Consider the following 72,089-nt stretch of genomic DNA (forward strand, 5'->3'; position numbering starts at 1 on the left):
GCCTGATAACTGTCCCTCTAGAGACACTAGTAAAAATAATGATCATTGGTATTATAATGATAGCAATAATAATAATGGCTAACATATTTAGCTGTTACTATGAGGCAGAATCTGTGCTAAATGATAATCTCATTTCATCATCAAAATCTATGGGTTAAGTGCTACTTAACCCATAGATTTATATCCTCATTTTGCAAATGAGAAAACTGAGGCTCAGCGAGATAAAGAAACATCAAAGTTTACACAGGTCATATTCTTGAAGCATTTACTTTGCTAGGGCTGCCATAATAAAATACCACAGACTGGCTTAAAGAACAGATAATCTGGGACTTCCCTAGTGGTCCAGTGGTTAAGACTCGATGCTCACAATGCAGGGGGCCCGGGTTTAATCCCTGGTCAGGGACCTAGATCCCACATGCCACAACTAAAATATCCCGCATGCCTCAATGAAGATCCCGCACGTGGAAACGAAGATCTCACATGCTCCAACTAAGACCTGGCACAGCCAAATAAATTTTAAAAATAAATAAATATTAAAAAAAGAAAAGAACAGATATTTACTTTCTCATAGTCCTAGATCACAGAGAGCAGTTTGCTTCTGTCTGAGGCCTCCTTGGCTAGCTGAATCCTCACATGGCCTGTCCTCTGTGCACGTACACTCCTGTTGTCTCTGTGTACCCAAATGTCCTCTTTTTATAAGGACACCATTCAAATTGGATTAGGACCCACCTTAATGGCTACATTTTAATTTAATTACCTCTTTAAAGACCTTATCTTGAAATCCACTTACATTCTGAGTTACAGTACTAGGGGTTGGGACTTTTAACATATGGATACTGGGAGAACGTAATTCAGCCCATAACAGGAACTGTGACTCAAACCCAAGCTGCATGACTCCCAAGCCAAAATCTTAACTATTTAGCTATCCTGGGAAATGAATCTTACACCTTCAGGGTAGTAAAACCACCAGCATCTTTAGACTTACTTATCATCACAGCCAATCGTGCAGTGTTTCCACTGATCTGTGATTTACTACTTTATTATTTACCCCATCATTTACAAGCAGCTGGCCTTAGAAGAGGACTCAGCTATGATGCCAGCTGGGGAATAACATATTTCTGTTTTGGGGTGTTGCTTATTCAGCTCTCACTCGTATCTTCATTTATTTGTTCAACAAATATTTACTGAGTGCTTGCTATAATTTGGGCATTTTTCTAAGCACTTTAGAAATATCAGTCAATTTAATCTTCATAATACATGAAGGTATTATCATTCCTCTTATCTTACAGATGAGAAACCAAGGCTCAAAGAGGTTAAGCAACTTGCCAATCGCTTAAGAGGTGGTGACAAGGCTTGAAGAAGGCAACTTGAAAGCAGCCTCACTCCAGACCCTTTGCCTATACTTCAGATTTCTCTTCCTTTCTAGCTGTTAAAGTGTCTGAAGATGGATAATTACCTCTGACTTTTCCTTTTTTAAAATAAAAGTAATTATTAGAGTTACTAGTAACTTAGCAAAGATCTGTTTTTCCTCTACTATTATACACAATGTGAAATAGTTGCAATTAGAGTTCCTATTTAATCCTTAGGTTTCAGAACAGTAAATAAATCTGTGAGTTTTCTGGTTCAAATTTGTGATCTAGCAGCTAAGACGTCACCTTTGAAATAATAGAAAAGATTTTTAAAGCCAGAAAGGATGCAATTAAAACAGTGCTTTGAAAGCATGGGGGGACAGAACAGGCATATTGAGGAATTTCAGGAAGATAGAATACAGAGAGGATAGGGTCAATGGAGAAAGTAGAGCAGAAGAAAACAGCCTAAGAGAACAGAGATGAGCACAGCTCTTTCCATGAGAGCTCCTAAGATGCTAAAGTCATACCAGCAAGTGTGAAGAGCAGCTGTGCTCAAGGTATTTATTCAATAACTATATTCAGACAGTCTATATTGGGGTCCACCGCTACTCCTTACCTAGAGCCCTCAACGATCTCGAGTTAAAATCTGAGAAGTGTTCTTGAAAGAAAGAGCGGGGGTGGGCTGGGTGAGACTCCTAGTAAGGGTGTAAGGAGAATCAGAGCACTCTTGGGGGTGGATGTGGCTCTTGCAGCAGCCAGGGCTGGAGGATGGGGTAGAGGAGAGAAATCAAGGCAGCTCTACCAAGGCCTGAGTGAGACGCACTAAGCACTAGCTCTCAGAGGCTCATGGGAGCCCTCCTTACACTGACACCACTGCCTGCTTGTGTGTGTGTGCGTGTGCGTGTCAGAGTGATGTCTGAATAGGATCAAAATGGGGCTATGGGAGAAATGAACATTATTAGGAGGTTGTGGCTTTTGAAACCAACCTGCAACTTTGGTAGCTCTGGATGCAGACATGACTTTGGATTGCATCACTGTTGGGAGGCCATGGGTGGGACCGTAATTGCATGCACACTCTTCAGGTAGTATCAGGCGGGGACATCTCTAGCCCTGTAGGTGTGGGAGATTTTTTTAACTGCTCAGTGCTTTTTTCTTTTTTAAAGATTATTGGACTCTTGGCTTGAAGGTTTCAAAATATTTTTCAAAGCTTCCAGTTTTCTAAAACGGGTTTAGGAGAAAATTAAAAAGAACTAACCTTAAGGTGCTCGTTAATGACAGTTTTGTTTTTCAGATCCAGAGACAACAGAACCTATACCGAATCTAAACCTTCAAAACAGAGAAAAACCAAGATGTGGGGAAGATGTCCGATTGACCTCCTTTCTTTTCTGTTAACCTCTCCCCCTGGAGAGCCCTTCTCAGGAGACCTGAGAAAGAGAAAAGCAACCCCCTAAAGCAGGCAACTGGTCTCCTCCGGGTGAGCACAAAAATTTCACAGCACATCCACTTCAAGCAAGGCCACTCTGTGAGCGTGATGGATCAAGACAAAAGATAGGACCACTCTACAATCATGTCCGAACACAGACAAAACATGAACATTGTCCAAACCACAAAAATGACCAAACATTCCCCACCTATCTAAATTAGCGTCAAGACACTCAATTGTAGAATTATTAACGCCTACTTGCTGATAGCATCCAATTTAGAGTAAAGCCCCACCTTCTTCAGCCCTCTTTAAAATCACCTAACACAAGCCCAATCCTTTCTAGTAAGTCTTTTCTAACCTTTCTGACAGCTTCTTAGTGAGACACCCCACAGTTCTCCATGGAGTGTGTACTCCCTCCCTAAAAACGTAATAAAACCAACTTGTTCAGCAATAGATGTGTTCCTGGTGCTGTCGGGATGATGGATTTTGACAGGTCTTAGGAATGTCAAGTTTCTCTCTGCACTTTTATTATTACTTGTCTCAGATCATCAAAGAGCAGCTCCCCTGGACTAAGTTTCCTGGTCCAGGCAGTAATTGCCAAGGTTTGCCAAGCTCTTAGGACGTGCCAGGAGCTTTATATGAATTAACTCCTTTTATACTCACAATGGCCCTACGAGTTGAGAGGCTTAGTACCCCGTTTATAGATGAGGAAACTGAGGTACAAAGGTTACACACAACTACGTGGCTGAGCCAGGAGTCCAGGACAGCCAGTTGAGCCAGTGCTGGGGCTCCAACGTGCACACCATGCTGCTTCCCGCTGCACAGAATCACTGCTGTACAGTCACTGGTCACTGTGCCATCAGCCTGCACTGAAGGGCACTATAATAAACAGCCCCAGGATATCACTGCTAGGTTTCCTGTAAGATACGGAAGAATGCAGACGCACAGGAAAAAAAAAATCTCCTTAATCACAGCACCAGAAATAACTGAGTTTCTTTTAAGTAACTGGATTTTTTTTCACCTAATGAAGACAGTAATTGTATAATTCAGAGATTTCAACCTAATTTAAGACAGGTATGGGATGATTTTAGACTGAATAAACCTAAGCAAGAAAGACAATTCTCTTTGAGTTTTACTTTCAATTTTACTAATGTGGTCAAGAGAGCATTCCTGCTTGGTAGTAAGAGGACTAGCTTTTTTTTTTGGCCGCCATCACGAGGCATGGGGGATCTCAGTTCCCTCATCAGGGATGGAACAGAGGCCCCTGCAGTGGAAGCCCAGAGTCTTAACCACTGGACCACCAGGAAAGTCCCAGGACTAGCATTTCTTTATTTTCCCAGAAAGAGGGAGGTTGAGGCACAGAGGCTTGGAAGGTAATAATTAATATCTAGCAAGATCTCAATAACTTAGCTTCATTTTATTCTACTGATTTTTGGTAATTACCTTCCATTTATAGCCTACTATAATTTTCCATTTACAAGTGATAAAAAGATTTCTTTAAAAATTATTTCAGTAAAAATTTGAGTTCGTTTAAGGAAAAATGTTAATAGTGGTACAGGTGGTAGGAGACCAAACAAGGAAACAAAAATCATGAAGGTGCTTTGGGAAACGCTGACTTCAGTTGCCTCTTTGCCTTGGGTGCTGGCAAGTCGGAGTTTACTTCATGAGTCATTGATGTCAAGGGTACAGTTCCCTACTCCATGAATTTCTCCGTCTGACCTAAACCTAGCTTTATCTTGTCTCCCCCTCACTGTCCCCTCTGCCCTCTTGTCTTGCCACCCTACTTCCTTTCAGAAAAAATAGTGTGGGGGGGGGGCGAGACATAATAAAGACTATCTCTTTGCTTTAATAACACCTGGTCCAAACAGTGGAAGTGACCCGGGCTACCCGTCCGCTAAGGGAGGGGCAGGGAGCTCTGGGAAAGCCCAGGGTGCCTCGTTTCCTCTAGTTCGGGAAAGTTTTAATTCTTCAAACTGGGCTGGAACCTTATTTCTAAACCTGCCTGCGCAGCAGATTCTCCGGCTCTCCTGCGTCCCATCTCAGAGTCACCGTGAGAGCCTGTTCCTGCAAGAAGTGTGAGTGAATTAAAGTACTTCAGTGGAAAAGTAAGGGAACCCCCCAGCCCCCGACGTCCCCCTCCCCCTTTCTGGCTATGCAGCCCCACGACCTTCAGTTCGCCTCCCTCTTTCCAATTCCCCGGAGCGGCGACGTTCTCGAGGACCCCACGGAGGCCGGGCGGCGGGGGTCGAGGGCAGGGACAGAGAGAGACCTCCCCACTCCCCGGGATTGGGAGGGGGATGGGCAAGCGCGGGAGAATAACGCCTGGGAGCCCGAGCAGCGCCGCCCCAGACTCCCCGGAAAGCCCGAAAAGCTGGGTGCAGAATCGCCTCTCTTTCAAGAGTTCTCAGGAAGTTTGGGGGAGGGGCGCTCCGCTCGCTCCTGTTCGCGGGAGGGTGAGGGAGGAGGACAGCAGCGGCAGGTCTCGGAGCTGTGTCGCGTCCCGCCCTCGGGCGGGCTCGGGTGCTCCCGGCGGCGGGGTCTGCGGGGCGCGGGCGCGGGCAGAGCGCGCCGGGCGGCATGGAGGGACTGGTCCTGCTCAACGCCCTGGCCACCCGGCTGCTCTTCGTGCTGCACTCGCTGGTTGGAGTCTGGCGAGTGACCGAGGTGAAGAAGGAGCCGTGGTACTGGCTGCTGGCGCTGCTCGACCTCTTGCTTTTTCTGGAGACGGCGCTGACCCTCAAATTCAAGCGCGGCAGAGGCTACAAGTGGTGAGCGCACCCTGGGTGAGGGATGGGCATGCCGAGTCCCCGGACGCTGTCCCCTGCGGCACTCTCAGGCGGCCCAAGAGCCCGTCTCCCCGACGATTCTTTACTGGGATGCGGAGGACACCCTTTGTCCTCGCTGGGAGCATCGAAGGAGCGCGGGATGCTTGGGCGTCGCTTGGACACAACGGAGTGCCCCAGGGTCCCAGGGCAACCCGGGAGAGGGGAAGGCTCCAGTTGCAGCCATGCGCCACCCAACCCCAGGTCTAGCAACTTGAAAGATGGGAAAAAAGAAGGGAAGCGCTTGCATGCTCTACAGAAAGTGCTCCAAAGTGGGAGAGTAGTGGGGCGACGGGGGTGTCATGTGCTGTGCGTTCTGAATTTGGGGTGTAATTGTGCACGGCTTAGCCTGAGTGCAGTTATGGGGATGCCCTTCGCCGGGCATCAGCGACTTGTGTAAGGGCTTGTGCACATCGGGCAGCGCTGGGGGCAGCACTTCCCGGGGTGAGAAGCCACTCGCAGCACGTCTGTGGTTTCAGCCGCTTCGCCGCAAACCAGCCCCAGCATGGCACTAGCTTCAGGTGTCTTCCGGGCTTGGTTGCTTCCGAGCCTTGGTTAATGGTCAGCCCATCTTGTCAAATGTGTCATTTCTTGCTTGTTTCAAACAGTCTGCTTAGTTTCACTCAGATTTGTTCTATATCACCTTAGGAAGTTACCTTAGATATAAATGTGTGATTTTGACATTGGTTTCACTTAACCTGCTTAGATTCATCTTAATTTGCTCTAACTTGTACTAAGATGGTACTTTTGAGATGAATGTGCATTTCTGAGCTTGTTTGCTCATATAAAGTTTATATAGCATTTACAACGTTAAAAAAAAAAAAAAAGATGGGTTACGATGCTGGTGAAGGTACTAGCAGGCAGTGGTTCAGCCTTCACCTCAACGTGCCAAACCGCAGACTCTTTAGTGATGTTTGATTTCCTCCCCAAAGACTTGGATGGCAATCAAAGAATTGAGAAAAAGATTCCCTGCCATTTACAAAGAGCCTCTATCTCTATGGCTCCACTCCCAGGAAATTTTCAGCCCAAACTTATCTGAGTTAGGCCTCTTTCTGTATTATTTTTTAAAACAATGAGTCTGTGTTTTCATGTATGCCATATTTAAGAAGAATACCAACTGCTATGAGATAGAGGAAAATACTGTTAGCCAATTCAAGAATTGTATACATGATGGCATATTAAGAAAAATTAAAAGAAAAAACCCCTCTGGACTGTTTTACATAGTCAACTACAAAAGGCTGTGTATTTCACTACAATCCAAGGGAGAGAATGCGTTGTCTCTTAAAATCATGTGAGTCTTGCTTAAATTTTCCACTGTCGAAAAATTTCTAGAATTATCAATGAAGGAATTATTCAAGTAGAATCAATTTAATACAACAAGGATTGGAGGAATGTCACTGCCCCTCCCCCCATTAACAGCTTATCAAGCAAGAGAGATCTGAGGAACTTTCCAGTATGCCTTTCGGAAATCTCAAAGAAAAATAGTATTAGTTCCCCAAATAAGCCTTAGGGTTAAAGAAACAAAAGGGAGAAAAGTGTTCACACAGCAAGCGGATCACGTGAGATTGATTTAGCTTTTACTGAGTAGCTTTAACACGCTAGGGTAAAAAATATCTTCAGTAACATGAGGATGAAATCTGAGGCTTAAATATGTTCCATGGAAAGTAGTCCTGCCACCAGCCACCATCAGAGCTTCTGGGAGAAATGTCAACCTCAGAAGAAGGACCAGCTCAACTGGCCCTGAAATATCCTCCTTCTTCTCCAAGAGTGAGGGCTTAGCTCACATTAAGTCAAAATTCCATGCCAGTTGTGTAGACATACTGTAGGCAATGGAACCTTCATGTCCGTATCACCATTGACCACTGATTGACCCAGACTGACATGTAACTTAAAACTGAGAGAGGACAAAAGGATGGGCCAAAAACTGGTGATGGTCAATATGGCAAATTAAACAGGAAACTGGGGACATGTTTGTATATAGAGCATGGATTCAAAATCAGACAGATAATGGAGTAAAAATTGGGGCTTTCCTACTTACTTGCTGTGAGGCACTGAATAAGTTACTTAACCTTTTTGAGTCTCAGTTTCCTCATCTATAAATACTTATCTCATAGGTTGTTATGAATTAAATGAAATAATATATATTGATGGTCAATGAATACAAAAGAAATGGTCTTTTCTAGATCCTAGAGTTTTTCTTATTTTTATTATGAAAAAATATTCTGTGTCCAGTGGACATATTTTCTGTCTGTAAAAGTCAAAAAACTTTACCTGAGAGACTGGCCAGTAAACCATTGGTTCAGAGCCAAAAAGCCGAAAATAATTCTCATCTTTATTTCAGAACAGGCCCATGATGTATATTGTATATTATAGCACTAACTGAAAAAAATTTTTGCTGGCTCAATATCAAGATTATATTTGAGAGTTAGCAAAAAAAAAAAAAATCCTTGATAGACTTGGCTATTATAAAATTTCAGGAACAAATGAGTCTTTGTAAAATGATCTAAACAGAAATGTGGTAAGTAATTCTTTGTTCTACTGATGTTACCAAATAAAACCGAGTCTACAAATATCGTCATTTTCATGATGGACAAAGGTCACATGCTGTTCTTTCATAAGTTTGAGAAAAAAATCAGAAAGTGGAATGCTAAAAAAATATAGAAAATTATCCTAGATATAACATGGTGACACTTAAAAAGGGTTTGATTTGGGACATACTTCATTTCTGGACTGAAGTTTTCTGAGTAAGGAAAAGTGTAATTTTTTGTTGTTTTTGAACGTTAAAAAAAAGTTGTCATTAGAAAATCAAGGCTGATGGAATAACAAAAAGATAAAGTAAAAGTGATGGCAGTAGGAAAATGTTCCTCTAAGTAGGAAAATGTTACTACAGAGATCTTTATGTAGATCTACATAATATAAAGATATATGTATCTTCTTCTTTTGGCTGAGTTGGGTCTTCATTGCTGCGCGTGGGCTTTCTCTAGTTGCGGCGAGCGGGGGCTACCCTTCGTTGCGGTGCGCGGCTTTCTCATTGCGGTGGCTTCTCTTGTTGCAGAGCACGGACTCTAGGTGCATGGGCTTCAGTAGTTGCAGCACATGGACTCAGTAGTTGCAGCATGCAGGCCCTAGAGTGCATGGGCTTCAGTAGTTGTGGAGCATGGGCTCTAGAGCACAGGCTCAGTAGTTGTGGCACACGGGTTTAGCTGCTCCACGGCATGCGGGATCTTCTTGGGCCAGGGATCAAACCAGTGTCCCCTGCATTGGCAGGCGGATTCTTAACCACTGTCCCACCAAGGAAGTCCCTATATATGTATCTTTCGATCCATTGGTCTTACATTTTTGACTCTACCTATAGAACCAAAAGTACCCATATGCAAAGACACACATACAAAAATACTAATTTTCATCTTGTTAGTGGAAAATAAAGCTAAAAGCAACCTGATTATTCACCAATAGATTGGTTGAAAAATTGTAATATACCCATACTATAGAATATTTTGCTGGTATTAAAAATAATGAACTAGGGCTTCCCTGGTGGCGCAGTGGTTGGGAGTCCGCTTGCCGATGCGGGGGGCACAGGTTCGTGCCCCGGTCCGGGGGGATCCCACGTGCCGCGGAGTGGCTGGGCCCGTGGGCCATGGCCGCTGGGACTGCGCGTCCGGGGCCTGTGCTCTGCAGCGGACGAGGCCGCAGCAGTGAGAGGCCCGTGTAACGCTAAAAAAAAATTTTAAAATAATAATAATGAGCTAGATTTTATCTATTGACTTTGAGGGATGTCCATGATATGTTGTCAGAAGAATAAAGTTACAGACTTATGTATATTATGCCCTCAATTTTTAAACAAACTTGTCAAAGAACTACCCTTTGTATCAATTGAATACATTGTCTATTTACTAGTCAAGAAGAAGAAGGAGGGGGAGAGGAGGAGGTGGGGAGGCAGGAGAAGAGAATGAGAAGAAGAAGAAAGAGGAGAAGAGAAAGAAGAAGAGTTGGAGGAAGAGGGACAACCCTCTCACACTGAAAATCAATCAATCAATCAATCAATCAAGGCCTGAACAGTGGACTAAACTCTGTTTATACATGAAGTGAAAATTTCTCTTCTGGAATATCAGATCCATGAAACTCCTTTAGACTGCTCTAGGCTAGTTTGAACATTGTTCTTTTTATTAAAATTTGCACCTGGCCCCAAATAAATTAAATCTATAGAAATCATGGTGCAATAAACAGAGCTAGAGAGGAAAATGTGAAAGAAATTTCTTGAAACGCAGCAAACATATTACACTTGTCCAAAGAATGTTTCTTTAGCTATTCTTTGGATAGGAAAAATGGAACTAGAGCTGCTGAGCTCAGCTGTCCAGGGACAGGCAACATTACATCAACACTAAGAACTTGCCAGTTGGAGGAGCTTAATTTGTTGGAATCCTGTAGAATAAAGAGGGTAAGCCAACGACACGTTCCTTGTTAAGTCCAACAAATGTGTGCTGGTGGAATTTGGCCCTTTTCCCCTAGTATTTATTAATTTCATCTGCTCTTCACTTACTTTTCATTAAGATGAAAATTAGTTTCACTGCTTTATTTTTTCTTGATTTTGTTTTCTATTGTCTGGGGAACAATCCAAAGGGTCTGTGAATTACCATTTAGGTACAGTCAAACAGAAGATAAGATTTCCAGTTGCTTTCTAGCTAATACTGATAAAATATTCCTCAGGAAATAGAAAAGCGATCAAGATTGTGACAAATTTGAAGCCTGTTCACTTAAAAGCAGGTGGTATCTGAGAATAAGTAGAAATCTAAGTTGAATTTATTGATAAAACTGTAGAATTGTAAGCACTGAGCTTTCTTCATCAAAATTTCAAGAATACAAGGTAAATATCATTGAGTTAATAAAACAGCTCACTTATATGGTCACCTTTCTGCATTGTCTCTTTCCCTTCTCTTTTTTTTTTTTTAAATAAATTTATTTATTTATTTTTGGCGGTGTTGCTACCAGCAGGCTTTCTCTAGTTGCGGGGAGCGGGGGCTACTCTTTGTTGCCGTGTGCGGGCTTCTCACTGCGGTGGGTTCCCTTGTTGCAGAGCACGGACTCTAGGCGCTCAGCCTTCAGTAGTTGTGGCTCGCGGGCTTAGTTGCTCCGCGGCATGTGGGATCTTCCCAGAACAGGGCTCGAACCTGTGTCCCCTGCATTGGCAGGCGGATTCTTAACCACTTCACCACCAGGGAAGTCCCCTCCCTTCTCTTTTATTAGGTTGAATCAGACAACTACTTGTTGACCTGCCTACTAAGTAAGCATGACACATGCTAGGTGCTGTGAAGAAACAGAAAACAGACACATTTGAGATTTTAAAATAAAATGTAGCATTTCAATGAAGTGTTCAAATGTAGACACATTTGAGATTTTAAAATAAAATGTAGCATTTCAATGAAGTGTTCAAATGTGTGGGAATAAGAGTAATTGTGAATATTTAGCATTTTGTGATGTTCGGGCTCTTTCAAGTGTTTTACAGAACTTCCCACTTGATCCCGACAGCAACTGTAGTTATTTTCTGTTTCTGTTTTCTCCCATTTTTAGGTGAGGAAGCTGAGGCACAGAGCTGTTAAACCATTTTAAGATCATTGAGTTGGTGATGGGGAAAACAGGGATGTTAAGACTCTAACAATTTAGAGGAGAAAAGGATGTGGGGAGGAGTGATGGGGCAGGGTGGGGACATGGCCAGGGGATGGTGAGTAGGGAGGGAGAGGGGGCTTTACAGCATTTGAGCTGCAGCAGGAGAAGCAGATATGAGAGAGAAGAGTGCCAAGGCTGGGTAAGTAAAGGACATCCTGAGGGAGGTGAGTGTGGGGAAACGATAACAGATTTCTCTGGAGGAAACACAGAGCCTTATCGTTCTTCATTCAGCAAAAATACCTGGAACATCTCAAGTGTGTTAGATGTTTTTTTTTTTAGTGCCAAGAATACGGAGGTGAATAAAGCAGGTAAAATCCTGCCCTGCAAGAACTCGTATCTTAGTCAAGGGACTCAGAAAATAAAGTAAATAATAAACAAGTGTGCTGACGGGGAACTGGATAAAGGCAGTCAAAAGGTACAAACTTCCAGTTATAAGATAAATAAGTACGAGGGATGTAATGTACACCATGATGAATATAATTAACACTGCTGTATGTTACATACGGACGTTACTGAGAGTAAATCCTAAGACTTCTCATCCCAAGGAAAAACTAGTTCTTCCCATTTCTTTTATTTGTATCCGTATGAGATGGATGTTCACTAAACTTACTGTGACAATCATTTCATGATGTACGTAAGTCAAATCATTAATGCTGTACAACCTTAAACTCACACAGTGCTGTATGTCAACTGCGCCTCAGTGAAACTGGAAGAAAAAAACCAGGTGTGCTGATAAGTAACAATAAGCAGGTAAACAAATGAGGGATCAGAACTATGAAGGCCTAAGTGGGATGCGTTATAGAGGGATGGAGGCCCCGGGGGAAGGTTCCACTGGGTGGAAAGAGAGATGTCTAGCTGGGGAGGTGACGTGTGAGCTGAGTCCGTTAGAGAGAGAAGGAGCCAGGCAAGGGAAGAGCCAGGGAGACGATGAAAGGAGTGAGAGGAAGAAGAGCTATGCGTGCTTCGGGACACTTCCGACATCCTCCCAGAAGACAGAGAAATACTTTCGCTTCTAGTCTTCATTGTCTCTTCTCTCCATGTCCCCTGCCTCCAAGTGAGAAATTCCTTCTAAATTTTATATTTGATCCTATCTCATTTAAAAAAATTGAAGTATAGTTGATTTATAATGTTTTAGGCATACAACAAAGTGATCCAGTTATATACACATACATACACACACATATATGTGTATATATATAGTCTTCTTCAGATTCTTTTCCATTATAGGTTATTACAAGATACTGAATAGAGCTCCCTGTGCTATACAGTAGGTCCTTGTTGTTTATCTATTTTATACACAGTAATGTGTATCTGTTACCATATCTCATTTGAAACATCATGTGTTTGAAAATGTCTGGCTGGCCCCCAACTAAAAACAGGAAAGATAAATTAAACATCAAAAGAGATTCCTTCCTAAATTGATTGCAAATTCAAACCAATTGTGTAAAAAACTCAGTGAAATCTGATTTGATTAATCAATTGTATTTAGACGGTTCAGCAGCAGAAATGAAGAACCTAGACTTGACAGGTATCATATGAGGTCTGATCCTGAACAAGTTTTGAGCAGTGTAGAAGAGCTCTGTAGGATTATAATGCTGTAGTATTTGATAATATGTATCTTCCTCTACCAAAACTGCTTACAAGAACGCCACAGAGGACGTTGGGAAATAAAAGCACTCTTCTCCTGATCTTGTTGGGCATCAGAGAGGACGAAATGAAGGCATTTAGAAGGAGACCCTATGATTTCCATATGGCCAGGGTGGGCACCGGAAATTCTCCCAGGAGATAAACTGTTTCTCTTCTTGTTCACATTTGCCGTCCAGATTTCCTGATATCTCTCCTTAACTTTTTAGTTATTCCAATAATACTTTCCACTGTGCGTCGGACTTATCAGCACTGCCTGCAGTGTACATCCAGAGCTTTATCATATTCGTCATCTTCACATGTGTTTGTGTGTATGCGTTTTCTATCCTGAACCTCGAGCTCAAGGCAAAAGGGTGACTTACATTTGCATCCTTTTTGTAGGCATACTGAATGTTACCAGCAAATGACTTTGATTTTAGTGATCCGAGTCATGGTTTAGGAGCAAGAGTCTTAACCTATCTTGAGTTAGTACTATGCTTTGCTCCCAAGAAGAAGTCATATTTTCTTCCTTTATTTCACAATGAACTTGGGATCAAATCAATAATTATGGCTGCATTTAGAATGGGACCCCCAGGAAGTTGAACCACTGAATGATGCCCGTGTTTTTCTCTACCAGTATGTTCAAGTGAGACATTTAAAACTGAAAATTAAGGCTATAATATTTTGTAACTTCGTGTACTTGACTGGGAGAAAAACAAAGTACAAATTAGTGTGGGCAGCTCCCATGAGTCAGTGTATATGTGTATATCCCTACTTCTAAATTTCAAGCATTTCTCCTTCTCATAGCAGTGACATTATTATGCATACAGCATCAGGACGAATCTGAATAGCTTCACTTTTACAACAATGGAAAATTCACCTTTACATGGAGGTTTATTTTCCCCATGTGCATTTCCCTCCCTACTCCGGAAGTTCCTCTAAAGTACCAATATCAGGCGTGTTAGACCTGGAGTGCATAAATCATTTTGTTAAAGAAAACCCGTGGTTTTTAAAAAATAAAATAGTATTTTTTAATATGCAGGTATGAAAAAATGAACTTTCTTTGAAAGTCACGTTAAGGATTGTTAACGATCCACAACTTTAATATAAAATGCCAAGGTGGGGCTGATTTTGTTTAATTTTTCTGAATATAAACTTACCACCCATAGTTGTTCAGGGAGAGGGGTTATATTTTATCTCTGGGTTGTCTGACCTCCAAGAAGTAGCTGGTGTATGACTGACTTAATGTTGTATGCTTATTAGAATAAAAATTAGTAATTCTTAGAAAAAGAAGAAGTCCTCTCTATGACGGATGCCTCTGGCAGCCTTGGTTGGGTCCTACAAGAGTCCTTTGCTTTCTTATTTCCCTGATTGAGCCCCCTGTTCCACACACCTATTTTATTATTAGGAATAGCCTCTTAATATATTGGCTGTGCCATTTTCTGACAGTCTGTTGATAACGGAGATGAGGATGATGATGAAAGTGACGGTGATAATGCAGGTGGTAACAGTTATTGATTACTGAGTACTGACGGTGCTCCTAGCCTGCTTTACATCCATTATCTCCTGTGATCCTCACGACCACCCAATGAATTCGTTTTCATCTTTATTAGTATTTTATGATGGGGACGCTGCCGCATAGCAAGGCTAGGTCACTTATCTAAGGTCACGACTAGTAATAATAAATCACAAAAACAATGCCTAGCATATGGTGAGCCCTCACTTTTATTGAGCCCGGCTTTTGCACTGAATGGATTACCTCCTTCACTCCTCACAATAGCCCTCGTGCTACTATTCTAGCTCCTACTTGCAAATGAGGAAGCCAAACTCAGAGAAGTATTCCCACGCTCGGATTAAACTCCATCAGCCTGTTTGTTGCGCTCTGCAGTCAGTAACCAAACTGGGTTTTGCCTGTGGACAGTACAACTACGTATATTTTGGGGGTCAAGGATTCCCTGCAGTAGAGAAAGGGTCAAAGTATTTACTCTGTTTCAAAATTGGGTAGGTAAATCTCAGGTGACTTGCTAATGAGTACTAGGATGGTTTTGCTTAGAACGTAGAAAATTTCAGACTCCACATGGCCACGACTCAGAGACACTTACACAAGCAGACATCCCTGTAAAATCAAAGCAGATGCAAAGGAAGACAGAAGAGGGGAAAAATTCTAGAGCGTCTTCATTTTTGGTCCTGAAGTGAAGAACCAATCTCTTCCCCAGAACAGAAATAAATACCATTGTCTTTTATAGAGTGAAATAAATTGAAGTGTTATATAAATAACATCCATAATGCATTTAATCCTCTGAGAGACCATTAAAATTCATTAGTCATTAGTGCTTAAGTTCGCTTGTTCATTAAACAATCATTTATTACAGTAGGTGCTATGATGGTGTTCTTGAAGGAATATAAAATATGCGCAGTTATATGAGGACAAGACAAAACAATACTCTGAGAACCAAATAATTTTCCACAAATTCAGTCCAAGAGTGCAGAAAGGCTTCAGAATAAAGATACGGTCTGTATGGTACACTTGTGGGACATGGAAAGTTTCTCAGGTATGTGCTTTATGTCCTAGCCTTTGAAGTGGCTGGTGGTTTTACAAGAGTGGAGAGAAGAGGGAAGGGCTTTTCGGGTTGAGGGGATATCATGATGGTAATACACAGGGCTTCAGTTGGAACCAGCTCATTTACGAAGATGTCACGATTTCCTTTGCCTCAGAAATTCTATGAGCAAAACAGTAATGTAAATCCTAAAAACCGTTGCATATTTTGTCCCTAGAGCTCGTTTAGTCGTCCTGAAGCATTTTGTTGAGGTTTGAATGTGAGCAACTTCAATTTTAATGGAGTTTGTTCTTGCTTTAGATATCATCTTGGAAATTCTTAAGTGAAGTATGTAATACTAATTTTGCTAGTGGTTGATATTATACTTTGAGAATGTTACCTTATTGAAAAAACAATCAGCGACAATGAACAAAGAAAGTTATAATTAAAGGCCTAGTGTTCAGCTTCAGAAGTATTCTCCTTTTTACAAAACCTAGATGTGGGCATTCTTCAAGGGCTTTGGAAATCTAAAGAACGATTCCACTGTAATAGGTATTCCTAACCCATTTGAAGTTCCTCCCTGTCTCTTCTGTTCTCGTTATTAGTCTGCTCCCCCATAAGATCCTGGACAAAACAAACCCATCATCTGATCTTGGTACCTATTGAAACATACACACTCCATATTCAATTTTCCATTGGTGGGGAGTTCTCACCAGCCTACGGCCATTTGGTTGCGGCCTCCTCTCCCCCTGCTCCTCCCTTATGGGCGGGCACCAGCAAAGGGCTCTAGGAGGACAGATTAGTGATTTCCCAGGCATTTGGGGGTCGTGTGTTCTAGAGGAGCACAGGGTGCATTTTGAGGGGTGGCAGAGAGGTAGGTGCTATCTGGAGGCTGTCGTATTGGACACCCTTACCCCCTGTGCTAACAGAAAGCCCTCCTGAGCAGCCCAGGTGGAAACCGTGGCTGTTGAGGCCCACTTCAAGAAACCAGTCTACAAGTAAGGAGGCCAGACAGTCCTTAAGTTGTTAGACACGGTTTAGGGGCTCATGAAAGGATATCTTGACCTAGTTTCTTGATTTCCATGAAAATAAGCCTATTAATATAAAGCGCTCCAGAAATTTTGAAGACCCTCGAGGCTGTTTAACGTGAGATTTTGAAACCTGGGTCTAGTATATCCTGACAACTCCACACTGCCTTTGTAGAGTAGGAAATACTGAGCAGTGAAATATAAATAAAATCGCAGTTCGCATCAGAGTGATTTTGGAACATTATTTTTGCTCCATTTAAATATTATCTGTCTTCAGGTTTATGCATATAATTACAAGATTAGAATCCTCATTGTTTGCAGAGAGAAAAGCTACACAGGGTAGTGGGTGATATTATGGTTAATTTTTCTTCTACTTGCCTACTTCCATTGTTGTATGTTTCTAAAGTGAATAAATGTTACTTTTTCAATAAGAAAACAATAATAAATATCGTTTTGGGGAAGAGGAAAATGGAATCCTAATTCTACGCTAATGGTGAGTTGAAGTAGATATCCATGGCAGGACTAAATTGCTAAATGTCATGACATAATCATTTTGTGAAAAACACTGTCATGTTGAAATGACAACTTTGTATGGCAAATGATACTTTATATTTGGACGAACTGAACTGAAAATAAAGCAATGAGTATAGCTCTTTAAGAGCTCAGAGCAGTGTCTAGCATGTAGGAAGACCTACAAACATATTAGTGAACAAATAAGTACGTAAACAAATAGAGAAAAACATCCTTTTGCTGTGTATTTAGAGAGAATTGGTGTGTTGGCTAAGGGCTGTGAAATAAAAAACAAACAAACAAATAAAAAAAATTTCTGTGGAGAAAAATTATCTTCAGGAAGGCTGGAATTTAGAAAAACTAGCTGAGAAAAGGGAAAGCAATTTGGCATTAATGCTGGGCATCTTCTATATTGTGATAGGGTAGTGATAGTTGGAACTGTAATAAGTCTGAGTTTCCAAGGATAGGTAGCTCATCAGTAATCAGGTATCATCAATTTTGTAAAAATATCCCACCTGGGGCTTCCCTGGTGGCGCAGTGGTTGAGAGTCCGCCTGCCGATGCAGGGGACACGGGTTCATACCATCAATTTTGTAAAAATATCCCACCTGGACATGTCTTATTCATTTAATCATATATTTATCAGTTTTTGTCAGTCTCTCAATAGTGTAACATAATTTTATAAACAAGCAACCAGAAACCTGATTTATTTCTGAGATGGCTAGACCCCTCTCTGGTATTAGTGCTTGTGGCTGGTATCTACTTACTTTTGATACAATTAAGACATGAAAACTGGAGTAAAATGATTTGTAGCCCCTAAGAAAGGGCATGCAATTCGGTAAATTACCCAGAAAAAGGTGGGATCAGGCTTAGTTTTTAATTTTTAGAATTCACATTCTCCTTGGCTCCAAAAATGAATCACTGACAATGAGCTATCAAGAATATGACAAACCTTCAAAATAATAAGTAACAGCTACATGTCATCTTGAAATATTAAAATCCTTCGTAGTGGCAAAAAAATACCAAATTTATACAAGAACAGAATAATTAGTTCATCATAAATCAATTTATGATGATATTTCAAAAAGAGATTTCTAGTCAAACCAGCAACAGAGTGTCAAGAAAGTTGGAATTATAAATCAACTAGGACCTTATGAAATCACTGACTATTTGGGGGAGCCCATCATGTGCCAAACACTGTGGAAGGAGCTGAGGGCATAATGTTGGGCAGACAAGACACAATTCTGTGCTTGTATTGGGTTGGCCAAAAAGTTCGTTCATTTAGTGAATACGTTGTTCAATAAAGGTCTTCATGAAAATGAAAAGCGGCCTTTATTTTTACTTAAAACCGAACGCACTTTTTGGCCACTCCAATATTACTCAGAATTGCTGGGAGACAATTAGTGAACACAGGTACACATACACATATATACATATACATATATATAGTTATAAAATTTGAAACTGTATGGGGTGAAAGTGAAGAGTGTTATATATAGAACAAGCGTAACAAGGAGATCTAATTTAGGCTGGAAGGACAAGGAAAGCTCTTCTGTGGAGTCCTATAGAGCTGACGTGAATTCTGAGAAGGAGATAATCAGGTGAAAAGTGAGGGAGAGAGGTATTTCAAGGGGGAGAAATACATGTGTGAAGGCCTGAGTTAGGAACTCACTCAGCTTTTTTCCAGAACTGAAAGAAAACACCATTATAGGAGCACAGTGAGGAAGAATGCAAGCAACAGAGACCAAGAGGTAGGCAGGGTGCTGATGGTACAGCATTTTATAAGTCATGATGAGCAAAAAGCCCACGCCAACCATGACTGTGTGACAGTAAGTGCCTTAACCGTGAACGTGAAGTTAGACATAATGATGTCCACAGCACTGCAAACAACTTCCCTTGATTCAGGGAGTCTCAAATAGCTTTGGCTTTGAGAACCATAGTTTAAAAATGGGATTGATTTTAAGTTATTTGAAGAAACAATCTTCTAACCAGGTATTCTGTGGGTCCGCTTTAAGTGTAGGTGCTGAATATGTGGCCATGAGTGTATCTGCAGAGCTGAGCCTGGGTAAGGCAGCAACTCACATGTATTGAGCATATACAGTATCAAGCTCATAACACTGTCTTATTTAATCCTCACAACCACCCTATGAGGTGGATATTATTATACCCATTTCCATAGACAAGGACATTGAGTCTCAGGAAAGGTAGCGACTTTCCAAAGATGAATGAATAGAAGAGGCAAGATTCAAGTTTGGGTCTCTCAAGTTCATGAAAATGCTACCACAGTGTCACAGTTCCTCAAGGGACACAATAAGGGGAGCATACTTGTTACCAGACCCGCTGAAATGGGAAGAAAATGTCCTCGTAGATGCCAGCAGCCTCCATTCACTTCATTTGCTCAATCCTCCCTTTATTTATAAATTCAGGCATTCAAGCATTTAAGTATTTGCTTAATAGACATTAATTAAAGACTTAAAAAGACACCTGAGACCACCGAGGAGGAGAAAAAATGAAGGAGAGGGAAGAGGGAAGGGACATAAAGATATATATGACTCAGGATCTGTCTTCAAGGAACTTAGGAAAGCGAAGTCATATATACACACAACAAGAAAACAGTGGAGAATGTGTTGGGTCACAAGAGAAATACAAGTTAAGATTAACTGCTGCCATTAAGTCCTATATTGCAAAATACAGGAAGGACGTCGATGGGTAGAGACGTAAGAGGAGGGCTTTCCAAAACAGACAGTCATAATTTGAAGGGACGTTTGCTCCAAAAACCATGTCAGAGCCTCTCTTCTCAGATGGACCAAGCTGAAGGGGCAATAGAGCCCTTTGCTCTTAACAGGGACCCATGGTCCAATAAAACATATGCGACATATGGTTGAAATGTCTTCTTCATGTCCCAAATAAAACCTATCATACATGTTTTAATACTTCTCTAGATTATAGAGACTTATTTTCTCCATAATTTAAAAAAAAAAGAAATTTCAGTTGTACAACTAACTGATTGTCATTTGCTATTGACCACTTCGCAGACTAGGCATTTCGTTGGTAATTCTACCTGGAAGCCTTTGGAAATTCCAGCAAATCCTCTTAGGTGTAGGGTTAAGAGGGTGGGAAATAGGGGGAGAAAGACTATGGACTCATACACTCTTGAGCTGAATATGATTAATTCTCGGAGGGTTAAATGTGATTCCCTCTTCCCACCCCCTTTTCACTTACATCAAATAGGTCTGATGAAGAGGGGCTGAAGTGAGGGAAACTTTTTAAAACATTTTGTTTTGTTTCATTTTAAATACACAGCAGGTTGAAACTACTGAGTTGCTCAGCTTGATAGAATGTGGTAAAGGAAGAGGAAGGGGAAGGGGAGGTAAGATTAGATAATGGAGGCTTTGAATATCAGAGAGAGAATTTAGATTTTCTGTAGTAAGCAGCACAGAAAATCCTGGATTTGGAAGTTTTTTGTTTTCTAATATAACTAGATTCCTAATTAGAGGAAATATGTTGAACCAGGATAGTATTTTTTTTCAGTTACAGAAATAAATCTTATGCATAGAAGATGTTAAGGGTTATTGTTCTTTTTTATCCTTAACCTCTTTCAAGAGCTATGTTATGTTCAGTCTAGAGTCTCCCTAGATGATTATTATAACAGTATTGTTAGGGGAGTTAATCCCAAAATTAATTCCAAGAGAGTCAACAAAACTGCAGTCCAGCCAACATTTGATGTATCCAAACAGACATTTACATATTCCCTCCGACTGTCCCTCCAACCAGAATTCATTTCCTTTCCCAATTTCACAAAGGAAATATTCTCTCCTGATGTTTCCCTTGATATGGAAGGTCAAAGAATTAAGTGTTCCTTTTCTTTTTGAAAGCATGTTCAACATGGGGGCTTTTGATATCTTGCTGCAGCCCAGCCATCGTCTAAATCAGATTTTAATAATATCATGACGCATACCCCTTTGTTTCAAAATTATTTTTTGCAGGAATTCAAAGGTAGGGTAGTGTCCATTTAAATACTGATTTTTTTTAAACATCTTTATTGGAGTATAATTGCTTTACAATGGTGTGTTAGTTTCTGCTTTATAACAAAAGTAAATCAGCTATACATATTAAATACTGATTTTTTTTAAAAGACTCTCTTTCTTTTGCCCTTACTCCCTTCTTCTTCTCAGAAGTTGAAAGGAGATATTAATGAAAGGGTTAACAGCCTTTAAAAAGTCCATTCTAAAAATTTTCCTGCATTTAGGTTTGCTCACTTCTTCCCCCACTGGATTATAACAGTATGAATTTAGTAGCATTTCATCACAAACAATTCTATTTTTGAGCAATTAACATTTCTATTTTTCAGGTCACTTTAAACCATCACATATGTGTACTAAAAGTATTTTAATAAAATTATATTGACTTACAATTTTGACTTTAAGATGATTCATAAAGCAAGATTCCAATCTAAATTAAATGAAATTGGAAGAAATAAATTTGGAAAGTATGTAATTTTCATCTTCTTTCAAATTTTTAAGGACATGTTGTCATTGCACAATGTCCCATAATTATATTAGTAGTAGCTACTTGTTATTGAATGCCCAACTCTGCCAGGCGCTGCTTTATAGAAAGTACAGTTGACCCCGAACACTATGGGTTGGAACTGTGCAAGTCCACTTATATACATATTATTTTCAAGAAATACATACTATAGTACTACATGTCCCATGTTGTTTGAATCTGCGGATGTGGAACTGTGGATACAGAGGACCGACTACAGAGTTATATGTGGATTTTCAACTGTGTAGAAGGTCAGTGATCCTAACCTCCACGTTGTTTAAGGTCAACTGTATAATAAAAATTCCTGTGAGATAAATGTGACAGCTACGGACTGAACTGTGTTCTCCCCAAATTCATATGTTGAAGCCCTAACCCCCAATGTAACTGTATTTAGAGACAGAGCTTTTAGGAAGTCAGTAAGGTTAAATGAGGTTCATAAGGGTAGGGTCCTAAAATAATAAGATTAGTGGCCTCATAAGAAGAGAAGAGAGGGCCTTTAAGGATCCACCTGCCAATACAGGGGACACAGGTTCAAGCCCTGGTCCGGGAAGATCCCACATGCCACAATACAGGGGACATGGGTTCGAGCCCTGGTCCGGGAAGATCCCACATACCACGGAGGAACTAAGCTGGTGCACCACAACTACTGAGCCTGGGCTCTAGAGCCCACAAGCCACAACTACTGAGCCCGCATGCCACAACTACTGAAGCCCACACTCCTACAGCCCACGCTCTGCAACAAGAGAGGCCACTGCCATGAGAAGCCTGCACACCGGAACGAAGAGTGGCCCCCGCTCATAGCAACTAGAGAAAGCCCGCATGCAGCAACGAAGACCCAATGCAGCCAAAAGATAAATTAAAAAAAAAACAAAACAGGGGCTTCCCTGGCGGCGCAGTGGTTGGGAGTCCGCCTGCCAATGCAGGGGACACGGGTTCGTGCCCCGGTCCGGGAAGAGCCCACATGCCGCGGAGCGGCTGGGCCTGTGAGCCATGGCCGCTGAGCCTGCGCGTCCGGAGCGTGTGTTCCGCAACGGGAGAGGCCACAGCAGTGAGAGGCCCGCGTGACGCAAAAAAAAAAAAAAAACACAAAAAAAAAAAAAAAAAAAGAGAGAGAGAGAGAGAGAGAAATCTCTTTCTGTCCTTGTGATGTGTATGCACTTAGGAAAGGACATGTGAGGATCTTAAACTTCTGACCTCCAGAACTGTGAGAAAATAAATTTCTGTTGTTGAAGGCATGCAGTCTGTGGTATTTTGTTATGGCAGCCTAAGCTAATATAGGACTGTTCCCATTTTGTGGATTAGGAAGCAAACAGAGGTCAGTGGCAACACTAACATTTGAACCTGATGTGTCTGACTACAAACAAAAGCACTCTCTTTGAATTGCCCTCTGAATTTTGAGTCTGAAAATAATTAATATAGATAGCTCTTTAAAAAAATACCAAACCCTTCACCTGTTGTTTGTTGGTATAGGCATACCTCGGAGATACTGCAGGTTCAGTTCCAGACCACTGCAATAAAGCAAGTCACATGAATTTTCTGGTTTCCCGGTGCATTTAAAAGTTATGTTTACACTATACTGTAGTCTTTTAAGTGTGCATTGTTTTAAAAATCAGTGCACATACCCTTAATTTAAAAATGCTCCACTGTTTAAAAATGCAAACGATCATCTGAGCCTCCAGTGAGTCTTGGAAGTAACGTCAATGATCACTGATCACACATCAGCACACAAATATAATAATAATGAAAAAGTTTGAAATATGTGACACAGAGACACAGAATGAGCAAATACTGTTGGAGAAATTGCGCTGATAGACAGACTTCCTTCACGCAGGGTAGCCAGCAACCTTCACTTTGTAAAAAATACAATATCTGTGAAGTGCAATAAAGCAAAGCGTAATAGAATGAGATGTGCCTGTATTTTATTTGTACCGGGTTTAGCAGAAACACACAAAGCCAGTTGATTTCCTTCAGGATATATCATCTGATTTTTGTCTTTTTGTACGTTACTATTTGAGCTCTCAGAATTTCAGGTTAATGTTGAAAAATGTAGCCCATCTTTCTGAAAGGACAATGTTCAAAAATCCAAGATTTACTGTTGCTGTATTTGCTTTTTGTAAAATGTATTAAATACAAAATATGCAGTTTTGTGCGTGAAACTAATTGGCAGTATCCCATTAAACTATATTAAAATTAACATCTATTAATTGGATTAGAAATTCAGTGAGAATGACAGCTGCTAGTGCCTTTTACAGTTACTTTGTTTCTCTATAATCCACATGGCAGGAATCACATAATGCTTTTTCCTCCTTAGAAATAAACACTTGAGATAAAATGATCTGACTCAGTGTGGTCAGGGTATGTGCACTTGTTTTCTTTTCAAAAATTTTGTAAAAGCTGAGCTATCTTTTTTTTTGCTCTTTCACAGGTTTTCACCAGCCATATTTTTATATCTGATTAGCATTGTTCCATCATTATGGCTTCTTGAAATGCACCATGAGACCCAGGTATGTCCTTTTGGAAAGTAGGGAAGTGAAATACTCAGCAATAAACCACATTCGTATTATAATCCAATTTCTGTCAGAAATGCACTTTTCTAAGGAACTGGAGTTATCAAGATTTGAATAAGTAAGAGGCCTCAGCAAAAAGGAAGTGAATCCGTGATCTGTAAAACCCCATGAAAATGTTGCATTCATTTAAGATTTAAGACTACATCATTCATTAACAATTTGGGTTAGAGATCTTGTGCTTAAGACTTCCCCTCCAATATGCTACGGTTCACATGGGGATATACAATTCTGGTTTTAACCCTTGCCGCTTCAACGAGTTATCGTGCTAAGAACGGGCAGGGCTCAGTCATCTAGCATCCTATAAAATGACATTTTTAGGGACAACAGAAACAGAAAAGAAACCCCATCATCTGTACTCAGCTATACAAATACAATCAAACTTGGAGGGGCTATTTGAAGTAGTGTGTCTTAAAACACAGGCTTTGCAGGTTACGGGAGATTCACTTTTGAGGGTCCTATGAACTGTCTCAGTAAAATAGGAATTTCACCCTAGGGTCCCGAAATAAGGGTAAAGGAGAGGAGCCAGGGGACCTACCGTCAGGAAGGGTGGGCTCTCTGTTTTAAGACCACACTGACCTAGAAAACAAACAGTGGGTTCCAATAAGAGTCCCTAATCTATATTAGGGAGATACAGAGGGAGGTACTGATTTTTAAGTGAGTTGCTTCTTGCCTGGGCAACCCTAGGTAGCAGGCTCTAGGCTGGATTCGGTCATTGATTGTTGTAAATGCTCCTGTACAACACTGGGGGTGCCAGTTGGCGAAGTCCATCAGACTGCAGCCTGGACGTCACATCTTCAGGGTGCAGGTTACAGGTTCATATGTTTTACAGTAGTTATAATATTATTTTAGGACATTTACTGGTAAAATATGTGAGACTGTTTCACAGATTTCTTTGCTACAGTTGGTCATTTTATAGCAAAGTTAAGCCTCTGATATACGTTTCAGATATTCAAACCTTATCTGGAAAGTGCTTGCTCCAAATTTTAGGCACACAGAGGGGAATTTAGTTCTGTAGACTATTTCTGAGTTCCACAAGCATGTACCAATGATGTAGGCATGAAGAAAACATTTGTCTGCCTAAATCTCCTGTTTAAAAAACACTGAAGTCAAAGACTCTCTACACGTTTGTAGCAAAAGTATTTTTGTCACAGTAGATTGGTTGGTTCAAGTTATTATAGCTTTTAAAAACTGTACCATAAGGATTAGGGGACTGTTTCAATTTCCTTACTACTTACTGCTTTCAAGGATATGAAAATAAGCTCTGGTGATTTGAATCATTTTTTTCCTTCACATCTAATTCTATGACGTGGCTATCATCCACAATAACAATTCATTTCCCCAAATGCTTTTATAATATAAATGCATTGCACAGTTAATTGATATACAGGTCCAATCCTATTACAACAAATAGCATGCAACCAAAAGCTCTCTTTTTAAGAAAAAAAAGATTTTTGAGCCCTGGGCAGTACCTCTCTAATTTTCATACTACAAAAGAAATTGGACCTTTAGCAGTAATGGATTTGACTCATTTTGACACTGAGAATTAAAATGAATGCCCAGTGATTGAATTGGGCAGGCTGGGCAGAGACAGAAGTAGAAAAAAGTGAGAGAGAGACAAAAAAGTATTGGAATTGCGTTTAAAGGAATAAGAAATGGCAGAATAAAGGGAGGTAGAGAAATTCTTAGTCCATTCATGTAGGAAATTTTGGTTATGATAATAATCACTTTTTTCATATAGTCCCTTCATTTCGAAGTATTTTCAGATACATTTTCTCATTTATACACCCAGCAACTTCTTAAGTTAGACATGGTATATGGATTTCTATTTTATAGACGAGGACCCTGAGACTAAGAAGGGTTAAGTAATTTTCCCAAGGCCACATAGCTAATCAACCACAGTTCTGGGGCTTAGAACCTGAGTCTTGAGCCCTAGTGCATTAAACCACACTGCCTTTCTCAATTATGTGTTCTATGTGTTACAGGAATTTGCATCAAAATCATCTGGATTTTTCATGATGGGAAAGGATAATTTAATTTCCTTTCACATTTTCCCTTTACTCTATACCCTAAATGCTCTAACCTATGACTTGGCATTTGAAAAACACGCTGACCTATTTCATGAAAACATTTCCCCTAGATGATCAATTCTGTACCTTCATTTCTGAATCTGGCTGGGTCTACCTGAATGGAAACAAAATGCTTATGACAACAGTTATGACCTTAACTCTTAGTCAAGTCTATTTATGAAGTGGCACAATTCAAGCAATGGAAATTTTCTGGTCTTGATGGTGTCACAGTCTGGTTGACCCAACGGAGTACTTTTGAAGCTATTAAAAGTTTTAAGACAGAGCCCACGAAAAAGTGACTTGTTGGCACCCAGATCATGCACATAACTCACTTATACAATGCTGAATGTAAACAATATTACCATAAAAACAATATAAGTCAGGTTAGGTCTTAGGAGTCAAACCCACTGTTCTTTGCAGTCCTAAGGCAGCTGCCACTTAAAGGAAAGTCGTATCAATTTATAACAAATAGAGTTCTAAGAATAAAGAGGGACTCAGGTCTTTATACCATAACACGAACTACAAAACTATTTGCTATCAAGTTATCTTATGCTGCAGTATAGATGATGATTTTTTAAAAATAACAAGATGTCTATGGATTTTTAGTGATAAGAATGTAAAAAAACATATCAGGGTCACCATTTTAAATATACAATCTGCTTTTCATGCCTGTAAGAGAAGTGGTCAAATTTGTTTCCTGTTGAACATTAGGTTATTAGATAGAGTCACAAAACTCCTCTGCAATGAGGATTTGTTGCTCAAAGATTTAATTTGTTATCTTTATTATCCTTTCTCGGAGCCTTAGCTGTACAAAAAAAAAAGGGTACAAACAACTGCACTTTTGTTCTTAGAGTTACGGCACATGGCCATTTTTCTTAATTATTCTTGTCATTTCACCTGTAACACTAGTTGTTTTGATGGAAGGGAGGAAAAAAATAGCTTCTTGACAGACTTTCTTTTCTACTTTTCCAAGTAGCTCATAGAATGATCGATGAAGTATCCAGAATAATTAAGAAAAATACACTTCTCACAATGTTAGCATTTAAAAAATAATAATTTCTCTCTAAATCCAAATGTGTGCTCATGTGTGTGTGTGTTTGTGCGTGTGTATGTGTTTCAAAAGTACGTTTGCTCTGCAGATGTTTTAAAAAAAAATCAACCATATATATATATATATATATTTTTTTTTTACCCACTTGTGAAATAATCATTGGCTACAGTTACATTTTCAAGTGCCACCCCTTTCCTCTCTTATGTACTTTTTTCTTCTCTTTCTGTACCTCGGATTCCCAGCATCTGGCTGTATAAATCATCCACAGTTCACTTGTAGAAATTTGCATGCAAAATGAAAGAACAAGAAGGGGAAGAAGTGCCATTTATTTTAGGTCTATTGTTAAATTTTTTATAAACCTAAACTGACTCCTAAAGTGACACAAGATGTATATGTTGGTGGGTGAATATGTTAATTTATTATTATTTGGGGGGGTTGTTACAGTGCCTAACAGGCATGATTGAAAGTAACTGAATTATCTGTAGTAGCAAAATGGTATTTTAGATAAAGAGGCCTCTGGACAAGAAACAAAATCTTAGAATGAATGCTTTGACCAGGATCATACGTGCTTTCATTGGTTGTTGGTTTGTTTTATAATTGATCCAGGGTCCAAGGAAGGGAACACAGTGATCGATCCATAAATTCTACAGCTCTCCACAATGAACTCAGAGCATCTCATAGACTTGTGGAAAAATAAGACACGTATAGTTGACTCTTTTCTCATATTAGCTGAAAAGTGGTTTTCTATCTCAAGCCTATATTCTGATTTTCAGAAATGTTTATGTATACTATGAAATGTCACATATTTGCTCATAACCTCTTAGACACATTGAAGCCATCTTAAACTCTACCTACTGTGATATTTTTTGACATACTGCTTTTTAAAACACTTCTTAGTATTGCAGTAGCCAATCTGAAGGAATGTCAAAGAACACCAGCACCAAAGAAGACTTCAATCAAACTCTGTTGTCAACTGAACAAACCAACAGAGCGGATGATCTCATTGAGACGGTGAGAGCTTTCTCACTGTATATTAAAGGATCTAGCAGATCACCCTTTCATAACATACTCTATACCTTTCAGCTCATTCTTTCCTAGGGAAATTTGCCAATTGTTTGGCTCAGGAGTTCACAAGATAATTGTATTTAAAAATATTATTAAACATATTTAACTTACAATAATAGGCATATATATCTTATATACATTAATAAATATATTTAACCTGCAGTATTAAGGAACCTTTAACACTTAGATCAGACAGTCTATGTACAAAGAGAGATACATACATTTGTGAAGGAATGATACAATGGAAAGACTGAGATCTGCCCTATATATTTTTTAGGTGTTTATGTTAATAAATCAGGGGAGATTTCCAGCCAAAATAGAATCGCTTGTTTGTCCTTCTCATGCTTGATATTTGGCAAACTAACCATGACCTATTAGAAAATGATATACTGGAGAGACTCAAGGCCAAGGCCCCTACCACTGAACCATGTTTTCAACAATAAGACAGGCTACAGATTCTGTGAGGTTTAACAGAGCTACTTCAAGCTTCAATCACAGCTTACCCAGATCACTTTGAACAAATCAATCTCACTGTCTCTCAGTTTATCATCTGACAATTGAAAATATTAACCCTGCTAGTATGCTTCCTCCAAGAATTAAATAAAATGTATGAGAAGTCTCAAAGAAGTGTGCGAATGAAAGATTATTGACCTTCACTCACGGCTTCAATCAGGTTAGCATCCTGCCTTGTCTTTTATCCTCCCTTAACCTTGACACTTGACATCAGCACGTGATCAAGAGGGGTAAGTAAATTTTGCACAGATACAGTTAAGTCACTTGTATACATCAGTTGGAATCACTATCCAATCCACTTAAGATCTACACCCTTGTAGTCTTTAGAGATCATAACTGATAGGGCCAATAATATACTTTCAAAGTTATTTGGAAGTTAAGTGGGCAAGAGATGGCATCCAGAATACATGAATGGGATGTAAATTTTTCTCAGAGTCCAAGAATAGGGGCAGAATAAAATTTGGCTGCTAGCTTATGAATTTTTGAATAATATGTTAAATGTTCAGAGTAAAAATAACCTTATAGTTATTCTCTTTCTTTACTTTTAGGTAATGAATAAACACTATTATATATTTTCTCCTTTGATATAGTGGGGTTTTTTTGTTTTGTTTTGTTTTGTTTTTTAAGAAGATGTTGGGGGTAGGAGTTTACTAATTTATTTTATTTATTTTTGCTGTGTTGGGTCTTCGTTTCTGTGCGAGGGCTTTCTCTAATTATGGCAAGCAGAGGCCACTCTTCATCGCAGTGCGTGGGCCTCTCACTGTCACGGCCTCTCTTGTTGCGGAGCACAGGCTCCAGACACGCAGGCTCAGTAGTTGTGGCTCACGGGCCTAGTTGCTCTGCGGCATGTGGGATCCTCCCAGACCAGGGCTCGAACCCGTGTCCCCTGCATTAGCAGGCAGATTCTCAACCACTGCACCACCAGGGAAGCCCTGATATAGTGTTTTATAGCAATAAAAATCAAAAGAGAAGATTTGTACCATGCTAAAAATATTACCAGATTAGTAAATTCCAATTTGAAATCTATTTGAAAAATACAGGAATTTTAAAATTTTAATATGGAATTTTTAAAATGTTGCTATGTGTTATACTGGTTACAGAGACTGATGAAATGATAAATTATCTATAAAACATTGCAAAATTGGTTTTTAAAATATCATATAGTACAATGCCCCTAGTAAGTGAAAGGTTTAAATTACTTTCAGTTATAAGGCTGCCCCATTTTAAGGACCACATTAGCTTTTTTTTTTTTTATATTTTCTCCTTTGATATAGTGGGGTTTTTTTGTTTTGTTTTGTTTTGTTTTTTAAGAAGATGTTGGGGGTAGGAGTTTACTAATTTATTTTATTTATTTTTGCTGTGTTGGGTCTTCGTTTCTGTGCGAGGGCTTTCTCTAATTATGGCAAGCAGAGGCCACTCTTCATCGCAGTGCGTGGGCCTCTCACTGTCACGGCCTCTCTTGTTGCGGAGCACAGGCTCCAGACACGCAGGCTCAGTAGTTGTGGCTCACGGGCCTAGTTGCTCTGCGGCATGTGGGATCCTCCCAGACCAGGGCTCGAACCCGTGTCCCCTGCATTAGCAGGCAGATTCTCAACCACTGCACCACCAGGGAAGCCCTGATATAGTGTTTTATAGCAATAAAAATCAAAAGAGAAGATTTGTACCATGCTAAAAATATTACCAGATTAGTAAATTCCAATTTGAAATCTATAAAAGAAAAATACAGGAATTTTAAAATTTTAATATGGAATTTTTAAAATGTTGCTATGTGTTATACTGGTTACAGAGACTGATGAAATGATAAATTATCTATAAAACATTGCAAAATTGGTTTTTAAAATATCATATAGTACAATGCCCCTAGTAAGTGAAAGGTTTAAATTACTTTCAGTTATAAGGCTGCCCCATTTTAAGGACCACATTAGCTTTTTTTTTTTTTAGCATGTTCAGTTGAAAAGAGTTGTGCTTTCTTTATTAAGTGAAGAATCATTTTCTGAAAATGACCTTCCACAAAAGCTAACTATTGACTGACAGCCATGGTGAAGAAGGCCTCTCTCTCTAAGGTGGTAGCTCATAATCCTTCTGTCTGTATGACATTTCTCTTAAACAGGCCAAAGTTTTTGTAAATAACTTATCTACAGTATGCGAGAAAGTTTGGACTTTGGGACTCCATCAGACATTCCTGCTAATGCTAATAATTGGAAGATGGCTTCTGCCCATTGGAGGCGGGATTACTCGGGATCAACTCTCTCAACTTCTCCTTATGTTTGTGGGGACAGCTGCTGACATACTGGAATTCACAAGTGAGACCCTGGAAGAAGAAAATGTGAGGTAAGAAGGCCCTGCAATGAAAAGACCTTCTTTTCAAGGTCAGGCCCACACACCTGTCTTTTTGTTCTATTATTTATATTCTGCATGAATAAGGATTTTCAGGAGATCATATATCCAGTGCTAGAATCATAGAATTTGTTGCTGTTCAGGTACATGTTAGGTACCAGCCCCCTAACACACACACACATATATACATATGTATGTATATACATACATATGTATTACCATATATATATAAAAACTTTATATATGAATATGTCAAGGATGTTGCTGCTAGAGAAAAGGGGCAAATAATATTACCCATGGGTAAGAACAGAGAAGCTCTGACTGTTTGCATGACCACAGATTAGGTGAAGCCGTGGTTATCCGAAAACCTTCTGAGGGTGGAATGACCATCCCTAGCTTCTCTTTCACGTGCTCAAGTGTCCAGGAATGTAGCCAATCATAAGAGTCTCTTCTAGAGCAGAGCAAAGCTACCATTCCAGGGAAGAACCTAGAGGTGACATGGAGAAATCACTCCTCTAGCCAGCTGGGGAATTTATACTCCCTGATGTGAATGCAGAATGGGGCAGATTAAGTTTTATTTTACTAGATTTTATTTTTAGTCAGTTTTGTTGGAAGTGCCCAAAGGCTATCTGGTGTAGATGCCTATAAATTAAAACTTATTGAGTCGGTACTTTTATTTTTGCCACAAGCAAATAAACTCAGAATCCCTGATCACAGCTGCTTATGGAACTACTTTCTTACCTTTAGGGATTTAAGTCTCAGTGCCTAAATGTACTTTCAGCTTTGGTTGTTTTGCACTATGCTATAAAAATAAATTGCAGTGAGGCTGGCTTTTAATTCTACATCTTATGCTGTGTTTCTCAAACAACGAAACATAAAGCTGAGCAAAATACACTAACTTACTGAGTAAACTTAATACCCCAGTTGTAGTACAAAGTGTATCTGTAACCATGGCTTACCTTCACGTGATCATTTCCTGTTCCACTTCTACTGAGTTTTCTTATACCATAAGTAGACATTGAATTTTAAAAAGAATCCAATCTAAGTTGACCCATCGTCCTCAGAATGTTGACTTTAGCTTTGTAGCTTTAATACCAAATATTTGGTCAGTGCTTCACATTGTATAACACATTTTCAGATACATTAGAATACTTACAGTACAATGAGGTTACAAGAAAATCATGAAGAAATCATGACCGAGCACATAAAAACAATAAATAACTACAGGCACAGTGATATGGACATGACAATGTAAGGATGATTAATTCTACCTAAATAGAAGTAGACACATAAATGCCAAATATCTAGTGAGATGCATGGGAAATAGGGTAGGAGAGGGGGTTCAGGAGGAATATGTTTTGAGGGGCTGGTTATAAAAATGTGAGAAACGCCAAACTCAGCTACCTTAATGGCCTGTTTATGAGGCCCATCCACAAGTGACACCAAGAGGCATTTTATAGATCAGTGTTTCCCAACAGATGTTGAATATTAAATAAGTTAATGATTAAAATGTCAATCACCCGGGGGGGAAATACCTTGAAAATTACGAGGGATCATTCATGCACCAACTCTTGACTGATCGTCTAGTGTGGGCCAGGTAGTGTGCTAGTGCTAGTGGAGACCGGGGAGCAAATGGTGAGCAAGTGATGAAATCAAGGACACACAATCCTATCCCAACCCAGGTAATTTCAGTTCAGCAATTTCTTCACCCACCAATACATTAATCTGAGTGTTTTATAAATTGTTTTTTCTCATTTTAAACTTATACAAAATACACTAACTTACTGAGTAAAGTAAGTGTTTTATAAATTGTTTTTTCTCATTTTAAACTTATACCATGTCCTGAGAATAGAACTGAATAAACTCTGCCCAGGTTATTGTTTTTAAGTTTCTTTTCAGGTTTCATGATCTCAGATGAAATCATTTTATTTTTAATATAACTGCATTGTGTCAGTGACCTTCTGTGGTCTCCACTAGACTCCTGCCTGTCTCCATCGTGACCCAAAGGCTCCAAAATCAAGGCCCAGAGAGAACTGAGAGTTTTTAATTCCCTCCTAAGGCCCACCTCCCAAGTTCTGATTTCATCTCAGGCCCCATCTATACTGCAAGAATTAACACTGCAAATTTCCATCTCTTCAAAGGAAATATTAAATCCTTCTCACTGTAGTGTAGCTTTCCTCTTTGGCGTCAGAAAGACAATCATGAAGCATAAATTTAATATACATGTAAAAGATGTTTACATGTAATATAGCAGAGGGGGTTACTTCATTATAACCGACTTAGCATCACTTATTATTAAAACATTTTCTTTTCCTTTTTATTTTATTCCATAATTTGAGCTGATAGGTTTAGGAGAAAACCTGCAATAATGTCTACATCACAGTGATGTCTACATCTTTCTCCTGCATCCCGCTTAATACCTCAAATCCAGTTTTGTTTTAACCTAAATCAACTTCCTTCCGCATGCCCACATGAAGTTGATCTTCCTAATTCTTATGAATTTACATGGACTTGTGAGATATGGCAAACGTTTTGTAACAGCTTCACTTTACACACCATATAATTCATCTATTGTAATTCTACGGTTCAATGATATTTAATAAATGTATAGATTTGTGTAACTATCACCAGAATCCAGATTCCTTGTGTCTGTTTGCGGTCAATTCTCACTGCCAGTCTCTGTAGGAATTCCTTTTCTAGAAATTTGATGCAAATGGGATTGTAAAGTTTGTGGTCTTTGTGTCTGGTCTTTTCACGTAGCATAATGTTTTTTTGGTTCATTTCCACTGTTGCATGTGTGGGTAGTTAGCTCCTTTTTAATTGCTGAATAGTATCCCACGTATATACCACATTTTATTTATCCATTCGGTAGTCAATATACATGTGTATTTCAATTTTCTTGCTATTGAGAATGATATTGCTATGAACACTCAGTTATAAGCCTTTGTATGGATCTGTTTTCAGTTCTCTTGTATAGATACCTAGAAGTAGAATGACTGGGTTTTATGTTAAGAAAACTGACAAACTGTTTTCCAAAGTGGCTATACCTTTTTATATTCCAATCAGCAATGTGTGAGAGTTCCATTTTCTCAACATCCTCACCAACACATTTTTTTTCAGTCTTTTTGATTGTAACCATTCTAGTGGGCTCATAGTAGCATCATATTGTGGTTTTAATTTGCATTTTCCTAATGACTAATGACGTGTAGCATCTTTCCATGTGCTGATTAGCTATTCATATATCTTCTTTGGTGAAGTATCTATTCAAATTTTTGCCCATTTTTCATTGGATTAATTTTTATTGAGTTGTAAGAGTTCTTTATATATTCTGGATACAAGTCTGGTATTAGATACATAATGTAAATATTTTCTCCCAGTATATCATTTTTTAATGTTGTCATTTGAATAACAATTTTTTTGAATTTTGATAAAATTCAAATATGGGATGTATCATTTTTTCTTCTCTGTAGTGCTTTGGGAATCATAGATTCTAAGAAATATTCTCCCCATCAAAAATTAGAAATATTTTCCTGTGTAATGTTTTCACTTAATTTTTGTGTATCATGAGGTAAGGGTCTAAGTTCATGTTTTGTCTTGTTTCATTTTGTGTTTTGGCATTATCCTAGCAGTATTTTTTGTCCCAGCGAGGACCAACTGTCTCAGCACCATTTGTTGAAAAGACTATCCTTTCCCTATTAAATTGCCTTGGTATCTTTGTCAAAAATCAATTGACCACGTATGTAAGGAGTTTTTCTGGACTTTCTATTGTGTTTCAGTGCTCTGTGTGTCTATCTTATGCCAGTACTACGTTATTGAGATTACTGGAATTTTATGGTAAGTTTTGAAACTGGATACTGTAAGCCCTCTAACATTATTCTTTTTTCAAAAACTGTTCTGATTTTTCTAGCTCCTTTGCATTTCCGTGTAAGTTTTATAATTAGCTTGTCAAATTCTACAAAAAAAATCCTGCTGGAGTTTTGATAAGGATTGTATTAAATCTAAGCATCAATTTGTGAAGAAGTGGCATCTTAATAATATTAAGTCTTTCAATTCATGAACATAAACTATCTCATCTTTTATTCAGATGTTCCTTAATTTCTCTCAGCAAAGTTTTGTAATTTTCAATGTATAGGTCTTACACCACTTTTCCTAAATTTATTCCTAAATATTTTTCTTTTTGATAGAATCATTTTCTTAATTTCTTAGTATCATCTTCATGTTTTTTATTACCACTATGTAGAAATACAATTGACTTTTGTGTGACAATCTTGTACCCAGAAACCATGCTAAACTTGCTTACTAGTTTTGTAGACTCCATATGGGATAATGTCATTTGAAAGCAAAGATATTTTTGATTCTTTCTAATCTGTACACCTTTTATTTCTTTTTCTTGTCTTATTGCACCAGCTAGAATTTCTTGTACAATGTTCAACAGAAGTATAAGAGTGGACCTTTCAATCTCAAAGGATAAGCATTCTGTCTTTCACTATTAAGGATGATGTTAGCTATAGGTTTTGCACAGATATTTTTAATAGATGCCCTTGATCAGTTGGAGGAAATCCCCATCTAGGTTACTGAGAGTTCTTTCTTTTCTCTCTCTCTCTTTTTCTATGGACACTGAATGTTGCTAAATGTTTTTCTGTTTTTCTTATGATCATTGTGTGGTGGCTATCTTTTATTCCATTAATATGGTATATTACATTAACTAATTTTCAGATGTTAAATCAACCTTGACTTCCTGGGATAAATATCACTTGGTTATGGTGTATAATCGTTTCTATATGTTGCTGAATTTGGTTTGCTAACGTTTTGTTAATAATTTTTACATCTATACTCATAGAGCATACTGATTTTTAGTAATATTTTCAAATGATATTTTTCCTGGCTTTGGTATCAGGGTAATATCCTTCAATGAATACCTCAGGAAGCATTCCTTCTTTATTTTCTGAAAGACTTTGTATAAGACTGATGTTATTTCTTCTTTAAATATTTTATAGAATTCACTTAGGAAGCTATCTAAGCCTAGGTTTTTCTTTATGGGAAGATATTTTATTATTAATTCAATATCATTATTTCTCATAAGTCTATTCAGTTATTCTATTTCCTCTTGGGTCAGTTTTGATTATATTTTTCTTTCAAGGAATTCTTACATTTTATCTAATTTTATTTTTTATATAAAGCTGTCCATAATATTATTCCTTTATACTTGTGTCAATTTCTATAGGGTCACTTATTATGCCCCTCCCCAACTTTTCATTCTGAGTTTGGTCATTTGTGTCTCCTCTATTTTTTCTTAGACTTCTCAACTTAGTCAGTCTTTTAAAATAACTAATTTTCGGTTTCATTGATTTTCTCTATTATTCTGTTTTATATTTCATTGGTTTGTGTTCTGATGTTTAATTTTTCCTTCCTTCTGCTTGCTTTGGATTTAATTTGCACTTCTTTTTTCTAGTTTCCTAAGATGGAAGCTAATTGATTTGAAACCTTTCTTCTTTTCTAATATGGTATTCAAAGTTATGTTTCCTTCTAAGCACTGCTTTATCTGCATCTCATAAGCTTTGATATGTTATCTTTTTAATACAGTTCAAATTACTTTCCAGTTTCTCCTGTGAGTTCTCCTTTGACCTATGACTTGTTTAGAAGTAAGCTGTTTAATTTCCATATGGGGATTGCCCAAATTTCTCCCTGTTGTCTTCTATTTTAATTCTGTTGTAGTCTGAGAATATACAAAATTATTTTAACCCTTTTAAAATACTGAGACTTATGGCCTAGCATATGGCCTATCCTGGAGAATGTTCCATGTGGGCTTGAAAAGAATGTGTTGTTTGCTTGAGTGTTCTGTAAATGTAAGTTATGTCAAGTTGGCTGATAGGGTTGTTCAAGTTTTCTATATCCTTACTGATTTTCTGTCTAGTTGGTCTATCAATTATTGAGAGTGAGGCATTGAAATCTTCAACTCTTATTATTGAACTGTGTATTTCTTTTTTCAGTATTGTCAGTTTTTGCTTCATGTATTTTGAGGCTCTGTTTTTAGATGTGCACACGTTAATTTTTTAAACTTCTTCCTCATGTAGTAACTGTTTTTCATCATGAAATGCCACTTTTTCTCTAGTAATATTTCTTGTCTGAAAGTCTATTTTGTCTCATATGAATCTAGGCACTCTATTTTATGACGACTATTGACATGGGATATCTTTTTCAAACTCTGTATCTTTACATCTAAACTGTATTCCTTATATACCACATATAGTTGGATCTTGCATTTTTCTCTCAGACAATCTTTGTCTTTTAATTGGAGTGTATATTAATTTCCCAGGGCTGCCATAACAAACTACCACAAACTGAGTGGCTCAATACGACAGAAATTTATACTCTCTTAGTCCTCAAGGCTGAAAGTCCAAATCAATGTGCCAGCAGGGTTGGTTTCTGTTAGAGGCTCTGAGGGAGAATCTGTTCCCTCTTGTGGCTCTCTTGTGGCTTCTGGTGGTTGCTGGAAGTTCTGGTGTCCCTCAGCTTGTAGACACATCACTCCAATCTCTGCTTCTGTCATCACATGGCATTCTCCCCAGTGTGTCTGTCAGTGTCTCCAATTTTTCCCCTTCTTATAGGGACACCGCTCACTGGATTAGGACACAGGTTAATCTACTATGACCTTCTCTTACCTTGACTACTTCTGCAAAGACCCTACTTCCAAATAAGATCACATTCTGAAGTCTACGCAGACATGAATTTTGGGGAACAATTTCCAAGCTTTTGCAATGTGTTTAATCCATTAATATTTAATGTAATTATTGATTTGGTTGAAAATTTTATTTATTTATTTGTCTATCTATCTATCTATCTATTTATTTATTTATGGCTGCATTGGGTCTTTGTTGCTGTGCGCAGGCTTTCCTCTACTTGCGGCGAACGGGAGCTACTCTTTGCTGCGGTGCACAGGCTTCTCATTGCAGTGGCTTCTCTTGTTGTGGAGCATGGGCTCTAGGTGCGCGTGTTTCAGTAGTTGTGTCATGCGGACTCAGTAGTTGTGGCTTGCGGGCTCTAGAGCGCAGGCTCAGTAGTTGTGGAGCACGGGCTTAGTTGCTCCACGGCATGTGGGATCTTCCCGGACCAGGGCCCGAACCCATGTCCCCTGCATTGGCAGGCAGATTCTTAACCACTGCGCCACCAGGTAAGTCCTGATTTAGTTGAATTTGTATCTGCCATTTTGCTATTTGTTTTTCTCAATGTCTCATTTCCTTTTTGCTCTTGTGTTAATTAGTTACTGCTTTAAAAATATTTTTAATGAACAATTTTAATTCCTCTATTGATTTGTGTATTGTTTTATTACAGTGGTTACTGTAGGGAATACAATATGATTTTAGATCTTCACATTCTATTACAAGTTAATAGCTCAATTCCCTTCCCCCTCTTTTTTGCAATTGTATTGTCATATACATTACATCTTTATATGTTGTAAGCCAAACAGTACAGTTTTATAATGATTGTTTTATAGACTTGTGTTTTTTTAAAGAAATTAAGAGAAGAAAAGATATGACTGTATGTTTATATGCTCTCTTATATTTACTTACATATTTGAAGATGCTCTTTATTCCTTCTTGAGGATTTGAGTTACTTTCTGGTGTCATTTTCTTTCAGCCTGAAAGACTTCCTTTACTGTTTCATCTAAGGCAAATGTGCTGGCAACAAATTCTCCTAATCTTTGTGGAGAAATGTGTGTATTTTTCCTTCATGTTTGGAAAAATAGTTTTGTTGTATGAAGAATTCTTGCTCCATAGTTTTTACTTCAGCATTTTATACGTATCATTCTGCTTTCTTCTGGCCTTCATTATTTCTGATGAGATGTTAGCCATTGTTTTGTCATTACCCTGTACAAATGAGTCGTTTTTCTTTTGCTGTTTTCAAGATTTTCTCTTTCTCTTTGACTTTCAGCAGTCTGTGATGTGTCTAGGTGTGGGTCTCTTTGTCTTAAACGTACTACAACTTTGTTGATCTAGGATCTATAAATTAATGTTTTTCCTCAAATTGAGGAATTTTCAGCCATCATTTCTTCACTTTTTCTGACCCATCGTCTTTTCTTCCTTCTGGGACTGCTATTACAAATAGAAATGCTTAGTTGTGTTCCATAGGTCTCTGAGACTCTGTTCATTTTTCTCCTATCTGTTTTACCTACTAGTCTTCAGACTGGAGAGTTTTCACTGATTTATTTTCCAGGTCACTGATTCTTCCACTATCTCAAATCCATATGTAGAGGCAAATTGTAGAGCTCACCTAGTGAATTTTTCATTTCTGTTACCATATTTTCAAATCTAGAATTTCTATTTAATTCTCTTTTTAGTTTATATTTCTTATTTCAGTTACTTATTTGTTGAGTCCCTGTCATATTTTTCTTTAGTTTATGGAACATAGTTTTCTTTCATTCTTTGAAAATATTTAAGATAGTTGCTTTGATGTCTTTATCTGCTAAATCCAATATCTGGACCCCATTAGAGTCAGTTTCTATTGATTAATTGATTGTTGTTGTTTTCTTCTGAGCATGGGTCGTGCATTCCTGTTTCTTTGTATGTCTCATACTGTTTTGCTGAAAACTGAACATTTTGTATTATGTTTTGTAGCAATATATTATCCTCAGGCTTCCCCACATGCCTCAGGAGTCTTTTTGTCATCTTTGTTGTCTCAATAAATTGCCTGAACTTAATCTGAGGACTCTATCTCCCCTTGGATTGCAGTCACTGATGTTTCTGCTGGGACTTGTTTTTTGTTTGTTGTTTTAATTCTTATTTTTGTCTTTAGCATGGCTATTAGGGTCACACCTATGGTCAGCCAATGATTTGAGCAGGGTTTGTGATCAAACACTCTGAGCCCTTTTGAGTTCCACCCTCTGCTGATGGATCTGTGTATGAGCTGGATCGCACATTCAAGTTCAGAAAGTTTTCATATATAACAAGTTTTAAATTTCTACTGGGCCTTCTTGGATCATCCCTGCACATGTCTGGCATACTTGGAGACATTATCTAGCCTTTCTATGGCTCTCTTATTTTTGGAATCTCTCCATTAAATGTTAAGTTAGTCTGCCCCTCACCCCAGCTGGGGCTGCAACCTCTAAGTAGGAAAGCCATGGGCTTCCCCATTCATTTCCAACTAAATGTGTTACTTTTACGGACCACACCTTTAACCATGGATTTCACACTCCACTCCAAACCAAGTCAGCATACTCTGGTCACAAGGGGCCTCTGGTTTTCATTGCTAAACTCTCCCTGGTAAAACCACCACTCCGACTGACCAAGGCAGCCTTAACATTCCCTTTATCGTGATTAAACTTTAAAAAAGTTTATTCCTGAATATAAGCCTCTGCTCTCCCTTTCCTCAGAGCACTGATTTTAGAAAACTTGCAACTGTAATTTCTTTCTATGTCCCTTTGAGATGCAAGTCTTCTCTTAGACTCTTTCCAGCTTTACAGAGTAGGAATATCGAGGATGTGAGAGCCATCCCTTTGAAATGTGATCATCAGGAAAGATAACACCCCCATCTCCTAGTCTCTCTGAGACGACAGGAACCTAACTTATATCAGTGCCGATTAGCAAACATAGATGGCCTAATCACATTGACCAACTTCCCTCTCTAACAACCTCTAGTACTGTTCCACTAGTTCACCCCAGTGTTTAAAAACTCTTCTGATTTTGTTTCAGTGGGGGTGAATTCAGTCTCTCTCCCTTACTGTAGACTTCAATAAAGTCTTCATTGCCTATTTAACTGTCTGGTGCCATTTTTCCTTCACACAGCAAAGCTGGAGGTTTAAGGGAACATCCCATGGGCAAGAATGCCTTAGACACTCACTGTTCTTAACTGAAGTTCTACCAGGTTTTCATGAATAAACGTTACTCAATTTTTTATTTGCCTTTGGTTTATTTCCAGAGATCTGAAGTGGTTGTTTTTGACAATTTGTCCAGTGTTATGTATGTTTGGTGGGGAGAGGGTTTGCTGGCCATTTCATTCTGCTACAGCCACCCTCCAACATTTTAACAAGTCTGAATTTCAGTACAATTGCCAGGAAGAGTTTAGTAGTTATTTACACCTTTGGAGATCACTCTGCAGTCTTTTTTTGAACACAGATCATTTACTGAAAAGAAAAAACACACTTGGTAAAATGTTCCCGTAGCATTACTGCTACTTCACTGTGAATATCTGACCAAACAAAGGAGAGTTTTTCTATGTTTACACTATGTGTTCTTTTAGTTTAGCTTGTTTTGCTTGATGAAGCATTTCTTCCAGGTTAGCTTAATAGCTCGTTTGCTTGCTTTCTTTCCTTTTCTCTCTCTCTCCTTAATTTTTTTGCTCCTCTGAAGAGGTTTATGGGATGCTTTTTAAAAAGCTAGAGCAACTCTATCCACTGATTATCTCTTATTTATAGGAGTATTTACACTTTCAAAAAGAAACAGTTAAGCAAATTAGCAATGCATGAGAATACACCCTCAAACCATGCACAAAAATAAACTCAGACTGGCTTAAAAACTTAAATATAAGACAAGACACCATAAAACTCCTAGAGAACATAGACAAAACATAAATCATACCAATGTTTTCTTAGGTCAGTCTCCCAAGGCAATAGAAATAAAAACAAAAATAAACAAATGGGACCCAATCAAACTTACAAGCTTTTTCACAGCAAAGGAAACCATAAACAAAATGAAAAGACAACCTATGGAATGGGAGAAAATATTTGCAAACGATGTGACTGACAAGGGCTTAATTTCCAAAATATACAAATAGCCGATACAAGTCAACAACAACAAAACAACCCAATCAAAAAGTGGGCAGAAGATCTAAGTAAACATTTCCCCAAAGAAAACATACAGATGGCCAATATGCACATGAAAAGATGCTCAACATGGCTAATTATTAGAGAAATGCAAATCTAAACTACAATGAGGTACCACCTCACACTGGTCAGAATGGCCATCATTAAAAAGTCTACAAGTAACAAATGCTGGAGAGGGTGTGGAGGAAAGGGAACCCTCCTACACTATTGGTGAGAATGTAAGGTGGTGTAGCCACTGTGGAAAACAGTCTGGAGGTTCCTCAGAAAACTAAAAACAGAACTACCATATGATCCAGCAATCCCTCTCCTGGGCATGTATCTGGACAAAACTATAATCAAAAAGATACATGCGCCCCTATGTTCATATCAGCACTATTCACAATAGCCAAGACATGGAAACAACCTGAATATCCAGAGACAGATGAATGGATAAAGAAGATGTGGTACAAATGTACACTGGAATATTACTCAGCCATAAAAAAGAACAAAATCATGCTATTTTCAGCGACATGGATGCAACTAGAGATGATCATGCTAAGGGAAGTAAGTCAGAAAGAGAAACAAATACCATATGATGTCACTTATATGTGGAATCTAAACTAGGACACAAATGAACCTATCTATGAAGCAGAAACAGACTCACAGACATAGAGAACAGACTTACGGTTGCCAAGGTGGGCGGGGCGGGGTGGGAACAGCTCTTAGCTGTTCTAAGAGCTTTATATGTTTAACATATTTAAACAATATATTTAATTAAAATTATAATATAAAATCCAATAGCTATTATTACTGTCATCCTCACATTTGGGATTAGTAGATGCAAACTATTATATACAGAATGGATGAACAACAGGTTCTATTGTATAGCACAGGGAACTACATTCAATGTCCTGGGATAAACCGTAATGGAAAAGAATATAAAAAAGAATGTATATTTATGTATAACTGAGTCATTTTGCTCTACAGCAGAAATTAACACATTTTAAATCAACTATACTTTAATAAAAAAATTAGCAATTTATGACTTTATTTTTACTTTTCACCCAATAGTTGTGGTGCACTGATTTACCAAGTGCGTCTTTTATCCTCCTAGATTTCCAAGCAGAGAAGTGATACATCTATAATTATACTTCAAATGATCTTTTGTCTCTATATGAATAGAGCCCACTGTCTGCTTACACGCTTCTCAGTTGACGTTTATGAAGACAGATTACACATGAGAAAATGGGGCAAGACAAGTTGGGGAGACAATTACACAACAGAGACAATGCTGGAGAAATTGACTCCAAAATTCCTTCACAAATTTGGAGTGTTTGCCATTTAAGCTCAGTGATGTATTTATATTCCAGCGTTTAACCTTCCTGGGTAAATTTTACTGTCTGAATTAATAATACAAATTTGTCTGCTCCAAAGATTTTCTGGCCATCTTTTCCAAAGTTATTTTTGATAACTTTAGTAATAGGTTTCTCAACACCCACATTCTCCCATATTGTGTGTGTTCAGATGATAATACTTGTGAATGCAAAAGACATATATTTGGTATTAGAGGGTTAGAGTTTGACTTACTTAGGGCTAAGGTCAGTTTATTATTTATCCCTGTTTTGTATAATAATAAAATTAAAACACAAAGAGTTTAAGAAATATGTTCACATAATAAAAATAAAAATACTATTACTGCTACTAACAGTAGTAGTGGATAATATTGATTTATCTCTTGCTGTGTTCCAAGCACTGTTCTAAGGGTTTTAGTTGTGATGAGTGACTTAGTCTTTACAACACCACCATGAGGTAGATACTGTCATTACCACGATATTATAAGCTGAAGAATGGCAGGCAAGAGAAGTTGCAAGAGTCTCAAGGTTACGTGGTAAAAAATAATAATACTTAACTTGTGGTAGTATACCATGCTTAGTCTGTATCCAGTGCTGTTCTAAGAGCTTTATATGTTTAACATCTTTAAACAATATATTTAATAAAAATTATCATATAAAATCCAATAGCTATTGTTACTGTCATTCTCACATTGTAGGTGGGTAAACCAGAGCACATAGGTATTAAATTACTTGTTCATATTCGTGTAGCTGGTAAATGATTAGTCTGGGACTGGAAGCCCACATCCTGTCTCTCTGGTGAGGGTTAGAGCTGGTATTTGAACCCTGGCAACCTAGCACCAGAGCTTATGCTTTACCACTTCTTTCTGCTGCCTTGCAGACAAATTGCACGAGTTTTTTCGTAGAATTACTGAAGTCTGAGATGAGAAGAAACTTCAAAAGTGACCATCTATTGAGAAACCTATTTTACATCTGTTACAAAATCCTCTCCAAAATTTTCTCAAGTTTTTGTCCAGACTTTCTTTGAAAACTTTCACTAATAGAGAATATACTAACCCCAGGGGCAACATGTTCTATTTTGAATTAGTATTATTAGAAAGTACTTTCCTCTACCGGGATGAAATTTGGATTCTGACAGGTGCAACTCAAATCCTCTGAACCTGAATTGGCCCTCTGAAGTCGTAAGAAATAAGTTTAATTCCTTCTCCACATGATAACCCTTTAAATGTATGAACTCAAGTTTTAAAGCAGTCTTCTCTAGTTTTTAGTTCCTTGAACTATGCCATGTCTAACATGGCTCTGAGTCCTCTCACCACCCTAGTCTCTCTTTTTTGGACCAAAAATGTTTTCAGTGTTCCTCCTAAAACATGAAGGACAACACATAATATGTCAGATACATCCTGAATATTGTAGAATAGAGCAGGGCTAAAACTGTCCATTTCCTTCATGGAAATACTACCATGGAAAGGTAAAAAAGATGGATGCTGAAATCACTGGCCAAATAGAGATAATAAGTGTACGTACTTTGTCGAGCTGGTATGAGGATTAAGTGTGATCGCAGAGTTAAACACTTAGAAAACTGCCTGGCACATAGTACGAGCTCAGACACGGCAGGCAAGATTATTAAAAAAATTCAGGCACTTACTGAAGGTCTACTATATAGAGACATTGACTTTGCAAAGAGGGAGAAGTTATAGACTGCATTCCCTAGGCATTTTCACTTAAAATTCTAGACTTTAAACTTCTCGGGAAGAGACGTATGATTGCATCTGATTTTGGAAAATCATAAATCATGTCACACTGCGGACTCATCCTTAGATAACAGGAAGGGAAAATCCTTGAGCCTTTTTAATGGCTGCTGCCGTGAAGTGCTACCTCTTCCATCCTATTCTAGGTCATCCAGTTACATCCTGTCAAGATCTTTGGGGATCCTGATTATGTCTTCTGGGGTATTGGTTTCTCATCCAGCCCCCAATGTCATATGTGCATATGAGAAGCCTTCCGTCAATGTCGGCAACCAACTCAGTGATGAAACGTGAAGCAGAACAGAATCAAAGGCAGAGCCTGCAGCGACCCTTGGAGAGCTCCCTTTACAAATCCCTGAGTCATTTACACAGTTAGGTATCCACCTAACTGAACTCACACTCAGAACATTTCTTAATCTTGCTAATAAGAACACTATGGGAGGCTTTTTTCATGAGCCTTGTTTAAATCCAGTGTCTATTATTATGTATGTATCATTATCTGCTTAGTAATCCTAACTCTATTTTTAAAAAAAAGGAGGGGGGGAGAGAGAAAATAATCTTAGCTGAGTGCCGTTGTTCTCAGGTAACCTGTGCTGATTCTCAGGTAACACTGTCTTCTTCAATAAGGGCTCTCAGAAATCTTTCATATAATCAGTTATATAATCTAACTAGGGATTAACAGTAAATGTGCCTTTATAGTTGAAAATATACTTCTGCTTCATTTTGAAAGTTAAGAGTTCATTTTTTTGTCACCAACCTTGTCTTCACCGTTAACTGCCAGGACAGATAACGATGGCTTAGAAATCTCATTTACAAATTCTCTCAGAGTTTTAAGATCTAATTCTTCAGGGCCTCAATACTCGAAGCATTTAAAGATATCCCTTACAATCACCTCATTGAGTTTGGTTTCAATTACTCTTCCCTGATGTTTTTCTATCCCTCTCCATTCTGGAAATCCCTCTTGACAGAGAAGTTGGCAACAAGATCTGTTATTACACCACTAACCTCAAATTGATAATTTCCTCTGGGATTTTGCTGTAAAAAAGTGACTTTGAGACTTCTTTCGGATCCTTTGCGTTTTTGTAACCTCTCTTCTTTCTGACTTTAGTCTTCAAGACCATTTTCCTGGGTCTATGACGTTTGTATTTCTTCCAAGTACAGATCCTCTGATTATTCGTTCAGCAATTCCTTCCACAAATATTTGTTGAGTGACTGTTATTTGCCATGTACCGTTATAGGCACTGGGGAAATCCAATGGTGAATGAAACAATCACATCCTTTAATTTACATCCTAGTGTCCAATGTATATCTTTGATGATTGGATTTATCTCCCTACTTTTTGTTCAACTGAGGATAACTTTCTTTTACATGCTAAGCTCTTAATTGTTGAGCCTCATCTAGGCCTTTTGAGATGTACTTTTAAGCTAGAGTCTTGGGATCTTGGAACAATTTTCACTTTCCCTCCGTGAAATTTCTTGAAATCAGTCCTCTGAATTTCCAGGTTAATGTCTAACTTTTGTCCTAGCATTTCCCTCCCATAATGTGTCCATGATTCTGTAAAACTAAATACAGCAATATAGGACCAAGAGGCTCTGCCATAATTCACACAGATGTTGGCACATGTGGAAGTTGGGTTTTAAGTCCCAGATTTTTTTAAACTTCTTTTTCATTATTCCATTTTAATCATGCATGAATTTTTCATGGATATCTTATATCACCAAGATATTCTGACAACTCTCAAGAGGTTTATTAGGATATAGTCAAATATGAGAACAAAAAGAGATAAGATTTTTCTGCGTGTGTTCGTATTTTTCATCACTAATTTAAAATTTTGTCTGCATTCTAGGAATAGCCCTGCTCTGGTCTATGCCATCCTTGTTATATGGACCTGGAGTATGCTGCAGTTCCCACTTGACCTGGCAGGTAAGTGTCCGATGTTTGCTCAAAGAAACAGAAAATTACAGCTCTTGATTATGAACTGCAGTGAAGCTAAGGAAGCATTTGAGAGGATTATCTTTTTTTTTTTTTTTATCACTTCGATATCTCAGTGTTAGTTCCAGTTCAGTTTAGAAGACAACTAGGTTGAAACTTAGGAGAGCCACGATCCACTCTGGTACATGGTGAGCCTGAAACAATTAAGTCGATAAGAGCACAGCTTTATGTTCATTTCATACAGTAGTTCCATCACTTGCAATTTGTAAAAGCTTCTGCAAATTAGTTAACACATCAGCGCCTCAGTTTTTCATCCATGCAATGGGGATGATGATTATTGCAGTGAGGATTGAGGGTCCTTGTGATGACAAAAATAAGACATAGTTTGTAGCGACTGTGCTTCAGCACACTTACTGGCATATAAATGTTATCTCCTGATTTTTTAAGGGGCCATTTTCATTCCTTTGTCAGACCCTTGTATTAGAACTTCAAAGGGAATAAGAGCAGGTTCAGGGCCACATGGGAAATTAGATTTTTCCTCAGTATTGGCTCTTAGACTCCCATTGGGCTTATTTTAATAAAGACATAAACCCCCAAGACTTTGCAAGAAGTAAACGGTTTTCTGGGCATTTCATACTGATGATCTAGAGCTGCATTATCCAGTACAGTACCCACTAGCCACATGTGGCTGTTTAGATTAACATTAATTAAAATTAAATAAAATTTAAAGTTCAGTCACACTAGCCTGCTCCGTGGCTGCATATGGCTATGATGTCAGACAGCACAGATATAGAACGTTTTTCCTAACACAGATGGTTCTATTGGAATACATTGACCTGGACTTATCCCATAACTTCTAGGAGCCCTGGAATTCTTTTTTTTTTTTTTTTTTTTTTCGGGTCACCCCTGCATCGGCAGGCGGACTCTCAACCACTGCGCCACCAGGGAAGCCCGCCCTGGAATTTTGATTTGGAAATTCTCCTGGATGCCACTTTACTCTAAAGAAATTCTAGGATTGAATAGTTACGTTTTCCTGAAGTCTGACTCCTTTCTTACGGTACCCTACCTGATGGCCTCAGGGTTAGAATTAATCTTTGTACAGAGATATTTAATTTTTTTCTGCATCTTTTTTTGGTCCACTTTGATAGGCACAGAGGTTTTAGAGGCCATTTTAGACCTTAGCATCCACTTTGCAAAACAAAATTGCCAACAGAAGGAAAGAGTGGCTGTGGCTTTTTGGAAATGCCCCAAACCTAATTACTAGTTAATAACTGCAAACAAATGTATGCCAATAACACACACACACACACACACACACACACACACACACACACACGCACACACAGATTTTGTCGTAATGTGCCCCAGAAGGTACTCTATACCATTAATCAGCTGGTGTCCTCTGCGAGAATTTTAGGCACCTTCAGTTTAGATGTCGAATAATACTTTTAGGAGGTCCTCTGGGAGCCATTTCCCAACCCTAACTTCTTAGGAACGGTGACTATTGATCTTACGTTGGGTTTTCTTTTGTCATTCCCTCTGCTGGGCCTCACCCTCCCATATCTTGTGGTTTACCGCCTTGCTTAGAAAATTTTTATTTAAGAAAGAAATTCTGTAAACTTTCAGGGGTGATAATGTTATGCAGCTGTTTGAAAAACAAAGACCAAATGTTACTTCTGACTAAATCACTATTGTATTTCCAACAAACGGTACATTATGTGCACCCATATCAAAGCAGCTTCATAATATTTGCAGGCTCCAGTAGACGAAGGCATTCTTTGTTTGAAAACTCCAAATGGAAGTCTTCATTATTATAAAAGGATTATTTTCTGCCCTTGACCCTGAATTAAATTTACATTTTAGAAATTAAAACAAAAAAGGTTCATTTGTTGATTGGACCTCCTTTTGTTCAACTGGAAAATCAGTAATTATATCCAGTCTTTCTTGTAAACTGTGAAACAAAACCATAAGGAATTAGACAAAATAAAATAACAATGGCATTTATTTGGGCTTTTTTTCCCCACCCCTGTTAGAGAGATATGTTTAACGTGACTTCAGTTTGAATTTGAAGATAAGTGCTTGAATTTTCACAACACAATTTACATAGAGGGCCAAGTGAGTCAACCAGTAAATAGGCAGGTACCAGAGAGGGGATGCAGACAGCTCTGGGACACCGACACTCTGTTTCATCTCCCAAATTTAGCAGCCAGGTAAGTCATGAATTATCCTCAGGGAAAGACAGTGAGAAAGGAGAGGTGCCAGGGGTGTTAGTCTAATGGAACCAAAAACAGTCAGGGAATAGGGGCCCCTCTCCTCAAAGCTGTCATTGTTCTCCAGTTTTCAAAGGAGGAAACTGAGGTCCAGGCAGCCTAAGTAACTTGGCGTGCATCTTGCTGTTAGAAAATGAGGAAACCAGGAGAGGAAGCCAGGCTCCCTGACTTGAGGCTGAGAGCACCCTGCCGTGCTGCCTTCCGACTCTGCAGACTTCAAAGACAGACAGGGCGGCTTCTTCTGCTCTTTATCCTTTCTAGCCTAGTTAATTGCGCTTTCCCCAGTGTGAGTGAGGACTTGAAGACGAGCTGATTTTGTTTTTTTACGTGGATAGAAACCAGAGGCTGGCTTTTTTTCATGTGTGTCATTGGACTTATAACAGACGATCCATTTTGAATATAAAATGCCCAAGGATGTAAAATGGCAGGGTGGTTACACTTGTTTCCCTCCAGAATGAAATTACAGAATCACTCCCCATTGTGAATGAGCGTAACCCCCACGGCTGATGACTTGTCCCCACTTCACTCTGCCTTACTTTTCTGCACGTCAGAGAGCTACGGTAACTGGTCTCTCTTGCGTTTTCAGTACAGCACGTTGTGTGCCCTGTGTCTATGACAACAAGGGGGTTCCCCAGCCGCTTCTTTTGCCAATACAGTGCCGACCTCTGGAACATTGGAATCAGCATCTTCATACAAGACGGTCCCTTCCTTGTTGTGCGACTCATCCTGATGACCTATTTCAAAGTGATCAACCAGATGCTGGTGTTCTTTGCTGCCAAGAATTTCCTGGTGGTGGTGTTACAGCTCTACCGCCTGGTGGTGTTGGCCTTGGATGTCCATGCCTCCTTGCGGAGTCAGCGAGAACGCCTGAAAGGAGAGCACAGACGCCCAGGTGTACCAGCTGAGAGTGGGGTCTCACCTGGGGCCTGGGCAGGTGGTTCGAAGGAGGGCTTGGCTATTCCTTTACAGGCCTTGCCGGTCACCTCTGACGACTCTCCCCTGACCCCATAGTTAGTCACCGAGAGCAGCATGCCGCCAGAAGGCTTGACTTTCCGGTTCCTATAGACGGAATCTTCTCTCTCTCTCTTTCTCTCTTTTTTTTAACCTTGGCATATAATAATTTTCAAAAGAACAACATAAAAAGTGATCTTAAACCAGAGCTGAGGAACTTCTTTTTCAACGGAATGAAAAGAATTTTGATTAGTGGCTGTCGCTACCACGTCTGTGTGATGGCATCAGATGCTACAGTTGTTCAACGCTAAGTGATTTGTTTGTCTTGAACTGTTTGAAAAACTGTGGACAGGGTTACAGTGACACATGCCCTCAAGACATTTAATGCAGACAAACTGTCCTGGCTGTTACCTGAGAATAGAGAAGCTTTGAACTTTGGCTCTATTGTCAGCCTATCTCATCTGATCTTTCCTGCAATGTCCCTCTGACATCAAAAAATGTACATTCAGTGAATGCAGAATAAATGAAGGGAAAAGTGCCTTTAAAATTACCTCACTGTGGGCTGGAAGCACTGAAAATCTCTGCCCAGCTGCCATAGCATCAAGAGCCCTATTCATCGCTGCACAGACCTTCCCAGGAAAAATCATTTTTCTGGGCTGCTGTAGTCTTCTGTCATGGCGCATATGCTCTTACGGAAATGTTACTGCTTTGGCTTGGGTGCCGCAAAATTCACAGCAAGCCATCCTGGTTACGGATCTATTGGTTGGGAGGCAGGAAATACTTGTAATGCTAGCAAAGTCACAATTTCCATTCTAAACATGATTTGCAGTATTCGTTAGCATTTCCCTTAACTCCACTTTACCATTTTCTATATTGCCAAGTCGAACTGCGTGGGTTGATGCAAGAACGCACTGCAGCAGTGACTAAAGGTGTTTCAGGCCCTTTAAGTGTTACCATAGTCGCTGGTGTCTGCCGGCTGTCAAGGTAGCTCCTCTGAACTGCCACATCTGGAGCCGGCCTTTGGTCTCAGGGAAGATGCTGGTGATGGAGACTTGCATTAGCCCTGCTCATGGCCAACAGCCCTGGATTAGCGAAGGGGATCAGAAAATGCCCCAGCATCGTGGAAATCGGGAAATGCGCTTTTCTTCCCTGCATTACGACTGCATTTCCCCAGTACTGAAATAGCCATACGTTCTCTTTAATATGCCTCTGTACTTTCCAGATGGAGGCGATTCAGAACCTTTTAAAATGATTTTTTGCTTTTAAAGATACAGTGTGAAAATCTACCTGCTATAAAGTATAATTACTTTATAGTAGTAATTATGTAAAGCAAACAGCTCCAAAACTGTTCCTTTAGGGTTCAAAGCATAATTCCTCCTTGCTATTATGCTCAGGAATTGAAAGGGACATTAAAGATAAGGCAGGGTGTGACCTTAAATTGGGTGTGACCTACCGACAACCAATTGGGACAATTTCAACTATAAATCTATGTGAGAGGATATCTGTTCAAACCATTTAATAAAGAGTTGCATAGGCAAACTCTGTTCTTATACAGAAAAATTAATCCTTTCCACGTAATAGCTTCTCCAGTCCCTGATAATGTTTCTATTTCTTTCTTTTTCTTCCTTGTGTTTCTAATTTTAACAATATGATGATTGTAAAATTACACATGAAGCTAATGGAATACACTTATAATTTTTCATAATAACTTTATGAAAGTTAAGATCAGGAAATTATATTTATATAAAGAACTTGACGACTTTTAAGGGCATGCTATTTAGAACGCTTAGCAATTGAAAGCCAAATAATAACTGCTATTTATAAAGACACCTCAGCAGAATCTGTTTGTATGTTGACTGTCTTATGTTGAATGTTTTCCTCCACAACATGTATGTGCTGCTTATTATTGCAGATTTGCCCCTGGGCATACTATTCACGTTCCAATTTTTTTCTTCCAGCCAAACAAATATCGGGCCTCTAAAAATAAAGTATAAAGTAGTATGGCTGTTACAAGGATATTTCTTAAATGCTTTCAAATCCGAGACTGGGCTTGGCTCTGTGAATGAGTTTCTAGTATTGAAGCATTCTGTAATTATAAAGCGCCCTGGACAGCAGTTACTTCCCAGAGGCTGACATTCTGGGGCTGGCTTCTATTGTACCTGTAATAACGTAACGGACTTAGATCATCTGTATAATGCGATGCAGGCCATACCTCTCTTCCAGCCTCCACAGACGGAGAACACGCATATCCCCAACCACTGAAGAAAGTGGCTTGTTTGTGGTTGCTGGTGCTATTGTTCTTATTATTGTTACTGCTGTTATTTAATTGCTTGATTAAAGCTCAGTCAAATGTGCTTCCTAAAAACCTATCATTCCATTTGTGAGAAAACACAGTGCGCACGTTTTAGCGATGCTGTGTAGAAACACACCTCATAACCATCTTGTGGGCTTTCTTCACTTACTAGGGGAGTCTCCGAGGACATGACTTGACACTGCAAGATTAGTGATCTGTCTCTCTCTTTGACTATTCTGTTAATTTTTATTTAAACTGGAACAGATAACATAAGAAAATGGAAATTTTTATTGGCCAATAACATCCTTTCTGATCTTCCAAAATGAAGATTGTTACACAAATTCATCAGTCGGCTTTGTTGTAGTTCCACTAACATGTAGTAGCACTTCAGGCCTTTTAAGACCAAAAAGATGTGGCCAGTTAACTATCAGCATTCACTATCGTAATATTAATTGTTAACTTGTTATTTCATAGACTTTTCAAAGCCCTGGGAAGGCATGCATTTCAGTGCACGTTTTAGGATTTCCATACGGGTTTCAGAGATCCACACTGACTCTTATTATCTTTGGCATTTGATCTCAATGTCTCAATCACCTCTCCTGTTAAAAGAGAAAGGATTGCATAGGGCCACTGTCCACCTTCACTCTACTCCAGTGCCAGGAATGTGACATACATGCTGACATACATCTAGAGCCTCAGAGATGTAAATGAAAAATCAAACCGTCTAGAATTATAAGAACAGAAGAGACTGTTACTTTTTTTCCCCTAATTTCAGACTTTGCTTTTTACTTAATGGACATTCTGATCCACTCTCAGAAACATCTGATTTGGGGTTAAACTAGGCAGCTGGACGATGTTTATGGCTTTGAGGCTTAAATAACTTTCTATATGATGGGAGAAACTCTAAACAACGTTTGAATAATCAGCTCCTACAGTCTTATATTTCATGGGTGTCCATCCTCTGAATCTTTCTTACAGAAGTATTTTATAAGAAAATTTTCTGTGAATTATTTATATTTATACTATTTTGGTATGAATGACATTTGTATTATATTATATACATTAAATAGTTTGTGTACAACTTTATCTTAATGTCTGTTTTTTGCCTGCATTTCCTGTCTTTGTTCTCTACTGTAATTCAGTTTATTTATTTTTTAAGCTCTGGTTTAAAAAGAAAACTGATCTACTTAGAATATGACTAAAGTGGCATTTCAAACTAATGTGGAAAGACTGACCAATTTTATAAATGATGTTGGGATATTTGGCGAACCATCTGGAAAAAATGAAGTTAGATTTTTATCTCATGCAATACATAGAGATAAATTCCAGATGGATCGAAGATCTAAGTGTAAAAGTGAAAACTATAAAATATTAGAAGAAAATATGGAATGTCTCGTTAGCATCTAGGGAGTGGGAAATACCTTCCAAAGCAAGACATAAACCCCAGAAGCTATGAAAGAAAAGAATGACAGATTTTCTTATGTAAAGATTTAAAATTTCTAAATGGCAAATGGTATCAGGAATACATCACTATTATCTACTTTTTGGAGAAAGGTGTCAGTGCGCTCGGACAAGAGAAATGAGAGGTAAAGATATTAGGAAGGAGGAGCGAAATTCATCGCTTACTTCTAGAAGACTGAGTCTTGAATATGCAGGAAAAGCATAGGAAAACCTAAGAAACTGTTACAAATAATCTGAAATCACACAATAATCAATAGCTTTTCTATACACAAACCAACATCACATAGAATATGTATCTGAATAAGACATTTCCATTATAATACGAACTAGCATCATAAACTACATAGGAATAAACTGAGTAAGAAATGTGCAAGATTCGTGTGAAGAAAACTTTAAAATGACTTTGAGGACCATCAACGAATAATTTAACAAATAGAAAGATATATTCTATTGGGAAGTGGTAAGAAGCCTTGATATTTTAAAAGGTATCAATTGCTCCTAAAGTGATCTATAAATTTAATACCATCTCCATAATGAATCAATAAGATTTTAATTTTTAATGACTACACAAGCTGATTCTAAAGGTATTATGATTAAATAAGCTTGAAAGAATAGCCAGAAAATACTAAAAGGAAGAAAAAAATTAGAGAGGGTGCTTTCAGCATATTTAAACATATTAAAGAGCTACAGTAAGCAGGAGGATCTGATTCTGTCAAGAAGAAAAATGGAACAGAATAAGGTCAAGAAATAAATTGAAATACGTAAGGATTTTGATACATGGTAAATCATGGGGCTGGGGTTGACAGACTATTATAAGTGGTTTCAGGTCTGAAAAATATCAAACTGGATCCCTACTTCAATCCTCATAGCCAAAACATTTCCAGATGGATCAAAGAATCAAACATTAAAAATAAAAAACACAGAGAACTTTGCTTTTACAATTGCAATGGTGAGAACGTTTTCAAAGCAAGATATAAAACTAGGAACCGTAGATGATTCATATATTTCAACTTGTAAAACTAAAAATTTTACATCTTAAAAATACCATAGGTCAATTCAAAAGTTGAACAACAAACACGGTAAATATTTTTGCAACAAATGTAACAAAGCATTAGTTTTCAGAGCAAACAGTACTTACAAATAAGAAGAAAAAAAATACCCACTGGAAAAAGGAGCAAAAGAGGTTACATATATGATTTACTGCAAAAGATACAGTTAAGAAAATGGAAATCAGACCACAATGAAATACCATTTTTCAAATCCAGACTAAACCACAAGATAGCATTTTTCAATTAGCAGGTTGGCAAAGATTCAAAAAATTTTTAGAATGCTGTATTAGTGGGGATCAAGGGAAGTGGGCATACTTATTCATTGGTGGTGAGGATGTAAATTGGAACAATCCTTTGGAAGACAGTTTGGCAATATCAGTCAGAATTAAAGGTACATTTATCATTTGACCCAGCAATTCAACTTCTAAGAATGTAGCCTGCAGATACATGTGTGCAAAAATATGTATACAAGCCTGTTCGGAGCAGTATTTTCTCCGTATTTGCTACAATAGCAGCATAGTCTCCATCAACAGGGTCATTATTAAATTACGGAACATCTAGACTCCATAATACTATGTAGCTTTTAAAGAGACTGGAGTAGGTCCATAAATGCTGATAAGGAACAATCACTTAGATATTTTATTACATCAAAGTAAGGGAGAAAACCATGAGGTGAGCATGTCACTCTCTTTATAAATGTTATCCATGCCTTGTCCAGTGGCTAGAAATAGAGGAAATGATGCTCAAATTTCCAATGATCATGGACAGCCCCACATTTTTTTTTACCTTAATGCTTTCTATAATTTGAAAGTTTTAAGTATGCATTACTTTTGTAATTTTAAAGACAATTATTAACAAAAAGAAATCTCACTAACTTATAGAGCCTGCTGCTATGTACAGATACTCTAATATCATTTTGCAAATAAAGGAAAAGCACACCATTCTTTTTCACCCAAGAAGATAAAAGACTTTGCCATTATAACTAAGGATGCTTTAGATGAATCAAAGGTTTAAACCATATCAAATTCTGCTTGCCTTACGAAGTGTTAAACCTTAGGAAATGAAATAATGAATAGATCTAAAAGAACCTGGAAAAATCAAACTGACCAAAATGATTCACTGGGTCTTGATGAACACCATGGAGACCACTTTACAAGAGCCAGTCTGACACTTTCACACTCCACAGAGTGTGAAAACCATAGAGGAAGACAAACCATAGCGGAATTTCACATTGAATTACAGAGTCAAGCTGATTTCCCCAGGAGAGAGAGAGAACTAAAGGAACCCTGAAAGACAAAACTTCAGGAAAAATCTGTGCATCTGTTTCCCAGTCCATATTTACAGCCCATCTAACTTGTTTATGTAAACTTTTTAGATTTTTGCCAAATCTCTACTAAATTTATAATTGATTGTGATCAAATGGATCATATGCAAATCTGATCAAACTAGTGAGGAAAACAGAAATTCCTAAACCAACTAAATGTCAGATATCATATAGTCTTTGTATCTAAACTAAGAATTTCGGACAAGGGAAATTGGATCCGCAAGACAAAATATGTTTTCTCTGTGGAAGGTGTTGCTCAGTTTCTACCAAGTGCGTAGCTGGAGAGTTCAGATGGTTGTGGTTCTGGGATCTCGGGGGTTGTTTCTACCTTCTGGCAACAAGTATTCTTCCCTAGTATTCAAGGGCTCCCATATGACCTGAGTGACAGCTAACAGCTGGGTCAAAGCTATAATTATTTCATCAGCTCTCTTGGTTTCAACTAACTCCTACCAATACCTAGTTATTGGCCTCTAATGTCAACTCTTTCCTGGACTCCGTGCCTGGATTTGCATCTCCCCTGCCCCCGGATATGCTGCAAGCATATGCACTCAGTATACATGAAGTACAAGTTGTACCACACTTAACATGTAATATGCCCCTCTCCCTGTGTTCCATATAATGGCTAGTAGCACCACTAGCCTCTCAGGCACCCATGTTAAAACCAGAGGGCTTCCCTGGTGACGCAGTGGTTGAGAGTCCGCCTGCCGATGCAGGGGACACGGGTTCGTGCCCCGGTCCGGGAAGATCCCACATGCCACGGAGTGGCTGGGCCCGTGAGCCATGGCCGCTGAGCCTGTGCGTCCGGAGCCTGTGCTCCGCAACGGGAGAGGCCACAACAGTGAGAGGCCCGTGTACCGCAAAAAAAAAAAAAAAAAAAAAAATCAGAGATATCCTTGACCCTTGGTTCTTCTTGCTTATCCTTTTCCATTTTTAACCTGCCCTCTCTATTTCAACTGCTACCATCCTAACTTAGTGTCTCATCATTTCTTGCCTCACTGACTGCAGTCATTTCCCAACTGGTCATTCAACCTCCTGGTTTAATCCCCCATAATAATACTCCAAACTGAATTCAGAGCTGTTCTGAAATGCACAGTTTATGTCTCTTCTGTTTAACACTTTGGTGATGCCTTTCTTTCAACAAAATCAAGCATAAAGTCCCAAGGAAATCACTTAAGACCTTTCACAAGCTGGCCCTAACCTGACTTTTCAGTCTTTTTTACCATCAATCACTGCACTCATACACACACACACACACTCACACACACACCTGCCAACATAACATACTACCCATGACCCCCTAAACTTGTCATCATCCTTTACATTGCTATGTATTTGTGTACCATGCTATTTCTTTTCTTCAGATGCTCTCCATTGCCAGCACTCCATTACTGATACCTTGGTCTACTCACTCCTCCCTTCTCATGGGCAGCCCATTTCCCCATCCCGAGTTAATGGTTAGGGGAGGAAGAACAATCCCATCAGCCAAGATTATTCCGCACCCTAAGAGCACCCAGGAAAGTGAGCACAGACCTCCTCTGGGAGCAGAGACATCCTCCAGTCCTGGGTCACTGATTTCTGGAGTTTCCTCTGAAGCAGCAGAGCTGATGAGGACACCAGGTAAGACAACATGGACACAGAGCTACGGGATTTGTCACTTATCATGATTGTGAAGAAGAATCTACAGGAGAAGCGATGGGTCAGTGGTCCCCAGAAGTTTTCCCCTCTTCTTCTCAGATCTGGCCAAACTAGTCAGTTGCTCCTGTATTTACTAATCTAGCAGCTTCTATTTATATTGTCTCAGTGATGTCTTCCCCTGCTCCTTATGAAGAGTCCCCCTTCTAGCAGTATTCCTCACCTAGCGATCGCCAACCATGGCAGAAACCCACAAAAGCTTCAGAAGGCTTAGCTCAAAGATCTCATTTGCCTGTTTCCCAGATTGAGTGACTCTCCTCCTTTACTGTGTATTTACAGCACTTTGTACTTGCCTCTGTCCCAGTGATTACAATAATATATGCAACGATTCGTTTATGTGTCTATGAGCTGTCCGAGGGCATTGGCCATGTCTTAGACTCTATCATAATAACCAAGCAGATCCAGACACACTGAAAGTTTGTCTGTCCCCAGAACTCACCAAGCTTCTTTCTGTCTTGGGGACTTTGTTCCCGCTGGTGCTTTTTCCTGGGACAACTCCTACTTCCACCCCCCATTTTCCCAGAGCTGGCTCCTTCTTTTCATTTGGATTCCAGCTTAAGTGCAAGGTCCCCAGAGAGGCCATCACTTTTTCCCTTCGCCAATAATTTCCACCACAACTATCTTTACTTTATTCCTAGCATTTATCATTAGTGGAAATTATCTCTACTTTATATGTCTATTTGTTTACTGTCTATCCTACCTATAATGGAAATGTCAAGGTCAAGGGTACCTATCTTGTTCATCTCTGTGTCCCAAGTGGGTAGCACATAGTAACTGCTCAAAAACTACTGTTGGGTACATTATTTTTCTGTGCTTATTTATACCTATAATTTTTTATAAAACTAAAATCAAACTACATATTTACATGTATATTCTGCTTTGCTCATTGATTATCATTTCTTGAGCTTTTCCTAATGTTAATTATTCTTTGAGAATATAATGCCCAGCTACTCTTTTGTGTGAATGTAGAAAAAGTTCTAAACACCATTTTTTTAGATTCCACATAAAAGTGATATCATTGTCTTTTTCACAGAGAACTCTACTCAGTACTCTGTAATGAACTATATGGGAACAGAATCTGAAAGAGTGGATATATGTATATGTGTAACTGATTCACTTTGCTGTACAGGAGAAACTAACATAGCATTGTAAACCAACTATACTCCAATAAAATTAATTTTAAAAAAAGACCTCGGGCTTCCCTGGTGGCGCAGTGGTTAAGAGTCCGCCTGTCGATGCAGGGGACACGGGTTCGTGCCCCGGTCCGGGAAGATCCCACATGCCGTGGAGCAGCTGGGCCCGTGAGCCATGGCCGCTGAGCCTGTGCATCCGGTGCCTGTGCTCCGCAATGGGAGAGGCCACAGCAGTGAGAGGCCCGCGCAATGCAAAAAAAAAAAAAAGTGTCCTCTCCCAAATCAGCTCCTTTTCTTGAATGCTCAATGCCTACAAAACCACCATCCTTCCAGTCATTTTGGCTTAAGCTAAGGTGTCATTTTTGACTGACTCTACTCATTCACACATTTGCTGAATCTTACTTCATTTTTTTTTGCATACTGAATATAATTTTGTTGCTTTTCTCTGATTACACAAGTCATACGTGTTCAATGCAATGATTTCAAACATATAGAAAAGAGGGTAAAAATCACGTGGGATCCCACCTTACTGTAATGTTCATCATTAATAATAATCATTCTTTCATGAATCTTTTACTTCAGATAGAAAAATGATAGACAGACAGATGACAGCTAGCTAGCTAGCTAGCTAGCTAGGTAGATAGATGAGTTTATAGAAATAGGATAATATATTAATTAAATCTTCAAAGGTAAAAAAACATCAAAAGAGTTGCAAAAACTGTGGGTTAATTTAAATTTGTATGATGAATAATGTCAGCTCTCAATCTTGTCAGTATTATCTTTATGAAGGCATATATAACCTCATGTGGAGAAATGAAGAGTGTCTGTTTTAGGGTTTTTGTGAATTTGAAGCCTGGACCAAATGGTGCCCCTGCGGAAATTCTGGAATTGGGACCTTGTTTTATTCATCTTTCTATGCTCCATGGAGACTCTCATGGTCTGTGTAGAATAATATTTTGCTCTATGAATGATCAATGGCCTCGACAAATATCTTTTAATACCTACCACATACAAGCCACTGCTAGCTATGTGAGAGATACACAAATGAATAAGACACTGCCCTTGCTTTTGAGGAAATTTATATCTATGGTTTTTTTAAAAAATGTTTATAAACTCCATAAACTTCGCTTCCTACCACCTGTCTTCAAGCCTGTGAAGAGCTCATTTTGGTTCTCTCTGGGTTTTGTGTAGGACCTGAAGTTTCCAACCTTGTTCCCAACATACACGTTGACACATAAGAGGGGATGCAAAAAAAAAAAAAAAAAACGGAGATCTGAGAGGGCCGATTTAAAAGAAATGAAAGTTGTTTATCTTTTGAAAACACGTTTTGTAGGTGATGGCTCTTGATCACTGCGGGACGGCCACTGTAGGATCCCTCAAACATTGCAAGATCTCATCCTGGACCTGTAATCATTTTGGCTATAATCTGTTGTCTTCTTTTCAAAGGATGCAGCCATTCTGGAGAGGCTTCTGTCTGAACTCAGGCATATTTCTAGGCTCAAAGTAGCGGGACACTGCTCATGTGAAAGCACCATGGAAGACCTGAAAGCACTATATGGACCTACAGAATAATCTACAGTGTGTTCCCAGTACATGTCCAGGACAGAAGATGCTCATTTGTCACATGTGAGGGAGCAGTGAAATTTATTTTTACAGATTCACTGGGCTGAAAGGAAGACTACGTGGGCCCATCACATTCTAGCAATTTCCATCACAGCAAAAACAATCTTAGAAGGAAGACATACTTGATCTCTACTTGAAGATTACAACCTCTTTCATCAACTCTTTGCAAGTACTTTTCAAAAAATTTAAGATTATACATCAGCGATATATGGCATAAAAGCATTAGAGAGGGCTTCCCTGGTGATGCAGTGATCGAGAGTCCGCCTGCCGATGCAGGGGACATGGGTTCGTGCCCCTGGTCCGGGAAGACCCCACATGCCGCGGAGCGGCTGGGCCCGTGAGCCGTGGCCGCTGAGCCTGCGCGTCCGGAGCCTGTGCTCCGCAGCGGGAGAGGCCACAACAGTGAGAGGCCCGCGTACCGCAAAAAAAAAAAAAGCATTAGAGAAAAAGCTAGTTGAAAATGTCAGTCATATTTAAGAGCAGATGTCCACCATTTCTCTCTGGGGAAGCAGCCCATTAAGCTGTATGCTGCTGAATCAGATGTGACAAAAAAAGTTCATTCAGCCCGGTTTATTTTGCCTTGAGAGTCAGAAGCATGAGTGGCAATGGCTGGTCTTTCTGGATCTGCTGTTTCTTTTACTTTCGAGACTGTGGAGTCGGACCTGACTGAGCTCACGGACATCTCTGGCTCTGCGGCACACATGCGCCCCTTCACAGCCTGGGTGCCGGTGATCTATAGCATCCTGGTAATTTGTGTTTTAAAACTGCACACCTACCTGCCCAGATGTAAAATCAGCACCAAGCAGAATCAGCTTCCCCTCGAATCTGTGTGCTCCGTGTTCTTCCACAGAAGACTAAACACCGCAGTGTGGATCCGGGGTGCATGTTATACGGTGCATGACACCTCTGGGGGTGACAGCCACATTCATCAAAGCTCCAGTCCCTCGAAAGGGATAATGTGCAGGAACTGTGTGAGCAGCTATTAGAGAATTCATCCTTGCCTTATGGCTTTTCTAAAACTTAATAAAAATCCTCTTTTCAATCAGAATCTTCTAAAGAATACAGACCTCATTTCTCTAACTTCCTGGAGAAGCCAAAGCAAACATCAACTACTATAATTTCTAGTTTTCAGTTTCAAGTGCCTCAGAAATGCTCTTTCACTTAGTGTCATGCTGTTGATCTCCTTTCAGATTTGCCTACACAAGGATTTTACTCAGGACAGATTCTGCTCTTTATTTGTACTTTGAGTCACATACCTTTGGAGCCTTTGAGCTTGAAGGAATGTTAGATCTCCTTACCTCTTTGAAGGCGAAGAGATGAAAGGTGGAAGAAGAGAAGGGGCGTCCTAGTTTTACTCTAGCGAATGGCACAATCAAGACCAAAATGACCTGTGCACAAAAGCAAAATACATACAACAGAACAAAAATTAAACATTTTAAATTAAAAATTAAAGTTTTCTGCCAATAACATAGTACCTGTAATACCCTTAGGATAATCTTCCTCGCTCAACATTTTAGAGTTTATGCAATGCTTTCACATAAATTGTTTTAATCCTCACAACCACTCTAGATGCAAGTTTTTTTTTTTCTTAAACAAATGAGGAAATGAGCATATGCAGGTACCCGGAAGACTGGCAAAAATCATGTCTTTGGGTCTGAACAGGGGCTCAAGTCCAAAGGTTCAGATCCCCAGGCGGGAATGCATGATGAAATGATTCTACCCATCAGCGAGCAGCAACTTAAAATATCTAAATAGATTTGCTTTTTCCCATTGGTCTGTAATTTTCCAAACTTAGCTTTGACCAGCAAAATTGTCCTGCCGTACCCAGAAGTGGGTCCACAGACACTTCCAGAAGGTGACAACAATATCTGTCAGAATGATCAGAATGGGATTAAATTACCACTCGATTTCTTTGGGCCCTAAACTGGTTTGTTCCCAACAGCTTCAATCCTCAGGAATATTAAAGTAATTTGACGGCTTCTTCCCAAAGAGAGATTTATATTGTGCAGATTGGTTCAAAGAAAACTCCTGCCATTGTTTCTGTGGTACTGGGATTAATTATGCCAGACTGTTTTCGTTTATTGTCTCCTTTTCTATATTTAATGGAGCTAGGAAAAATAAAACTCATTTTTCTTCCTTCCCACGCTGAAACCCCTACAATATTTTCTTAGGCAAATTAATAAAAGACACCGTGACAGGGAAGATGTGGGATTCTTCTACAGAAGACCTTCTGAGTTTCCCTGACACAGACTTCTTCCCTTCCCTTCCCCTCCAAGCTCTTCCTCTTTCATAGAAGCACTTTAAGTCATGGGGGTCAGGAGTCTGCAGCAAGTAAACGTGAAATGAAAACACTAAGTTTTCCTTTTTCTTCTTTCTCTGATTTCTTCATCTGCATAAATTAAAACCTATTCTAAACTGGCTTCTTTGCTTTGGCACAAAAATAAGTTCTTCTAGTGCTTATGAAGTGCCCAGTCACCTCATCCTGGGTCTTCTGCTTCCTTAACTTTTTGTTCCTCAACTTGCCAGGCATATCTCTTGTCAGACCAGTATAATTTTTTTCTGTAAAACCTGAATTGGTAACCTTGGAAAGTCTGAATTGCATCCAAAAGGAATTCATTACTGAGTGGCGGTGACTTTGACTTTCATGAAAATGAATGCTCCGAAACCATCAGCTTTGGAAAATAATTCATTACACTTTTTTTTTTTTGGTGGTGGGGTGGATAAAAGTGCCTTTCATAAAAGTACCTCTTGTATGAGTATCCTGTGTGACCTATCTCTTATGAAAGAAAATGTTAGGACAGTCAGCTATTTGGAAACATTGTACATGCAAGCTTTTATGCTGACTTTCACTGAGAACAAGATGAATCATGAATACTCAAAATTATTTCCCCATGGTCCTGCTTAAATCCTAGTTTAACTGTTTCAGGGTATGCACCTGGGGGAAGCCATATGCAATATGGGTTTGGGAGTTAGAGCTTCCAAGAACTGTCCAGCTCTGTGGCCGGTGGGAATGCTGCTCCCTGGAATTTTCATCTCAGTCCCCTCTCGTCTCATTATTTGGGCAGATACATTCATATCTCTCTTTCTCTTGAGACAAAAGAATACATACCACTAGCCCGAGTATTTTGTAGGTTGGCAAAAGTTATGAGATTTTTCCTTAACTTAGAACAATTACATAGAAGAACAGAGTAAAAGATTCATACATCGAAGATCCAGATTTTTAAAATTTAATATTAAATTTGCTTCAGAAATTTTTTATATTAAATACATAAATAAAATAGGAATTAAGGAAAAATCTGCTTTGTACGTCTACTCAATGGTATTCTTTCTCCCTCCCTAGAGGCACACACTCTCATCGATTTGGGATATATTCTCCCAGACCATGTTTTTACATCTTTACTACCCATCTTTAAACATTTTATACTATTCGAGGCAGACGATTCTGTTTGCCCACCTACTCATTGTCATTCCCCTCTTCCCTTCTGTCAGGACACTGCTCTTGTTCAGGAGGCAGAGATCAAGAAGTCTATTCATTCAACCCTCCCAGCCTCTGGTGCAGCTAAAGGGTAGAGGGGTGGGTAGGGAACGACATGACCTCGATTTGGCCAAGGAGGTAGAAGCAGAAGTTCAGAAGATGAGGCTTCTGTAAAAACCATCATTTTCTTGGTAAGAGGGGGTATATTCAGATTAGGTTCAGATTCATCTTCTACCCTTTCTCTCTACGGACCTGACACATGGATGAACTGTGTGGTGTGGAAGCTCTCATCTTGTCATCTTGAGGATGAAAGAGTGAAAGATAGAATGAGCTCTGGGGAAGGAACCCTGGTTGCAGGTTTGAGGACCCCTAAAAACAATTTTCAAGCTCTCCACCAGAGATGGACTAATTAAACATATTTACATGTTATATACCCTATCCCCTTTCTGGACCACCAGACCTGGTTAATTGTACAAGTGGCCCATCCCTCGCTTTGTGGGACCTGACTGATGGCTTCTTAGAGCCACCTTCATCTGGATCACCTTCAGCTGAACTCTTATAGGACAAAATTATAAACCTCTTTTTGGTTAAGCCACTGTCATTAAGTTTCTTCGAATGCGACCAAACACAATCCTGTTGATATATTGTTTTTAAGATTTTTTAAATGGTGGTATCCTAACAAGCTGTTTTACAACTTGCTTTTTTTACTCAAATTATGTTTGACCTCTATCCACTCTGATACATATCTAGTTCACTTACTTTTAAATTTATTTCCTCTATTCATTTCTTTTTGATGGCCCTTTAGATTGTCTCTAACTTTTCACCATTACCAAAATATTGCTCTGCACAGCCCCGTAGGCTCACACACACAAGAGTTTCTCTAGGATGTGTGCTAGATGTGGACTCTGACAGATCTTCCTGAGATTCTTAATTTGGGTCCAAGTTACTTTTTGAAAATAGAACTATTTGTACATTTAGAGGCAAGTGGGCAATGGCAGTCTCCAGGACTCTTTAAACTATACCATGTCACATTTCCTAATTTTCTTACCATATTTGTTAGGCTTCTGACAAAACTAAATTGAAAGCTAAAATCTGGGGGTGGGAAATGCAGAAACAGCAGCAACTATGTAAGAAAGATTTTGATTTCCACCAGTTCTCTAACCATTCCTTCTGTTATTCCATTTTTGGCCATGAAACTCTATACCAGGAGTTTCCAACCACGGTACTATGGACATTTAGGGCTAGGTCACTTTTTGTTGTGGGACCTGTCCTGTGTATTCTGGGATGTTTAGCAGCCTCTCTGGCCTCTACTCACTAGATGCCATGAGCACACCCCCTCCAGTTGCGACAACCAAAATGACTCCAGACACTGCCGAATGCACCCTGAACATGACACAAATTAAAACTGATATTTACTATCAAAGTTATTTAGCATTAGGGAGTGGGGGGGGAATCAAAATCACCCAGTTGAGAACCACCGCTCTACAGTTGCTAATCTTATGGTATTTAGGACCAATATAAACAGAGAATCCCACGGAGGCACTGGCAGACCATGTGATTTTTTAAAAATGGCCATTTTAAGCCCATTTAAGAAGCCTACTATGGATTCAGTTTCAGTAAAGCAATACTTCCAACCCTTAAGTTGGGGAAATTAATTTTGGATATTTATAAAACCTTTGTAAAATAAAAATATAAGAAATAATAATAGCATTTATACGGTATTAGGAATTTTCCTAAACATGTTACTATGCCTGCTTGTTTAATCCTCACAACCTAGCTGTGATACAGGTACTATTTTATACCCCTTTCACAGATGAAAACACTGAGGTACAAGAAGGTTAAGACTTGTTCTTCACAGAGATTCTTTTTAATTCTCACAACAAGCCTTCAAGCTTGTGTGTAGCCTTCAACAAGCCTACACACTATTACTGTCATTTTGCAGATGAATAAACTGAAACAGAGATGAGCAAACCTATTAAGCAACTATCCCACAGTATTAAACTCTGAGGTGATATTCAGTGTGGATTAATGTGGTTATACCCATGAACGTGGTATAAATGAAAATTGGTATTTACTATCAAAGTTATTTATTATTCAGCATTAGAGGTATGAATCCCTTAAGATGAATTTAATTACCTCTTTTGTAAATACAGAAAAATTAGATGTTATAATTTGTAGTAGAAAATTATATTTATGTCTAAGTTTAAAATTTTCAACTTTCTCCCTGTTTCTCTTCCTCCCTAGCCCCACATTCTTTTCAGTAAGGATTTAGGTAAGGCAGCTAACCAGATGTATATAAAGCTAACTAAACATAATAAAACGTGTTATAGTAACATAAAGTGGATTCAGAAATGATGAGAAAACACTTCCTATATGGACCTATACACTGCTATGGGACGGCTATAAATGAGAATTCTGCTCTCTCACTGCCATTATTAAAAGGGAAATGTGGTCAGTCACATAGTTCCCAGGGCCCATTAAATAAAAAACAAACCCATTACTCAGAAGTACCACCGTGGTTGGTACTAAGATCAGACAGGAATTTCTCCCACTGCACCTGACAAAGTTACACTGTACACGGTGTTCAGAACAGCATCCGCTACGGCATGCAGACAATAAATGCAGTGAGGATTTTCATAAGTCTGGGTGGGCTGCAAGCCCAATTCGGGGAAAGCGTGGTTATCACTTGTGAGTTGTCCTTTTTATCCTGACTGCGATTTGATTCTCTGATGAACATTTCTGAAGTCGTCAAAATATCATCAAACTATACAAGAATTTTAAACATCATTCTGATCTTATTGGTTTTTGCTGATTCTTTGGGCTCTCCATTAATCTCCATTTGACACTGCCTTTATAAAACAGACAGATTTACATATTTTAAAATATACTTGCTTTTTTAGATTTTCAAAAATTCCTGTTTGTGCCCGTTCTCCAAAACTACCGTACTGAGCCACCGTAGGGTCACCGTGGTTTATGCTATTAACTTAACAGTGATTTATGTAACTTTATTGCCCCAGCCTGCTCAGTTGCTTATATTCTGTAAGGCTCAGGGCACTTTATAAATTAATAATTTTTAAAAAGCCTACAATAATATTTGCACAGGTCTATTAGCAACCAGAACAATGGTGAGGATTATAATGGTTTTTCTTGCATTACATCTTTAAAAGAAGATTCAGCAGATTAGGTCGAGGTGAAAATAGCTGAAACTTCTAGTTCTTATTGTAATTCAGAAAGTACTGTTATTTATTATTATTATTAATAATATTATTATCATCATTATCATTACAAATAGTGAAAGTAGGGATGCATAAATAAAGTCTGCCCTAGGGGCAGCCTGAAGCTATATTCCAGCAAGTAACTGTGCTTCAGTATTATGAGAATTTTTATCCATCATCAATAAAAAATGAGCATAGCAGTTATTATAGCAGTTTCCACAGTCAAGACTGTTTCTGCTATTACATCTCTTAGTAGAAGGGGTGATATGCTCTCCATTATACGATGTCAACTCATCCACCTTTCTGACATTAAAGTATAGTGTACAACCTTTTATATGGATTCTTCCATAGTGAAGTCACATTTCCATGCACTTGGGGCAAAGACACAATGGGGCCAAATTAACTGTGGGCAGAAAGTAAAGTAAATTACATTTTTTATAAACCAATAGGGGTACTGAGCTGCCTTCATTCTTTTTCTGGAAGGGAATGAAGTTGAAATAAATTTGATAAAATAAGGGCTTCCCTGGTGGCGCAGTGGTTGAGAGTCCGCCTGCCGATGCGGGGGACACGGGTTCGTGCCCCGGTCCGGGAAGATCCCACATGCCGCGGAGCGGCTGGGCCCGTGAGCCATGGCCACTGAGCCTGCGCGTCCGGAGCCTGTGCTCGGCAACGGGAGAGGCCGCAACGGTGAGAGGCCCGCGTACCGCATAAATACATAAAAATTAAAAAATAAATATTTTACAGAGCAAGCCTACGTTCACCAGCGGTAGAATTATGCCAGACCAGTGCCCTTGATGATCCACTAGGCACGCTCCCCGGCAACACAAAAGAAACACGTACTTCTCTGCCCCTACACTCTCCAGCACCATGGATACGAATAGCAGCCTGAGCAGCTGCCTGGTGTTGCAGCCATCTTTCCCGCAGCACGGTAGTTGGCGCTGGGCTCTCGGAATACCAAAGTTCCCATCCCTATATGCTATTTTTTTCTCTCCCAAGCCCTTTTTATTTTATTTTGTCTTTTAAAAAAAATATTTATTTAGGCTGTGCCAGGTCACAGTTGTGGCATGCAGACTCTTATTTGCAGCACGCACACGGGATCCAGTTCCCCGACCAGGGATCGAAGCCGGGGCCCCTGCTTTGGGAGCGCGGAGTCTTACCCACCGGACCACCAGGGAAGGCCCTATTTTGTCTTTCTTTTTTAAGCCTAACTACTCTTGCTTATGATCATCAAAGGGATGTAGTAGCTCCTTGGGTAACTCGCTAAAGAGTATGTGTGGAGAAGTCTGAGAAGCACAAGATTTGGAAGAGAAGACCCCACTTCAAGTCCAGCCTCTACTTTCCTTTGATGTGTTACTTTGGGAAAATGCCTTTCCCACTTCTTAACAGATATTTTTAAGGGTCTATGACCAGCTCAAAATGATCGCCACTTCTCTGGGAAACTATGTCCATCCTGTCTGCACACTCCTCACCCACCACGAACTAGACCTTCTCCCCCAACGGGGTTGACAAAAGGTAAGCTATGGAAAGCTTCTGTCATGTGGACAAAAGAGCAGAAAAAGTTGATCTGCAGGTAGCAAATAATGTGATCGAAAGGAAGAGAAGAGGCAATACAGGAAAGGGAGACTGAGTCTTGTGTATTCTTAAGCCATCCTAGGAAAGAAGCCAGAGTCACCTTGGCAGTGTTCCCATCCCATCACCTCCACTGAGACCCTACTTGACATCTGTCTGCACCCCTACACTCTGGTTCTGTGAGACCCCCTAAGTCATGACACTTGGAGTGCTTTCTATTGTTTTTCTAGATTTTGTGGGTCTTTGTTCCCTGCAACTGCAAGAATTCTAAAGACACTCTTGAAGTCTTGGTTTTCCTTTTTCTACCACAGAAATAAGAATTCCTGACCCGCTATTATCATGGGCTCAATGGGAGGGGCACATGAGTTGATGGACAAGGACGTTCTTTGTTAATCATTTTCAAGCTCATTCATTTTCTCAACGAATGTTTACCTGGCATCCGCTATGTCCAACGCTCTGGATGTGAGTATAAAGCCCAGAGAAAAAGAAATTACTACCAAACAGAATTTATGTTCTAAGGGAGGGAAATAGACAATAATTTTTTTTTAAAGCTAGTAAATATATTGTATGACAGATAATAAAAGGAAGTAAAAATGTAGTGTAAAGGTGGCAGGGAGTGATGGAGGTGAAGGAGTTGCTATTTTAGGTGGACTGCTTAAAGAAAGCCTCAATAATGCAATAACACCTGAGACATGATGCAAATTAGGGAGTGAGCTACGGGGACATCTGAAGAACAGCATTCTAACAGAGGGACGGTCAATGCAAAAGCTCTGAGGCAGGAGTGGGCATGTTGTGTTTGAGGAACAGGAAGAAGACAGGAGTGACACCACAGAAAAGGAGATCCTCCAGGGGCTGATATCCTATGGTAACGACTTTGAATTTTACTCTGGATGAGACGGGAAGCTACTGAAAGCTTTTGAGCAGAGATAAGATGTGATTTGACTTCCATTGGAAAAGGATTATTGAGATGTTGTGTTAACAATAAAGGGGAAAGGTAAAGCCAGGAAACTTGTTGGGCAGCCAGTGCGTGGTCCAGGTGAGAGATTTTGGTGGCTTGGGTAAGAATGGTGGCTGCAGAGGGACAAGGAAGTGCCGGATTCTCATTTAATTTGAAGGTAGAAGCTATCAGGGCTGCCGATGGTTTAGAGATGGTTTTGAGAGAAGACGGGAGTAGAGGAAGAGTAAAGATTTGGGGTCAGAGAGAAAGATGAAGCTGTTGATGAGATGGCAGATGACTGCAGGATCCTGAGTTACTGAAGGAGGGAAAATGAAGTTTCATTTTGGGAAATGGGGAATTTCAAACGACTACTAGACATCCAAGTAGAAAAGTCAAGTAAGAATTTGTATATGCAAGTTTGGAGGTCAGGAGAGAGCTCAAGACTAGAGATCTGGTTTATGTTCCTGCCTTTCTATTGCCCTTTCCCCTCCATAGAAACATCCCACTTGGACCTGCTAGAAGATTGATATTTTCATTCAGTGGGATTAAGAAGTAAGGCGATTACAGACAGCAGGATACTTTAAGATCAAAGTGTTTGTAAGGGAAGCAAGAGAATTTTTTAAAGCCCCAATTGACTTCCTTGGCTTTCTGTAATTAATTTGGGTCAACATATCTTTTATCTTTGAATAAGATACTATCGGCAGCAAAACATCTTATATCTATAAATATATTTATTGGAAACACTGGGGATTCCGAGTCAGAAAACAAATATAGACATCACTATAATAATAATTAACAAATTATTCTTTGATGTGTGAGTTGTTGGATGAGCATGTCAGTCATTGAACATTTATCAAGCGCTGACTTTGTGCTGCCGAGAACAGCCTAAGAGGGTAACACTAATAAAATTCAGTCCCTGCCTTAAGGGGCTTAGAGCAGAAAGCCTGAAATCTGGCATAATCCCAAGGTCAACTCACAGCAAACTGTAAATTTGCGAAATCTGTCTTTGGTCCTTTTCTACCACCACATTCAGAATTTAATTTATCCTATAGCACATTCACTTTCCAAACCAATCTGTAAACCAGAGAAATTGTATCCCACCGTATACCCTGGAAATACATGCAAATAAAAAGAACCTATATTTGAGATGTGAAAAAAAGCTGAGAACCACGAAGGCAACACAATTTGGTGTAAAGAGAGCAAGGATAGAGCCAACTTCTTAATCCTACTCAGCATGTCACTTACCAACTGGGGCATATACGATAAACTCATTGATATGGAACACTTCAATGCCTCACTGATGCGAGAGAGCAATTATCCTCCACTAAAGCCTTCAGGATTTCTATCTCCAGTCCTTCAAACCTTCTTCATTGTTTTACATAGCTTTGTTTTTTAATCCTCGTTTTAGTGGGGTTTACCTACCCAACTCCAAAATATTTTATTGTGTAATTATCACACATGGCACTCATGAGCCCAGTAAATGTTAATTGGGCACCTACTGTGCTACAAACTGGTGACACGAAGAATGAGATGCACACCTTTTCAAGCAGAGAGGAAAAAACCACATAAACATAATGCATTACAGAAACTGCAAAGGTGGATCTTTGCATGAGATATTATGAGAGCCCAGAAAAAGGCACTTACCAACCCGAGAAGGTCAGCAAATTCTTGCTCAGGGAGTTTTATTTTTATTTTTTGGCACCGCCACACGGCATGTGGGATGCGGGATGTTAGTTCCCCGACCAGGGATCGAACCCGCACTCCTTGCAGTGGATGTAAGGAATATTAACCACCGGACCTCCAGGGAAGTCCCTAACCTTGCTTAGGGAGACTTAGAGGACAAGTGGGAGTTCACCAGGCCAAGTGACAAGCAGGCCGTGGGTAGGAAGAGAGACCATTCCCGCAGGTGGAGAAATAAGACCCAACAATGAGTCAGTTGCACGAGATTAAGTGCTGCTGGAATAGAAACTTCAAGACAGAGTCATGAGAGCTGCAACTGGAGGGCAAAGTTAGGGTCAGATCATGGGGGTGTCTGATGTCCAAACTTAATTCTGCTTTTCTAGGGAGCCATTCTTCCCTAAGCTAGCTCAAATCCTTCTCTCTTTTTTTTGGAGATGGGGGAGGTGTAGGTGGGCCGAGCATGTTAAACAACTGAGAATGAAATAAATGAC

General features: G+C 39.2%; 1 protein-coding gene across 1 annotated transcript; it reads left to right on the top strand.

Annotated features, from left to right (window-relative positions):
* The first annotated feature begins 5,275 nt into the window (after positions 1–5,275).
* Positions 5,276–53,472, top strand: TMEM26 (transmembrane protein 26). Its single transcript, XM_024765194.1, has 6 exons — positions 5,276–5,540; positions 23,926–24,004; positions 28,082–28,195; positions 30,873–31,093; positions 46,841–46,917; positions 49,783–53,472. The coding sequence occupies exons 1-6, from the start codon at positions 5,350–5,352 to the stop codon at positions 50,205–50,207; spliced, it is 1,107 nt and encodes a 368-aa protein (XP_024620962.1). The 5' UTR covers positions 5,276–5,349; the 3' UTR covers positions 50,208–53,472.
* The last annotated feature ends 18,617 nt before the right edge of the window (positions 53,473–72,089 follow it).

Source organism: Neophocaena asiaeorientalis, unplaced genomic scaffold, assembly GCF_003031525.2.
Source record: "Neophocaena asiaeorientalis asiaeorientalis breed wild unplaced genomic scaffold, Neophocaena_asiaeorientalis_V1.1 scaffold183, whole genome shotgun sequence".
NCBI classification, from domain to species: domain Eukaryota; kingdom Metazoa; phylum Chordata; class Mammalia; order Artiodactyla; family Phocoenidae; genus Neophocaena; species Neophocaena asiaeorientalis.

Excerpts from the sequence above, each read along its gene's own strand:
- TMEM26 (XM_024765194.1), top strand. The coding sequence starts at position 5,350 with ATGGAGGGACTGGTCCTGCTCAACGCCCTGGCCACCCGGCTGCTCTTC. Across the intron at positions 24,005-28,081 it reads AAATGCACCATGAGACCCAG|TATTGCAGTAGCCAATCTGA; the intron begins GTATGTCCTTTT and ends AACACTTCTTAG. Across the intron at positions 28,196-30,872 it reads CGGATGATCTCATTGAGACG|GCCAAAGTTTTTGTAAATAA; the intron begins GTGAGAGCTTTC and ends TCTCTTAAACAG.